Source organism: Rattus rattus, chromosome 2 (genome assembly GCF_011064425.1).
Source record: "Rattus rattus isolate New Zealand chromosome 2, Rrattus_CSIRO_v1, whole genome shotgun sequence".
Taxonomy (NCBI): Eukaryota; Metazoa; Chordata; class Mammalia; order Rodentia; family Muridae; genus Rattus; species Rattus rattus.
In genome coordinates this window covers 103643590-103715678 of record NC_046155.1, presented here as the reverse complement: position 1 = coordinate 103715678, position 72089 = coordinate 103643590, and the positions used below count along the sequence as shown (strand labels likewise).

The 72089-nt window shown below is 38.8% G+C and overlaps 5 protein-coding genes across 5 annotated transcripts in view; 2 read left to right on the top strand and 3 right to left on the bottom strand.

Annotated features, from left to right (window-relative positions):
• LOC116893184 (ubiquitin carboxyl-terminal hydrolase 17-like protein A) overlaps positions 1-31 on the top strand; it is a 3836-nt gene extending 3805 nt beyond the window's left edge. Inside the window, 1 exon segment of the mRNA XM_032895087.1 lies at positions 1-31. This exon segment is cut by the window's left edge and continues 988 nt beyond it. Coding sequence (XP_032750978.1) covers positions 1-31 — 31 coding nt within the window.
• Positions 32-21521: 21490 nt separating this feature from the next.
• LOC116894116 (olfactory receptor 52N2-like) lies at positions 21522-22472 on the top strand. The gene has a single exon (XM_032895834.1). It carries the CDS (start codon positions 21522-21524, stop codon positions 22470-22472), a length of 951 nt encoding a protein of 316 aa, XP_032751725.1.
• Positions 22473-29853: 7381 nt separating this feature from the next.
• On the bottom strand, positions 29854-33049 carry LOC116893182 (olfactory receptor 52N2-like). The gene is made up of 2 exons (XM_032895086.1): positions 32104-33049; positions 29854-30014 (listed from the first exon to the last, which is right to left on the bottom strand). Exons 1-2 carry the CDS (start codon positions 33047-33049, stop codon positions 29854-29856), a joined length of 1107 nt encoding a protein of 368 aa, XP_032750977.1.
• Positions 33050-46744: 13695 nt separating this feature from the next.
• On the bottom strand, positions 46745-47710 carry LOC116894115 (olfactory receptor 52N4-like). Its single transcript, XM_032895833.1, has one exon. It carries the CDS (start codon positions 47708-47710, stop codon positions 46745-46747), a length of 966 nt encoding a protein of 321 aa, XP_032751724.1.
• Positions 47711-54624: 6914 nt separating this feature from the next.
• Positions 54625-55584, bottom strand: LOC116894114 (putative olfactory receptor 56B2). Its single transcript, XM_032895832.1, has one exon. It carries the CDS (start codon positions 55582-55584, stop codon positions 54625-54627), a length of 960 nt encoding a protein of 319 aa, XP_032751723.1.
• Between the last annotated feature and the right edge of the window lie 16505 nt (positions 55585-72089).

Below are 72089 nucleotides of genomic sequence, written 5' to 3'. Positions count from 1 at the left end.
GCAAGGGCAGAGGCCTCTGCTTGTTTGCTAGTGCTCAGTTACTCAGTCAACCTGGGTCCTGTGGGCACACTGTCAACCTGAGGGAGACCTCTGGAACAAGAAATTTGAACCCATGTCCCAGACAGGAACATGCCTTACCCCTCAGGTGGAATCCACTATTCCTCTGCCCTTGCCTGCCTTCGCTGACTCTGAGAAGGATACTCTGGATGTGGAAAACAATGCCCAGGGTACAGGGACAGGTTGAATACAAGAAGCTGGAAACCTGGGGAAACACTGCCTACCTACCCTCTTCTGCAACTCATGGAATCTGAGGATGGAAGAGACTAAATCCCTACCCTGGCACTCTTGATGTTCGGATTTTCCCCTCTGCCAAGAAGTTGCTGGGCAGACTGACTTTTATAACCCCATTCTGGGAAATGTGAAGGACAAAGTGTAGAGATGTTCTTATTCCTTGTATGTGATTTGCAGTTCTTTGACCAAATAAATTCTGTTACTCCACACTCTGTTTTCTTATTTATTTATTTTTCGCCATGAATATAAATCAGTATGGTATTCACATGGAAGAGTATACTGACCCTCATAATAACATTCATCTCAGAAATGTAGAGAGTAATCATCACTCACTCAAGTTTTTAAAGGATTCCTTTCCCCCAGGGAGTTGCCACCTACCCTGTCTGTGATCTGAGGTCATTGGCTCCACTGCAATCCTGGTTCCTAGACCTGTTTGAAGGTTCTGGGTGTGAGACTGAAGGAGAAAGGTGGACAATCGGCACCTGTGGCATCAGTTGTTCATCAAAGACTAATGGTAAAGTCGGGGGTGGGAATTGCAGAGACTGTGACAGCAAAAGTGTCTATGCCAAAGACCTCACTAGCCTCGGTGTACCTTTTGATTACACGGGCCCCAAGTTCTTCTTAAGCCTAATAGGAAGCTGGAATATCACAAATTCTGCTATTGGGATTAAAATGTTGCTTCATCATATAGAAAGCACCACTCTGAACGATATACAGAGTTGATAATCAATGCCATGAAAATGGCTTAATACCACCACTTGATTACTGGTTACAGAACCTCTAGTGTGGTGTTCTCAACCTATAGCTGTCAACCTCTCTGGGGATGAATGACTATTTCACAAGGGCTGCATATCACGTATCCTGCCTATTATATATTCACCTTATAATTCAACAGCAGTAGCAAACCCCTTACAGTAACAGAGTAGCATGGGAAAAATTTTATACTTGGGGGAATGGCACAACATGAAGAAGTGTACTGAGAATCACTGCTCTAGGATCATATAGGAGATATTTAAATGGAGAAATCCATTTCAAACCCAACAACAATTACATAGCTGTCTTCAGAACATCCATAGGCAACTGATTAGATATGATATGGGGAAGAGGGCAAGTAGATAGAACCCACCTACTGTTACCTGGGGTGTGTGTGTGCAGATTTGTTGAGGAATAACCTAGAAACTGGTGTTACACCTGGGTCTTGTTGGGAGTTAACTTGGAAACTAGTGCTAGACCCAAGTCTTATTGGGTAGGTAACCTGAAAACTGGTGCTAGTTACTGGCCTGTTAGTTGAGTTCAACCTTAAGGCACATTCTTTAAGAAGGTTCTCTAAGAAGGCAAAATATCTGTTCTCTCAACCACAAGTGACCCTTTCCTCAAAAACAAATAGAAAAGTAGGATTTGCCTGGCATGGTCCACCTAAAATATAATCCTATTACTCCAGTGGGAATGTGTCAGCATGATGACAGGAGCTGGATGATTAAATCACCTGAAAAGTGGTAATGCAGTGAAGAGCTGATAAAGGCCCTATAAAAAGGTCATTATAACTAACTAGAGAATTCTTTGTGTGTTGATTCCTTACAGCCTAATGCTTGGGATGGGCAAGTACTGACATACACTAAAGAAACAGATTGTAAGTTCCGGGTAATTTTTTATCCCAGTGCCAAGTGCTGTCATCTACTCAGTAGATTAGATCAGGCTTCCATCACATGACCAGACTGAACCATAGGAAAGAGACTGTTCTGCAAAAGTATAGCAAGCTTAGAAAGGAAAAATATAAAACATATGGTTCAATTATTAAAAGTGTACCAAGAAGTGAAATGGAACGGAATCCTATGTTCTAGGAGAAAACAGACTAAGAAATTCGAGGGCAAGATCCTACCCCGCTAAGTGTACCTGCAGGCACACACCTTTAATCCCAGAAGACAGAGCCAAACAGATTTCTGAGTTCAAGGCCGGCCAGCCTGGGACAAAGCAGTTTCTAGGTAAAGAAGAAAGCTTAACTCCAGGCTTGGTGGTACACGCCTTTAATCCCAGTACTACAAAAGACATAGCCATGCAGATCTCTGAGTTCAAGTCAATCTACAAACAAGTTCCAGGAAAGCCATGCATAGGCAGAAAAGGAGTTGAAAAACAGAAAGCTGGTAATAGAATAAGGGGAACCATGTTCCAGATCCTGCAAGCAGCAGAACTTGGCAGCTTCAGTCATATGACTCTGGCTTTAGATTGAAAAATAGAAGGGACTACTGGGACAATTGATGCTGGTTAGCAGGAGCTAAGAAATTAGCGGTGATTAAGAAGAGACTAGCATAGCTCAGGTGATATTTTCTTGGAAGTGTTTTCTGAGAACACAAAGAAGCCAAATTCCAGAGATAGCCAACGTTGTACCTCCCACTGCAGCTGTACTTGGTAATTTGTAGGAGTCATGCAGGTGGTACTGGTTTTGCGGCATGAAAGGGTCAAGCTGAGGCTTGGCATTGTGAGAAGCCATGGATGTCTGGGAGGGACCTGTCCATGACCCTTTTCTGGGACCTCTGAGTGAGATTCATGGAGGCAACAATCAATTCAATTGCAAGAACTTTTATTCCAGTGCTTTAGGGTTGAGTCCCTTTCAGGGGGAGGCAACTCTGAACCAACTCTAACAGGGAATTATATACTTTCCAATTAATTGGGGCAAAATGTGAATAATTGGTAACTTAAACAACTGGTAGCTAGGCAGGGGAGAAGCAACCTTCAAACTGACTTGTAGACAGAGGACCATTCTGGACTCTCCAGAGTGGATGGTTAGGAGTCAAGGGGAGGTCGGTTGGGAGTCACAGGCAGCTTTGTTTGACAATTTGGTTTACACTTGCTCCAGGCACTAACTACTCTCTGGAAGGGAGGGGTCTTTGTGCTTGGAGGTTTGCAGTGGAACTTTCCCACTGGCCTTAGATTGACCCCCAACTCTGGCTCTTTCAAGGCCACTGGTAAAGGTGCAGTCTCAGTTGCAGTAGAAGGAACAGGACTAAAGGGGTCATGAAAAGGAGCTGAATCTTGGCACCATGAATGGAGCCTATGAGAGGCTATTGGTGAAGCCTACTTTCAGTGAAAAGTCCCAGTATATTGGAAATGCCAGTAGTATGAGAGGACCACAAAGAACAGCATCAACAATGGAGGGGAATCAATCACACCTTGGAATGCTACAGATGGCAGGGCTGGAGAAGTGACCCAAGCACTTTGGAGGAGCCCACATCCAGAGCAAGTCCAATACAGAGGTCAATGCTAGCAGCAAACCACCAAACTGAGAACAGGACCTCCTTGGGGGAAATTAGAGGAAATCTTGAAAGAGATGAAGGAGCTTACAACCCCATAAAAACAAAAATAAAACCAACCAGAGTTTCCAGGGACTAAACCGCTACCCAGATCTCCAACTGCATATGTAGCAAAGAATAACCTTGTTGGGGCAGCAGTGGAAAAGGAAGCCCTTGTTCCTTCCAAGATTGGACCCCAGTGCAGGGAAAGATGGGGATGGGCAGTAAGGGAGATGTATGGATGGAATTCCTGTCTGTGGGAGGAAGAGTGAAGGAGGTGAGGGCTTATGGATAAGAACTTGGGAAAGGGAATAACATTTGAAATGTAAGTAAAGAAATATATCTCATAAAAAACTAAAAAAATAGATCTTTACCAATCCTACATCTGAAAGATGGCTAATATCCAAAATATAAAAAGAACTCAAGAAATTAGACTCCAGAGAGTCAAATAACCCTATCAAAATATGGGGTACAGAGCTAAACAAAGATTTCTCAGCTGAGGATTATCGAATGGCTCAGAACTACCTAAAAAAATGCTTAACATCCTTAGTTATCAGGGAAATACAAATAAAAAAACCCCTGAGATTCCACCTCATACTGGTCAGAATGGCTAGGGTCAAAAAAACAGGTGACAGCAGATGCTGGCAAGGATGTGGAGAAAGAGGAATACTGCTCCTTTGTTGATGGGATTGCAAACTGTTACAACCACTCTGGAAACGGGTCTGGAGTTTACTCAGAAAATTGAACATTGAACTACCTGAGGACCCAGCTATACCTCTCCTGGGCATATATCCAAAGGATGGTCCAACATACAGCAAAGACACATGCTCTACTCTGTCCATTGCAGCCTTATTTAAAATAGCCAGAAGCTGGAAACAACCCAGATATAGAAAATGTGGTACATCTACACAATGGAGTACTACTCAGCTATCAAAAACAATTACTTCAAGAACTTCATTGGCAAATGGATTGAACTAGAAATTATCTTCCTGAGTGAGGTAACCCAATCACAGAAAAACACACATAGAAAAAGTATAGTGTATGTACTCACTGATAAGTGGATATTAGCCCAAAAGTTCAAGTTACTCAAGATGCTATCCACAGACCACATGAAGCTCAAGAAGAAGGATGAGGAAAATCTCACTCCTTCTTAAAAGGGGGAACAAAAGTATTCATAGGAGGGCATATGGAGGCAAAGTTTGGAGCAGAGACTGAAGGAACTGCCATTCAGAGCCTGCCCCATATGTGGCCCATATATATGCAGCCACCAAAACTAGATAAGATTGATAAAGCTAAGAAGTGCATGGTGGCAGGAACCAGATAGAGATTTTTCCTGAGAGACACAGCCAGATTATGTCAAATACAGAGGAGTATGCTAGCAGTAAACCACTGAACCCCCATGTAGGAATTAGAGAAAGAATTGAAAGAGCTGAATCGGGTTGCAACCCCATAAGAAAAACAATGCCAACCAACCAGGGACTAAACCACTACCCAAAGGCTTTACATGGACTGACCCATGGCTCCAACTGCATATGTAGCAGAGGATGGCCTTGGTGGGGACCAATGGAAGGAGAAGCCCTTGATCCTGTCAAGGTTGCACCTCCAGTGTTGTAAGGGAATGCTGCAGTGGGGGACAATAATAGAGAATGGACGAGGAGGGAAACACCCTTTTAGAAGAAGGGGAGTGGAGCTTATGGGGGCTTATGAACAGGAAACTCAGAAAGGAAATAACATTTGAAATGTATATAAAGAAATATCCAATAAAAATAACCGTACGAAAAGATTCTATTGAATATGTTTTACAAGATAAAATAAAACCCGTTAACTCTCTGCCTTTTGTGAATAAAAAGATATATGCAGTTTTCTGCAAAAAAAAAAACAAAAAAAGAAAAGAAAAGAAACAAAGAAAGAAATTACAGAGATCTCATACTAGCACCTTAACAACACACCTGAAAACTCCAGAAGAAAAGGCAACAAACATACCCAAGAGGAGTAGACTTTGGGAAATATTCGAACGAGGAGTTAAAATCAATCAGTTAGAAACATAGAGTTCAATCCAAAGAATCAACAAAACCCAGAGCATGTTCTTTGAGAAAATCAACCAAATAGAAAAGCTTGTAGGCCAAACTAACTAAAAGGTAGAAACACAGTATTCAAATTAACAAAATCAGAAAAATAAAAAGGGATTCAAAATGGAAAGTGAGAAAATTAAAAAAAAAAATCATGATTTCAAAAGTCTATTCTCTACAAAATTGGAAAATATAAATGAAATAAAAGATTTTTCTAAACAGGTAATATTTACCAAAATTAAATCAATATAAGATAAACTACCCAAATAGTCCTATAACCCTTAAGGAAATAGAAGCAGTCATTAAAATCTCCCAACTAAGAAAAAGTATAGTGACAGAAGGTTTTAGTGCACTATTCTTTCAGACTTTCAAAGATGACCTAATACCAATACTCCTCATACTAGTCTAGAAAGGAGAAACAGAAATAGTTATGCAAAACTCATTTTATGAGGCTATAGTCCTTCTGATATGTAAACCACACAAAGTTTCAAAAAGAAAAAAATTCAGACTAATTTCTCTTATGACTATTAACAAAATATTCACAAACCAAATCCAAGGAAACATAAAAGATCATTCACCATAATCAAGGAGACTTCATCCAGGGATGTGGGGATGGTTCGGTATTTAAAAATCAATCTACATAATCATATAAACAAATTGAAAGGAAAAAAATCACATGTTCATTGCATTAGATGCTGAAAAAGCCTTTGACAAAATCCAACCCCCTTCATGTTAAAAGTCTTGGAGATATCAGGGATACAAGGCACATTCCTAAGTATAATCAAAGCAATATACGGTAAGGCAATAGCCAACATCAAATTAAATGGAGAGAACCGAAAGCAGTTTTACTAAAATCAGGGATAAAATAAGTTTCTGCACTCTCTCCCTATGTCTTTAACATAAAACTTGAATTTCTAGTTACAACAATAAGACAATTAAGGGAGAACTAGGAGATACAAATTAGAAAAAAGAAGTCAAAGTATCTCTACTTGTGAATGATATGACACCATGCATAATCAACTCCCAAAATTCTTCCAGAGCACTCCTACAGCTGACAAACAACTTTATCAAAATTAACTCAAAGAAATCAATAGCCCTCCTATATACTAAGAATAACCTGGCCCAGAAAGGAGTTAGAGAAACAACCCCATTCATAATAGCCACAAATAATCTAAAATATCTTGATTAAGTCTAACCAAGGAAATAAGACCAGTATGACAAGTATTTCAAGTGTGTCTGAAGAAGGAAATTGAAGAAGCCATCAGAAGATGGAATGATTTCCTATACTCATAGATCTATAAGATTAACAGAGTAAAAATGACCATCTTACCAAAACCAATTTACAGACTCAAGGCAATTCCCATCAAAATTCCAAGACAACTCTTTATAGACCTTGACTGAATCTGTGTATATTTTCCATAGGAAAACTCACTGCTTGCTATACCACACTTTTATCCTTAAAACTTAGAGATCAAATCTTTTGAGTTCAGAATCCATCTTAGAGAACCTGACCTGATGTTGAACTCAAGTTAACAAACAGGACAGTACTTAGCACCAGTTTCCAGGCTATCCACCAACAAGACCTATGTCTAACATCATTCTCCAGGTAACCCCCGCCCAAAAAAAAAAAAAAAAAAAAAAAAAAAAAAAAAAAAAAAAAAAAAACCCTGAGGATAGCACCAGCCTCCAGATTATTCCCCAACAAATCTGCACCCCCGCACTTCAAGCCTGCTCATGGGACTTCACTTCCTCAGAATCACCAATCAGGAAGAAAGTAGCAGTTAAGTTTATGGTTTGGTTCCCAGCACCAGCCAAGTAGGTTAAAGGCTAAACTCTCCCTGAACCCCAGTCAAATGTATACCAAGCCAGACACCCCTTTCTTGTCTCAATACATGCTTGCCTAAACCTAGTCTCTGGATTCGACCTTCCTGCAGTGACAGGGTTGACTGGGAGCCCAAACTTGAACTTGAATTAAGAGACATTAATTCTATTGTATTAGAATAGGTTCTTTGGTGTTCTTTTGGGGTTCACAAACATTTCCTGGCAAAACAGGAAAAATTACCTTTGAAAAAGAAATAGAATCTGAAGTTGGATAGACTTTAAAATTGAAAATTTTGTTTTAAACACAACAAAATTTATATGTATATCAATGTCCAGAACAACTACGGGGAATTGATTACATAAGGAAAAGAGGGAAAGTAGGTAGATTGGCACCCACTGTAATTGCCCTTGGGTGGCTATGTTTAAACCAGATCCATCATCAGAGGCCATAACAGGAAGACTACAGGCTTGGTGTCATTCTCACAGTGTGTGTATTGCTAGAAGGTGGTATCTGCAGAACTAACCACACACAGCAGAACTCTCAAACTCATCTCGCACTTGCTTCACACTACACCCAGTTTTTCCAAATCTTCTGAAATGCAATGTGAGCAATGATCAATACCTTAGACTGATAATATTAATAAAATATAATGCCAATATAATAGACTGAAAACCATGATTTAGCACAGGGAACAATGTTAGTAACTTGAACATTTATCTAAAATTCAATGCCCAGATTATTAGGGGATTACTAAAGTAGACATAAAGCAATCTGCATTCTGTATATGTTTTGCCTTTAAGAACGCTCTGACAACTTTGACAATTCCTGACTAAAAGGAAGAATGGATGGGGAATGTGGGTGCATGGCAGTGGTAAAGAGTTTAGAAGGAATATGCAAGGCCTAATATCATTGACATGTAACTAAAAACCCAGAAAATCAATTTGAACTTACTGGAATAAGGCTAAAGCAGTAACTTGATCCAGAAAATAGTAAGGATATTACTTAAAATAATAAAACTTTGGTGTGAATGTTGCTCACTCTGTTTAGAAATAGCAAAAATACAATCTGATTTCACTGCTTCAGAAGGAGATAGAGCAAGAATTAAGAAAGTTTTTGGTTGATAACTATGGTTTGTGTGTGTGTGTGTGTGTGTGTGTGTGTGTGTGTGTGTGTGTGTGTGTGCGCGTGTGCGTGTGATTGAATCACCTCCACAGCATATCATTAGTGGTGATAGCACTATAAAAATGTTATTATAAGTAATTAGAGAGTTAGTTGTGGGTAAAATACCTACATCAATATGGTTTGTACATTTGGGTACTGATATATACTAAAGAGGCAGACTGTAGATTCAAGGTCATTGTCCTTCCCACCCCAACCCCCCTGAGGATCAGCAGTTTCCCTAGTGGACCTAGAAGATATCATTGACCATAATACCTTGACTGAAAAATGTATCTGCTACCAGAGAAATGATCACCTTGCAGGCCCAAGTTCAACCAAGAAAAAAAAACAAAACAAACAAAACCAACCAAGAAAAACAAACAAACAAAACTAAATAAACAAAACTAGGTCTAGGTTGTTTACACTGATTCTGTGTGTTTATCAAGGTGAAGGAAACTCTTGTATGGCAGGCCTAGTCATCATTTCCTCTATGACATGGCTTTGTAACTTTGTTCCAAGTAAAACCCAAGCTTAAGACACCTAAGAAAATGGAGCTGAATGCAGGAAAATGGACTCCAAAGAGATCAGATTTCAGAGCTTCTTTGCAGCAGAATCCACACCCAACTTGGGAGGGGCTTGTCTGGGATTGGCAGTTCTGGGAAGGTTTCTGGGCGTGGCCATAGGACTAAACTATAAAACGCTGAGAATTTGGGATTGGTCCTCACTTACACGGATTTTCTGGAGGGAAAGTCTTCATTCTGCTGACTTAGAAGACTCCAGCAGGTTATTCAAAGAGAATCATAGAAATACGGTGACTGCTCCCTCCTTCACAGAAGGTAAGTCTCACTGTAAGGTCTTTACATCTTGTGTGTCCACCACCAAAGCTGTTGGACCTAAAGTACCTTTATTTCTTGTCCTGTAGCCAGTCTAGCCTTGTATCTCCAGCAGCTCCAGACATGCATAAGGATGAAGGAAGGGCGCTGGGACAAAACTCGGGACACATGGGGGGGCTCCTCTGCACTTCTAAGAAGCTCAGTGTCATAAGGCATTTACACCTCGCATATTTAGTGCAAGAAACTTGCAGTCATCTCTGCAAACCATACAGGAACTGGTCAGATGCAGTCAGAGTGTGGCCTTTTATTCCAGCTTGCTAGGGAACCGCTGTGAGTAGGAAGGTTTTGGTGATGATGAGCCCAGAATATCTCTCAGGGCAAGGGTTTACAGTAGGCAGCAAGCAGAGGGGTGAGGGTGAGTATGTGAGCATCCAGTTGGAAAATTTTTATGACCTTTTAACATACTGGTGTGTGCTGAGAGTCATATCACATACTTAATGTCTGCTTCCCTCTGCAACAGTGGTCGTTGGGGAGGGACTGGGCTTTTAACCTGGGGGTGCAGATCTGTTGGGGTAATAACCTGGAGTCCCTGACTTGTTGAGATTGTAACCTGGAGACTGGATTTAGGATTAGAGTTTTGCTGTTTTTTTGTTTTGTTTTGTTTTGTTTTGTTTTGTTTTGTTTTTGAGGGGGTAACATGGAAAGTAATGCTAGGTACTGTCCTGTTATGTTTCCTGAGATCAAACTTAGGTCAGGCTTTCTAAAATGGAGTCTGAAGTTAAAAGATTTGACCACTGACATGTCCTCCACCAAAGCTGTTGGCCCTAAAGTCGTTTTGTGTTCTTGTCCTGTAGAAGATTCAGCCATGTCACCACCTGCTACCCCAGAGCTCCATCAGGATGAAGCCCAGGTGCTAGAGGAGCTGTCTGCCAAGGGGAAGCCCAGTCTGAGTTTGCAGAGGCTCCAAAGACCAGGGTCCGGGCTCCAGAACACAGGCAACAGCTGCTACCTGAATGCAGTCCTGCAGTGCTTGACACACATGCCACCTCTTGCCGTCAAGAGGTGATAAAGGCACTATAAAAAGGTCATTATAGCTAACTAGAGAATTCTTTGTGTGTTGATTCCTTACAGCCTAATGCTTGGGATGGGCAAGTACTGACATACACTAAAGAAACAGCTTGTAAGTTCAGGGTAATTTTTTATCCCAGTGCCAAGTGCATTTGTCAGTAGATTAGATCAGACTTCCATCACATGACCTTGACTGAACCATAGGAAAGAGACTGTTCTGCAAAAGTATAGCAAGCTTAGAAAGGAAAAATATAAAACATATGGTTCAATTATTAAAAGTGTACCAAGAAGTGAAATGGAACGGAATCCTATGTTCTAGGAGAAAACAGACTAAGAAATTTGGGGGCAAGATCCTACCCAGCTAAGTTTACCTGCAGGTACTGTGGCACACACCTTTAATCCCAGGAGACAGAGCCAAACAGATTTCTGAGTTCAAGGCCAGTCTGGGACAAAGCAGTTTCTAGGTAAAGAAGTAATCTTAACTCCAGGCTTGGTGGTACACGCCTTTAATCCCAGTACTACAAAAGACATAGCCATGCAGATCTCTGAGTTCAAGTCAATCTACAAACAAGTTCCAGGAAAGCCATGCATAGGCAGAGAAGGAGTTGAAAAACAGAAAGCTGGTAATAGAATAAGGGGAACCATGTTCCAGATCCTGCAAGCAGCAGAACCTGGCAGCTTCAGTCATATGACTCTGGCTTTAGATTGAAAAATAGAAGCGAATACTGGGACAATTGATGCTGGTTAGAAAGAGCTAAGAAATTAGCGGTGATTAAGCAGAGACTAGCATAGCTCAGGTGATATTTTCTTGGAAGTATTTTCTGAGAGCACAAAGAAGCCAAGTTCCAGAGATAGCCAATGTTGTACCTCCCGCTGCAGCTGTACTTGGTAATGTGTAAGAGTCACACAGGTGGTACTGGTTTTGGGGCATGAAAGGGTCAAGCTGAGGCTTGGCATTGTGAGAAACCATGGATGGCTGGGAGGGACCTGTCCATGACCCTTGTCTGGGACCTCTGAGTGAGACTCAGGGAGGCAACAATCAATTCAATCGTAAGAACTTTTATTCCAATGCTTTAGGGTTGAGTCCCTTTCACGGGGAGGCAACTCTGAACCAGCTCTAACAGGGAATTATATACCTTCCAATCAACTGGGGCAAAATGCGAATAATTGGTAACTTAAACAACTGGAGAAGCAACCTTCAAACTGACTTGTAGTCAGTGGATCATTCTGGCCTCTCCAGAGTGGATGGTTGGGAGTCAAGTGGAGGTCGGTTAGGAGTCACAGGTAGCTTTGTTTGACAAATTTGGTTTATACTTGCTCCAGGCACTAACTACTCTCTGGAAGGGAGGGGTCTTTGTGCTTGGAGGTTTGCAGTGGATTTCCCACTGGCCTTAGATTGACCCCCAACTCTGGCTCTTTCAAGGCCACTGGTAAAGGTGCAGTCATAAAAGATGCCTTAGGCAAAGATTAAAACAGAGATGAAGGGACACCCATTCAGAGCCTGCTGCACATGTGGCCCATATACATACAGCCACCCAATTAGACAAGATGGATGAAGCAAAAGAAGTGCAGACCGACAGGAGCCGGATGTAGATCGCTCCTGAGAGACACAGCCAGAATACAGCAAATACAGAGGCTAATGCCAGCAGCAAACCAACCAACTGAGAATAGGACCCCGTTGAAGGAATCAGAGAAAGAAGTGGAAGAGCTTGAAGGGGCTCGAGACCCCATATGTACAACAATGCCAAGCAACCAGAGCTTCCAGGGACTAAGCCACTACCTAAAGACTATACATGGACTGACCCTGGACTCTGACCTCATAGGTAGCAATGAATATCCTAGTAAGAGCACGAGTGGAAGGGGAAGCCCTGGGTCCGGCTAAGACTGACCCCCCAGTGAACTAGACGGTTGGGGGGGGGGCGGCAAGGGGGGGAGGGGGGGGGGGGAACACCCATAAGGAAGGGGAGGGGGAGGGGGATGTTTGCCCGAAACCGGAAAGGGAATAACACTGAAATGTATATAAGAAAATATTCAAGTTAATAAAAAAAAAAAAAAAAAAAAAGATGCCTTAGGATCTTTGAACTGAGATAGTTCTCCAACACAATGTCTGTCTGCCTGTGTTTGACCATGCTCCAAGGTATGCTGATAGAAGTCAAAACCTCTGAAACAGTAAGCAAGACCCAATGAAATATTTTCCCTTATATGCTATTCAACTGGTGTGTCTTCAGAAATGTTGAACTACAACTAATACAGTAAACAAATACTTAGAAATCACTTTACCATCGTATCATATTTCCCTTTAGGGTGTTTGAAAGAATTAATCACTCTCAAAGTAAGATATTCCCCGCATGATTCTGTTTGAAGCAACTATGACCCAGGGTTAAATATCCTAGGTGGAGATACAAACACAAGATCACAGTGGAATACGCAGCTGCAGAGCTCACAGTCTTGTTCAGGCCTGAAATTCAATTTAACTGGTTATTTTGTTTTCTTTTGGTTCAGGAAACCAACAGTTTGGAGTGGAGATCAAGTCAAGTAGTACACAAGATCAAGGTCACTATGGACTACAAGAGATCAAGTCTCAAAAGCAGGATTTATTTATATATTTATCTTATCTCCTTGGAGTTGAGGCAGGAAGATTGCCAAAAGAAAGTGAATTTTGAGCATTCATGTTGTCCAATTTGTGACCTGACACTTTTCTAGGTATCTCTTCCTTCTGAATCATGATTTCCATCCATCCCAATATCTACTGAATCTTTGCATATCCCCTTATGAAAACTCACTGTTTGCTATATCACACCTCTACCCTTAGAAACTATCGATTACTGATAAAGAAACAGACTGTCTCCCTCCTTCCCTCCCCAGTCTGTCTACCTCTATGTCATTTTCCCACTCTGCTCCTCCCTCCTCTACTTCCCCCTCCCTCTGCCACTCTCATTGCCCTTCCTTTGCAATCTTTACATGAATCCCTCTCCCCAGGCTGTTTGTCTACATATTTACCTCCCTCCGCAACGTCCTATTCCTCTCCACCTCCCTTTCTCTCTCCTCCTTACACATCTGTACATCCTACTCCACCACACCTCATCCTCACTCTCCTTCCTCCTGCCTGCCCCTCACAAATAGGGTCTCATGACATATTTCTGGCTAGCCTGGAACTGTCTACCTACCCCAGGCTGGCCTGGAACAGATGTAAATATTCCTCTGTAGGATGATGTCATTATGCAGCAAGGCAGGTTCAGGATAAGGCAAAGCCTATCATTGGATGAGAAGGAAGGGTAGGTGGGGAAAAGCATCTAGGAAGTAGAGAGGAAGAGGAGGAGCGGGAAAAAATCAAGATGGAGAAAACAGACCAGGATGATTCAGGTCCAGGTGGAGTAGGTCAATTTTATCTTGTCTAGGTAGGCGGTTTAAATCTTCATTAATTAGCAGTGAATTTATTGTGTGGATGTATTGTGCACTGAGTATTTAACATATAAATCTAATTGCTAAATTACAAGTTTCTGGAACTTTGATTTTACCTGCCAAGGGGACAGTGAGTAAAATTGGCTGGCAGAGAAACAGCTGGAGCATGCAGCTCCTGAGGATCCCATGTGGAGTGAGTATGCCACGGAACTGGTTCTGCTACTTTTTTAATCTTACCACAGCATTTCTCAATCTGTTTTTGATTGTGTATTGGAAAGAACAGTAGAGTTAAATTCTGGGAGAAATGGTCATTTACCCCCACATATTTGATCAGAATCCCAGTATTCCTTCTATATTTATTCTTTTAATTTATTTTTTATTTTTTTACATTCCAGATTTTATCACCTTCCTGGTCCACTCTGCAACTGTCCCACATTCCATACATCCTCCATACATCCTCCGCACACCCCTTGACCCAGGAGGATGTCCCTACCCCATCCACCCCACCAGACCTCTAAACTCCCTGAACTCACCAGTCTCTTGAGGGTTAAGTGCACCTACTCTGACTAAACCCAGATCCAACAGTTCTCTGCTTTATATGTGTTGGGGGCCTCACAACATTGGTTATTATATTTATTTACATTTCAAATATTGTCCCCCTTCCAGTCCTCCCCTCTGCAACCCCCATCAAGTTTTCCTTCCACTCTTGTACATCATGTATTATTTGAAAAATGCATACTTTTATCAACACACACACACACACACACACACACACACACACACACACACACACACACTCACACATATGAAGTGTTAGCAACAGTTTGGCCAAGTGGTAATGATGTATGGTGTAGAATGTAGAGATGATAAGATCCTATGTGATTAAACAGAGGGGATGAAACAAGTACATACTGGATAATCTGTCTAAGAAAGAAATTCCCTCCTGACAGGAAGTTTGCCTCTTTCTTTACCACCCTGAAATCTAGTTCAAAAACAGGGCTGTGTCCCACAGTCCCTCATCTGAAGCCCTGCCTAAGACAGAAATGAATCTCTTGTATAGTAGGTCTATACATCCTTTCTTTATTTGACATGCTTTGATATTACTGTTACAATGAAAACCCAAGCTTCAGATGCCTAGGGAAATGAATCTCCATCCAGATTAATCATCTCCATACAGATCCAACTTAAGAGTTACTTTGCGTATACCACATCTACTTTGTCTGAGGCAATTAGATGCTTGCAGGGGATAGGCTGTTATAGAACCAGGTTAGTAGGTAGGGCCACAGTATAAACTATAAAACTGTGAGTATCTGAGAACCAGAGATTTTTTTTTTGAGGTATAGTTCCTTCATTAATGTGTTTGATCATGTTGAACAAATGGTAGGCCTTCTTTTTATTGGTATAATATTATCAAAACATAAAAAAATTCTTTTTACAGGACATTGTAGGTTCAAGTTCTTTTTTCTTAAAAAGTAGATTCTTCTTTTATACAATATATTCTGACGACAATTTCCCCTCCCTTCATATTTCTAAACACCTGCTCCCACCTCCTCTCTCCTCCAGATCTACTTTTCCTTCATTACCTTTCAGAAAAGGACAGGTTACCATGAAATAATACTCAAACATGAAAAAAACAAGATAAGACAAAGCAAAAGCCCTCATTTGAAGGATGGACAAGGCAACCCAATAGATGGAAGGGAGTCCCAAGAGCAGGCAAAACAATTAGATACACACCCACTTCTACTTTTAGGAGTCCACAAAAACGTCAAGCTAGTAGCTATAACACCAGCCAACCACCACCAGACAGCAGAGCTCATCTAGTCTCTGCCAGAACCCGTATTGGATCTGACAACCCATGTTGTGGACTAACCCCAAGGACAATATTTACTAGGTAATTGCTGGAGCTCCAAGTTCATGCCAGTGTTCTTGGCATTTACCACTGAGAAGCAAACATCTCCTGAGAGTCCTGCCTCTAAAGAAAGGTGAGAAAATATACTTCCATGTCTCAGTGGGTGTCTCATAAAAAGGACACCCTCACTCTTCAGAGACAGTGACTGAGAGTGACTCAACATGATTAGAAAAAGCTACTTTCATTCACATACTTTCAGGACACTTTGGATTGACACATTATGAGTTAAAAGAATCACAGGTGACAAGTATATTCTTCTTCGAATTTTTTTAGTAGATGACTATAACATAGCATGTTCAGTTCTAAGTGACTATATCAATGTACACCCCTACCATGGATAAACTCACATCCCTGTAGCCTGACCTCAGCATGGACTCTGGACTCTGAAGCATGCCAATGAGATGCACTCTGAAGAAAGGTCATTCTGTCTTATCAATTGTCATTATCAGTGACAATACTAGTTATTTCAATATTCATAATTATCTACAAGTGGTTATAGTGTATAAAATTTTCACCTTTCAGAAATAAAGGTTTTCTAGGAATTATTTCTGTACACTGGTATAATCTTGGCAATGACCATTTTTTTTCACACAACCCATATTCTAGGGACAATCCAAAACCCAAGTGGCACTCATCCTACTGCATTAGGTGTTCCATGCTGATAATGTGCACCTTGTGATCTTATCACCATCTATAGAACAATCTATAGGCCTCTTTTTTGCAACACCTGATGTATTTGGCAAGCTCCTTGGCCTAACTGATATCCACATATCCAGGCAATACCTATTCAAACAAGGCCATCGTTCCAAATAGTGTGACTTGCTATGGTCAAGGATTCAATCACTTGAGTTTATGAAGGCTATAGCTACTAAAACCACCCCTGGGAAAATATGAGAGGTGAGAAGTGAAGTGGGGATGAATCCAGGAGAGGGAGAATCAATATCAAAACAAAACCCACTGTACAAAATTCTCAAAGAACTAATTAAAAAATATTAACGATCAAATAATCCTTCATTCCTTCCCCTCCAATGCATCTCCATACCACCCCTGCCACTACCACTTCCAATTTTATGTGCTCTTTTAATTTTTAAACTACTAAGTTCACTTACTGTTGCAAGTTTCTTCGAGTGTATAGAGCCATCTAATGAAGCATTATGTAGCCTCTCAGGGGTCCACCCATGATGAAAAGCAACTTTCCTTCCCCAAGAAGTCATCTATTGCAAGCAGTGTCTTGCCTGGGATTGGGACTTTGTGACCCAGTGCTTTTTGTTCATCATTGTGTGATGAACCACAATTTATTCAGTCACCACTATCAATAAATATTCATTTATATCCCGTTAGTACTGATATGCATTAGCCTACACTGAACATTTACTGTCAGGCCTTTGTGTAGACATCCACATTTGCTTTATTTCATTAAAAGGAAACAAAGTACAGATATCTTTAATCTTTTCAAAAACTTGCCACATGCTCTTCAAAGTGATTTTGCCAGAAGAGTTAAAGTTGGTACCTTACTTAGCATGAACAAGGGTCCTGTTTCAAATTTCAGCATAAAATACTATTGAAACATAATACATGGTTTTATGATCCAAGCTCCATTAATTGTGCCTGACTGTCCCAATTGCTCCACATCCTCACCAATACTTGATATCATTTACCTTTTCAAGTACATAAGTGTGTGTGTATATAAACATATTATAAGTCATGTATAAGCATATAATTTTTCACAGTGTCTTCAGTATTACATAGTAACTTTACAAAAATATTCATGGTGCTTATATCACTAGTAAGCAGATATACTTAACTTTCCACTGGAAAATAAAGGAAAACTAGATGAGGATTCTCTTCAATGAAACTGCAGGGATATAGTCTCTGGATTGAGATTTCTAGAAGTTTCTAGGAACTGGAGCATTGCTGTTTTCTATGTCAATATTGACATGTTAGTATCGCAAATGCTACTAACATTGTAGAAAGACATATTTTGAGAGGAGCATTTGCTCCCAGCTTATCACTCATACTGCCACTTCATGAAGCTATATTGCACTGTGGTGTGGGTTGAGACCCATGACTTATATCGATTGACATTTGTACTTCATGCTGTGTTTTGCTTTTGTTCCTTTTGAGACAGGTCTCATGTATCCAAGGGTGGCCTTGAACTCACTGAGCTGCTGGGGATGACCTTGAACTTCTGATTCCCCTGTCTTATGTTCTGAGCATGGAGATGATAGACATGTACTATTAATTCTGGTTTATGTGACACTGGGGATCAAATTCAGGGCTTTGTGCATGCAAAGCCAAAAGTACCAGCCGAATTGTTCCCCTAGCTCCTACGGTATCCTGCTCACTACTGGGATGTGTGTGTGTGTGTGTGTGTGTGTGTGTGTGTGTCTGTGTGTCTGTGTGTCTGTGTGTCTGTGTGTGTCTGTGTGTGTCTGTGTGTGTCTGTGTGTGTCTGTGTGTGTGTCTGTGTGTGTCTGTGTGTCTGTGTGTGTGGGGGGGTGTGGGGGTGTGGGTGTTTGTGTGAGAGAGAGAGACAGAGAGAGGCACACAGAGAGACACCTCAGTTCTTTGAGCCTCTAGCCATAGTAGTTTTTCTAAAAGAAACTTGCACTACAGCACCGGGTTGTTGCTCACTGTAGTCACCTCCTGTAACTGAAACTCTTCCACTCACCCGAAGGCTAATATCAAACCATATTTGTGCTGTTCTATGATTCCAGGTCAGAAAGTGTTCACTTCTGATAAAATTTAAGCTCAACTTTCAGTACCTTAAATGTGATCAAGGGCATTAGAATTCTAAAATGTGATACATTTGTACCAATGTAGAGAAATTCAAGGATGGAACGTCCATGCATTTTCACAGTTCATTGCTCTGTATGCATATATAAACTGAAGCAATTACAGAAATATATTTTGATGAGTTTTATTTTGTTATCTATTCTGACATCTATGGTCAGAAACTGTTTCCCCAATAATTGTATTAAATTTTGAGATACATATATGACAAGTGGTAGAGTTATAAAACAGAACTTGATCAGCCCTGGGGAGTAAATTCAGTTCTATATTGACAATTAACTAAGTCACAGAAAATATGTCTAACTTCCCCTGGTTCATCAGAGGAAATCTAAGAACAATTTTAAAACTGCACATACTGATTTCTAAAGGCTTTGAAAATGGAGAGGAGTGGTAACAACTAGGTACACTTTGGGTACTGGGAGATGGGGACTCCAATGTATTGATGTAATAAGTTTTAAAGTTATAGCACAGACAAGTAAATATATCTATATAATTAAAAAGAGAGGCCTCTCTTTCCACAGGTGGTTGAGTGCACGTTAGAAAGAAATAAGAATTTTTATCAGCCAAAATGCACTAATTCAGGGAGAGTAAGGGATTCCTGTAACCATGTAACCCAACTTAGCAACAAGACCATTCCTGACATTAGCTTCTTTCTCGTCAATGGAATACATTCGATTCCAGTGACTTTACAGTCTCCCTGTGATATTTTAACTGCCTGGATGAGCAATAGTATTTGAACCCAGATTTACATATATATGTACACACACACACACACACACACACACACACACACACACACACACACACAAGTCATTATATTGGTCTACTACATATATTTCCCAATTCTCAAGAGCTGTGATTTCATTTAGCAATGTCTTATAGGTGACTGCTGACTGTTGAATCAGGTTTGACATTTTTCAGATGAGTTATTATTTTTCAAAGCAAAAATGTTTTGGGATATTTATCTTAAAGTAGTAAAACCATTTAAAAGGCGATCTTCGAAACTATCACTATATTATTTCTGTCCTATACTTTCTCATGTGCTGCATACAGCAGCATACAAAACAGAGAGAAATTTTCTGTTCAGGGAGTAACAGCACAGAGCACTGAATGCTACAGGAAGAACTAGAATATGGAGTATGAAGCCAAGATTGCAGAAGTGATAGAACACCTCACAATGTTAAGTTGGAAGGTGGGAGGACTTTGTGTTAACTCTGAACAAACACCTGAAACTGTTGGAGACACATGTCATAATCCTTGGAGGAATAAGGTGAGCTGCTTAAACGACAAGGAGAGGTGTCCAGAAATGCATGCCTATTGAGTTTGAGAAGCCTGCGGTAGATACTGAGGGACTGATGCAGTCCTATTTGGGGCAATGTTGGGAGCATTTGGAGATTTCAAAGCATTCTAATAGCATAGCATTTTTCAAGAAAATATAATGATGCCATATTTGGTTAGGCATGATTTTATTTACATTTCTCCTATTGATAAAAACATACACAAAACTATTAATTGGGATAGTACTATATTGTTTGTTTTGGTATTTAGAGTTGTGTTTATTTTTCTGTAATTTATTTAATATTACAGGCATTTTATATTTGATGCAAATGCTTTTGAAGTGTTCTGAATTTCCCTATGAATGACATTTAAGCTTTGAAAAAGATAGAGAAATATCTAGTTACACCAGAATGGAAAAAATGAGAAAAGACATGAAAATTGGGGAAATGATGTTTGCTGATTCAAGCATTGTAGAAAATATAAAAAAATGTAATATGGATCTAAGGAAAATTGATGCTTCATCTTGATAAAGTAAAGTAAGCAAGAACTGAAAGAGTTACACTGCAAGTTTAAAACATGCACTTTACCCAAGGAAGATACTAGAGTCTAATGGTTTTCATTAAGAGAATTTTCTATAAATCCTAGTTCTTAAAGTAGAAAATAAAGATGGGAGGCAAGTATTCCTTACACGCTGGTGACAGCTTAATAAGGACTGCATCTTTCTGAGTATAAGGACTGCATCCTTCTGAATTTAGGAGCCTAAGGTTATTTGGGAGATGGTAGCAAGAAGACAGAAGGACAAACATAGTTTATAGTTTGACAGACAGCATGATGTATACCTAAACTTATTTATGTATGATGATTATAAATGTTGTAAATGTATATAATACAAATCTACTTAGATTTGAAGATATAGAACCAAAATAGAGTTAATTAAAGGTATAACACAAATCGTTGATTAAATATAGATATTATAAATTTCTTATCTTTACCAGCAAGAAAAGGGAAGAAATAATGGAAAACACAATATGAACATGCTGTTTAAATTGTAACATATTTGTTTTTGCCCTCTCACATACAAAACATACTTATATTCCTGCCTTTAATTTCTCAGATTTGAAAAATACAGACTTCTCAAATCTGCACAGGCATTTAATCATGTTGAACTCATAGCAGATGTGCATAGTGTATAATGCTCATATTATTTAGTAGCTGTACTCCATTATATACATTGATGTGAGGATTTCACAAATTCAATGTTATTTAAACAAAGTCCACAATTTGGAAATTGACTGAAGCAAGTGATAAATCAAATACTAGTGGCTGGCCTCGGAATATGAGCTAGCATCTGTCAATAGAGTTGAAAATATAAAGCCAAGCCAACCCAGAGTTTGGAAACAAGTTTGAAATCCTAACTTAGTAACAAACTGAGGAATACACAGGAGGAGAGAGCAATGTAGTCTGCATACAAAAATATACATTTCTTCATTATTATTCATATTGTGAAAAATACTTTTATGTCTTGTGTCTAGAAAAAAATTTTGTTGCTCTTGTCTTCAGCATAAGCCACTATTACCAGCACAGACTGTGACTTGTTTCCTATTGATCAATATGCCTGGGGTCAATACCTCTAGCCTGACACCAAGACACTTTATCCTCAATGGGATTCCTGGGTTGGAAGCTGCACACATCTGGATCTCTCTGCCGTTCTGCTTTATGTACCTCATTGCTGTCACAGGTAACTGTGGACTAACCTATCTCATCAGCCATGAGGAGGCCCTACATCGGCCCATGTACTACTTTCTAGCCATGTTGTCTGCTACAGATGTTTCTGGGTGTAATACAATAGTCACCAGTATGTTATGCATCTTTTGGTTCAGTCTTAAGGAGATTGATTTCAATGCCTGCCTTGTACAGATGTTTTTCATCCACATGTTGACAGGCATGGAGTCTGGTGTGCTCACACTTATGGCTCTTGACCGCTATGTGGCTATATGCTATCCATTACGCTATTCTAGTATCCTTACCAACACTATGATTACTAGGATTGGAATGGCAGCACTCATTCGAAGTGTGTTACTCATGATCCCCTTTGCTTTCCTGATCAAGCGTCTTCCATACTGTAGAGGAAACCTCATCCACCACACCTATTGTGATCACATGGCTGTGGCCAAGCTATCCTGTGGCAACATTAAGATTAATGCTGTCTATGGGCTTATAGCTGCTGTATTTATTGGGGGCTTTGATTTGTTCTGCATCTTCATGTCTTATGCCATGATTATTCATGCTGTGGTAAAGCTGTCTTCTGCAGATGCTCGCCATAAAGCCTTCAGTACCTGCACATCACACATATGTGCTATTGTTATTACCTATGTCCCAGCCTTCTTCAACTTTTTCACTCATCGCTTTGGGAGAACCACTATACCCCATCATATCCACATTATTATAGCCAACCTGTATCTGTTGCTACCTCCCACCTTGAATCCAATTGTATATGGAGTAAAGACCAAGCAGATTCGTGAAGGAGTGATCAAACTGTTTGTTAGACAAAAAGATGTTTGAATGAGAGATTAATCTATGCTAACAAAGTTTGTGTTTAACATATATATCCAGAAAATTGCCAAGGGAGAAAGGCATGAAAATTCAAACTGATAGTGGTAGACACTACAGGTGAATATTTTGTCACCAGATGTACAAAACAACAGAATCTTAAAAACAAAATCTTTAATTTCTTAGAAAGAAATAAGATAGGAAAACAAGTATGAGTCTAACATAGTGGCCTTGGAGCTCATGGAATGCATATAGAACAGGGGAGCTTAGATATTCGACTTCAACTGAACCCTGGCTGGTCCATGCACATATCATAGGCATGTGAGGAGTGTACAGGAAGAATTGAGGTCTCATAGAGACTCAAGATATCAGAGTAGTGGGAAGGCACATGAAAAAAGTGTCCCCACTTTGCAGGGAAGCAGGCACTTCTCCCCAGGAGGTTTCCCCTGAGTTCCAGTGTCCTTTCAAGATTCCTGCCTCATATTTGTTTAACAGTTATCACTCTGGGCTGATGTCTGTGGTTTCCTTAACCAGGAAATTCTGACGTTTGGGTGGTACCTGACTCCTGCATCAGTGCCAGAGTGAGGCTGGAGTGGTGTGGGTACTGAAGGTCACCACAGTCTGAGTTCTTCTCAGCCTTAATGTCAGGAGGCATTCTAAATGGTGAAATGTCACGACATGGCATCTGCTAGAGGAGAGTCTGTAAGTGTAGGTAAAGGTACCTGAAGAGTATCTACATGGTCTGCTGAGCTAGGAAGCCTGGTGGCTGCCATTATCTGGCTGGCATGTAGATGAAGAGACAGTGACCATAGAAATGACCTCATTGGATTTCTGGAAATAACTGAGAAAAAGTCAATGGGAGTAAAATGATGAAAAATAGTACAGGCTGCAAAGTGAGAAGAGTAGGGTGAGATGTCGAGATGATTGAACTTACTGGAATGTTCGGAGAAAAGAAAATAAATAGGTAGAAATAATAATTGGGTTGATAAAGTTATATTCTCTGTTAACACAAGAATATATTTTAATAACACATGGCATATGGGCAAACTTGGGAAATAAATTAACCGCTCCATGCATATTTTTCATTATAATTGTCCTATTTGGAAGCAGAACCTCAGGTTTTTAAGAAACTCTAGCAATTTTATGAATTTTTCTATAATATAAGCTATAAATTTTTCATCAGTAAAGATTGTGTGCTTTAAAATTACTCTGTTGGATTTCCACAACTTGTCTGTGTGCTGTCACATTAGCTATATATAACACAGTCAAACTAAATAAATACAAAATGACTTTCTCTAAACTGATATGTTTTATTGTTTTTGTTCACAGCACAAAAATTTTCCACTTTATTTTTGGATTGAGAATCATATATGTAAATATAATGTGTTTTGAACAAACTCAACCCTCTTCCCTCTTCTTCAACTCCTTCTATCCCTTCCTCTTTCCCTCCAAACTTCATGTATACTTACCCCTCTTTGCTGCCAGTATGTGCACAAGTGTAGGGCCATACACTGGAAAGCAGACAGACTATTAGGGCCACATCTGAAATAAATTCCTCTCTTTTCCCAGCAGCCTCTTGCTGATAGTACCTCAAATATGCACATGTGCAAAGGTACATAGCTCAGTTAGTAGCTTCATATCTGTCTGCCATCCAGAAAGCTCTACTAATTATTGTATTTTTACAGGACAACAAAATCACCTCAGTGTTTCCACAAGTTCTGTCTCTGTCGGTGAGTAACAAGTTTTTATTCCACCGAGTGAAAATAATCACTCCTAAAAGTCATCTTTAAAAGCACATTGGGCACATTTAATGTTTGCAGGAAAGTTGGTTATTCTCCAAGAATATACAAGGAAGCATAATTGTCTTATGTGATGCTAGGACCTGAAAGGTTTGAATGCCATAATTCTGCATTTGAGATGAGCCTAGACATTTTAAGTCAATAGAAAGAAGGCCTGTTACGCACCTGTCAGTTTTTTCAATTCTTTGTAGCAATTGATATCTACAGATACTAGTGCTGTGTGGTTGTCTAGACCTTGAAAGGCTGATACAGGGAGATTCTGATGTTTGAAGCAAATCTGAACACGGAGTGAGTTTCAACCTAGCTTGAGCTATAAAGTAAAAGTCTGTTTCAGAAATTTTTCTAGAGAAACTAGAATATTGGGCATAAACAGCTGTGTATGTGTCAACTTTATAATATGGCCAGCCTTTCCCTGTGTAATATAACTTAGTTTCCAAGAGCAAAGATTCTCATCATATCATCAACTGAATAGATTCCCTTTCCATCCTTAGCCTGTTTTTAGGTGGTGACAAGTTTCCATGCCATTTTAGATCTAGAAGTGAGTGTCGGGAAATGCTTCATACCTGCTTTCTGTTTTAGTTTTCTAAGATAAGGTCTCTTGCTGGCCCAGAACTTATCAAATTGTCTAGCCTGGATGTCCAGAAAGCCCCTGAAATTTTCCTGTTTCTGCCTCCCCAGTGCTAAGAGTACAAAAAGCAGTTGCCACCATGCGTAGTTGTTTTCTCAATGGTTCTGGTATCAAACTTAGGTTTTAATTCTTGGAAGAGCAGCATGTTAATAATCGAGGTATGTTCTTAGCCCTAAGCTTGTCTTTAAAGTAACAGATAATAAAAACATATATATTCTGTTTCAATACATGTAGAGTTTTTAAATCAATTTACATACATATCTCTTCAAATATAATTTGTGGTAAAAACTTTCAAAATCTGTTTTTTTTATAAATGCACAGTAGATTATTAATAGCCATAGTCACTCTATTATGCAGTGGTGCTACAGACCTTTCTATTTCTAGAAACTAAACTTAAAATTCATTAATTAATTATTCATCTATTCCTGACTTCTCTCAACTTGTAGTGGTCACCAATCCATTCTCAAATTCTTTGAGGTCAACTGCTCATATCTGATAACAGAGTAATCATGAGGGGATGCTTCATTTCACTTAACATGATAATTTCGAGTCCTATATAAATATTTATCAAATGACACATTCTATAATCTTTTAATGCACAAATACAGTTTCATTGTATAAATACATTACATTTTCTTTTTTTTAACTTGGAAAACCAATGTATTACTTGAAGATGTCTTCTAGAGCATGGACGATTCTTAGGCAGCATGTCACTGAAAAGCCAGTGTCAATGTGAGTGACAACTCTCAAAAGCAGGATCCCTTGCTCACTGCCCAGACTGTAGATAGTTCTCTCTTCCTGGGTATTGTGCTTGGCCTATATAGGCTCAGAGATGTGTCTCTTGAGTCTTTGAAGTTTCCTGGGCTTCCTGACCTCCTTGCTCCATGCAGGAAGGGATATTTCAACTTGAAGAAAATTGCTATAAAATAGACCACAGTTGAAGAAGGTTCTAAGAACCTAGGCAACTAATCCTATGAAAACTCTCCTCTCTATGAGTAGAGTGGCCTCACAGCACCAGGGCTTTCTAATAAGTTTAAGGTATTTCATAGTGAATGAGTGATGGGTGGAGTCTGGGCACTTTCCAAGAGACCCCTAGCAGGTTTTTCTAGTGCCAAGTTTTCATTCTTTTTCATGGTGCCAATCTTTTTAAACAGCTGATTTCTTTTTTTCTTTCTTTTTTCTCCATCGTGGGTATTTCTGAACTTGGGTATTTCTTATTTACATTTCAATTGTTACTCCCTTTCCCGGTTTCAGGGCCAACATCCCCCTAAGCCCTTCCAGTCCCCTTCTATATGGGTGTTCCCCTCCCCATCCTCACCCCATTACCGCGCTCCCCTCAGCAATCATTTTCACTTGGAGTTCAGTCTTGGCAGAATGAAGGGCTTCCCCTTCCACTGGTGCTCTTACTAGGCTATTCATTGCTACATATGAGGTTGGAGCCCAGGATCAGTCTATGTATAGTCTTTGGGTAGTGGCTTAGTCCCTGGAAGCTCTGGTTGGTTGGCATTGTTGTTGATATGGGGTCTCGAGCCCCTTCAAGCTCTTCTAGTCCTTTCTCTAATTCCTTCAATGGGGGTTCCATTCTCAGTTCAGTGGTTTGCTGCTGGCATTTGCCTATGTATTTGCTGTATTCTGGCTGTGTCTCTCAGGAGAGATCTACATCTGGTTCCTGTCGGCCTGAACTTCTTTGCTTCATCCATCTTATCTAGTTTGGTGGCTGTATATGTATGGGCCACATGTGGGGCAGGCTCTGAATGGGTGTTCCTTCTGCCTCTGTTCTAAACTTTGCCTCCCTATTCCCTGCCAAGGGTATTCTTGTTCCCCTTTTAAAAAAGAACTGAAGCATTCACATTTTGGTCATCCTTCTCGAGTTTCATGTGTTCTGTGTATCTAGGGTAATTCGAGCATTTGGGCTAATATTCACTTATCAATGAGTGAATACCATGTGTATTTTTCTGTGATTGGGTTACCTCACTAAGGATGATATTTTGCAGTTCCATCCATTTGCCTATGAATTTTGTAAAGTCATTGTTTTTGATAGCTGAGTAATATTCCATTGTGTAGATGTACCATATTTCCTGTATCCATTCCTCTGTTGAAGGGCATCTGGGTTCTTTACAGATTCTGGCTATTATAAATGAGGCTGCTATGAACATAGTGGAGCATGTGTCTTTGTTATATGTTGGGGCATCTTTTGGGTATATGCCCAAGAGAGGTATAGCTGGATCCTCAGGTAGTTCAATGTCCAATTGTCTGAGGAACCTCCAGACTGATTTCCAGAATGGTTGTAGCAGTCTGCAACCCCACCAACAATGGAGGAGTGTTCCTCTTTCTCCGCATCCTTGCCAGCATTTGCTGTCACCTGAGTTTTTGATTTAGCCATTCTCACTGGTGTGAGGTGAAATCTCAGGTTGTTTTGATTTACATTTCCCTTATGACTAAAGATGTTGAACATTTTCTTAGCCATTTGGCATTCCTCAGCTGTGAATTCTTTGTTTGAACCCCATTTTTAATAGGGTTATTTTTCTTCCTGAAGTCTACCTTCATGAGTTCTTTGTATATTTTGGATAAAATCTTTCTATCAGTTGTAGGATTGGTAAAGATCTTTTCCAAATCTGTTGGTTGCCGTTTTGTCCTAACCACTGTGTCCTTTGCCTTACAGAAGCTTTGCAGTTTTATGAGATCCCATTTGTTGGTTCTTCATCTTAGAGCATAAGCCATTGGTGTTTTGTTCAGGAAGTTTTCTCCAGTGCCCATGTGTTCGAGATGCTTCCCCACTTTTTCTTCTATTAGTTTGAGTGTATCTGGTTTGATGTGGAGGTCCTTGATCCACTTGGACTTAAGCTTTGTACAGGGTGATAGGCATGGATCGATCTGCATTCTTCTACATACTGACCTCCAGTTGAACCAGCACCATTTGCTGAAAATGCTATCTTTTTTCCATTGGATGGTTTTGGCTCCTTTGTCAAAACTCAAGTGACCATAGGTGTGTGGGTTCATTTCTGGGTCTTCAATTCTATTCCACTGGTCTATCTGTCTGTCTCTATACCAATACCATGCAGTTTTTATCACTATTGCTCTGTAATACTGCTTGAGTTCAGGGATAGTGATTCCCCCAGAAGTCCTTTTATTGTTGAGGATAGTTTTAGCTATCCTGGGTTTTTTGTTATTCCAGATGAATTTGCAAATTGTTGGGTTGGAATTTTGATGGGGATTGCATTGAATCTGTAGATCGCTTTTGGTAAAATGGCCATTTTTACTATATTAATCCTGCCAATCTTAAACATGGCTTTACAGTGGTTCTCTTCTGATCAAACTGAAATGTTTTTCAGCTCTGGTTCCCAATTCTATTTTTGCTCCCACTTGTATTTTGTCTATGTTATATTTTCTTAGCTATTCTTCAGCTGAAAAACCCTTGCATTGCTTACAATGCTACAGTTTTGTAAATAGTTCTCCAAGAAATATAACAAAAAGATAGCAGGGGTTACTAGATCATTTAATACTACTACTTTTACTTTTTGAGAAACTTAAATCTATAAGGCTCATTTATATATATCATATACAAATATGTGATATAAAATATATTATAGTATATAATATGAATATGTAAGATATATTATAAATATATAATAAATATATAATATATATTAGATTATGTACTAAATACGAACTACAACTAACTTTTCAAAAGAACATATATGTGGCTATATTTGGAGCTGATAGTCTATGTACAGTTTATTACAAATTGGAAAAAATTTGCTGTGTAGCCATGTGAGAGTACATGGATAATCAACATTGGGGGCTTTGAGATGTCTTTGTCAATATGTTAATCAGCATAGATATGTTTTTACTTGGTCACCTTTGAGCAAAAAGTATAAAAGGTTATATAGCCATCACCAATAGGAACAAATCCAGGGGGGAACTATTTTATGAACAACAGAATCATTAAACTTTGTATGACAGCTCTAGGGGAGTCACTTTTGAGGATAAGTTGAAAAACAAGCAGAAGTGGTTTGTCTTGTGATTGTGCACAGCATTAGACCTTCAAGAATCTATTGGCAGTGCCTTGTACTTTAAAGTATTTCATATATTCAATTATTTATTTTTCTTTTATTTATTATTACTGTCTGTGTGGTCCATACTAGTGTACACATGCCATGACACAACTGTTGAAGGTCAGAGGATGTTCGAGAGTCTGTTCTGGAGTCCATTGTATCTTTCTACTGTATGTTCCAGGGATTGAGTTCAGTTCATCAGGCTTACACAGCAAGCACTTTACCTGCTGAGCCCTCTTGTTAGACTCAAAACACTTACCAGTTCACCCAGGTCAGGGTTAGCACCAGGGACTTTTCACCATTACTTTCAGAACATTATGCTGGAACATTTTTTTTTAATTTTGGGCATGGGGTAAACAATCTAGCACACTGTAGTCATTAAAATGCAAGACGCTGGAAGCACACAGCCTCTGTAGAAAATCCAGGCTCTGCCAATTGCCCTGTTATTTTCATTAAGCCGTTCACTTCTCAGTATCTTTGTGCCTCATTTTACCTAACTGTAAAATGTACACAAATTGTTATTACTTTCAAGTGTGATTTGAAGATCAAATGAGCATATATTTTTAAAACACATTATCTGAAAACACATGTTTTGGTGTTATTTTGACTATTACAACCTTGAAAACATTTGTATGTCTCTAAAGAAAGTAATTCCAGAGGAAAACATGGAAAGGCTCCACTCTCCCAGGGATGCGCAGAGTCCAGACTGCGAGGATACTAGCCGAATGCTGAAGTAGTGGGAAGGGACTGGATAACTGTATTTTCTTTTTACAGAAAACAGAAAAAGCTGAGGATACACAGAAAGATGAAGCAAGGACTAAAGGGTTAGAGATTGTGGTGGGAATCTGAGCCACCAAAGATGCTGACTACTGGGCAGTTGATTAGAGTTAAATATTTTCTCATTCAAAGACTCAAAAGTGAATGACAGAGCTGGCTGTCACTTTTGTCCTATGGAAAGCATAACCCAAGCTCTCCCAGACAGGCCTTCTGCTGCCTTCCTCACCATTCTTTGTTCTTCCTACTTTCTGAAACATAACTGTAATTGTTTTCTTACCCTTAACATTTAATATGTCTCCCTTGGTTTTCTGTACTCCCTAAGTACTTACATACACTCAAGATTCATATCATAGCCCCGTAAAGTCTTCACCCACTGCCCCCAATAAGTAACAATGAACATTCATTCAGTTTTAACTTAATCATCCCAAAGACATTTCTGTCTCTACTAGAAGAATTCAGTCCAGCTTTTGTAATCCTTTACATGTTTCAGAAAGGAATCAAGCATATAGAAGACATTAAAACCATGGCTGTTCATCATAGAAGCTTCCTCTTGCAGTAGATAGGGATAAGACAGAGACCCATAATTGGTCAATGCACAGAAAGAGAATGACTTTGGAGTACCCAGTCCTAAATGGAATGTCGCTAATCAAACTTCTCCTATCAAGGTTCAGAAATCTATGCAGAAGCAGGGGTGGGGGAGATGTAAGAGCCAGAGGAGGTAGATGAATCCAAGGAAATAGTATATTCTAGCTACAACAGAACTGGTATACATAGGAACTCACAGAAATTGTGACAGCACATACAATACCTGCACATATTCAAACCAGACAAGATCCAAGTACTGAGGAGGGGAAGTAGACACAGTACTGCAACCCTAGCCAAAATCATAGCTACAATTGTTAGCTGCTGGGAAGTAGAAAATCTGTTCTCCAATAGAGCCTTACTGGGTAATTCAATCATATTTCAAGGCAATCCCAAAGCGAGAAAGAGTAGGCCAACTAAAAATGGACTTTGTGTATTTGTGCATCTTTTGTTTGGGTATATTTTGTCTAATTGGTTTTGCTAGTCTTATTGTTATTAAATTAATGATTTTTGTATTATTCTTTTCAAAGAGAAAAAACATTACATTAAATGGATAGGCAAGTGGGGAGGATCTGGGAGTAATTGTAAGAAGGGAAGTATATGACAAAAACATATTGTCTGGAAAAAATATCTAAATAAAAATAAAACTATGACCTACACTAGCATGCTTGTGAGAAGCCAATGAACACTCAGCCATAGAAAACTAATCCTCACTGAGAAAAGACTTTTCATCAGACACTGATGTTCAGAATTAATCTGAGTTGAAACTAACAACTCATAAACAATACAATAATTTATTAAACAATTAGAGTATACCAGAAACCATGTTATGCTCTTTTGTAAGAATTGGCATATTTATACATTTTATAGGTAAGTTGTTGTTATGTTTGAAAAAGGTATTAAAGTTGACATTTATACACATACAGAAATTTATTAACATGCTTAATCCTTAGAAATTAAACATTTTAATTTTCAAACTACATGAATCCAAGATCAATAAAGCATTTGATTAATTGTCTACTAAGGTGCATCTATTTTTAATAATCTCTTCTTGTTTTTCATACATGTTTCATTTCAGGTTTTCCTTACCAGTGTATCCATTCTCAGTGCCCAGCAATTTGGAATTATTGGACATTTAGCTCTGGGCCCTTGAATTAAACACAGTTTATCGCTAAAAGAATTAGTTGTATTTGATGTCTCAAAAATGAGTGAAGGAGTGAAATAATATCAAATGCCATAGAAACCTGATAATATAACCTACTTAACAACACAATTACTAGTAAAAAAAAAAACAGTTTTTATGGAGCTTAAAAACTGAATATTCAGGGAAGAGCAGACCTCTCGAACATTGAAAAATAAAGAGTTTATATAAAGCTAACAAATCATTACAATTGGTATATATATATTGTACAATCGCAATATAGTAACATACTTGATGTAAAAGTTTGCCCTTAACTGGGAGGACAAGGTTCTCCCAAACTACTGCAAGATTGTCTTTCAAACACAGAACAAAGATTGACATTTACTGTCCATGCATTTTTTATTACTTTTCTACATATTTAGAATTATGTTCATATAGAGTTATACAGAATGAGTGCACTGCGTTTAATTTCTAAGTCCTATATTTTGGCAAATTTTCCTTATAAAGAATAGTTCATAATTTCACTTGCAAAAACTTCAGAACTTCTACAAAGTAGATGACTTAATACTCTTTCATTCATCTTTTATTAATTTTTTCTCCACTATATTTCCCGTCAAAAGCTGTAGAGCTGGTATTAACATGCATTTGTTTTAGGGAATGCCCATTTTATCTCCAAGTAAAAATTTGATTACACTTTCTCGAATCTGCTTGGTCTTGACTCCATAAACAATAGGGTTCATGGTAGGAGGCAGGAGCAGGTAAAGGTTGGCCACTATGATGTGGATGTGGTGAGGAATAGTGTGTCCTCCAAAACGATGAGTGAAAAAGGTAAAAAATGCAGGCACATAAGTGATCACAATAGCACAAATGTGAGATGTGCAGGTGCTGAAGGCCTTGTGACGAGCATCAGCAGAGGACAGACTCACCACTGCCCTCAGTATCATAGTGTAAGACACAGAGATACAGCAAATGTCAAACACACCAATCAATAGAGCAGCCATGAGACCATAGATTGCGTTGACCTTGGCATTGCCACAGGATACCTTAGCCACAGACATGTGATCACAGTAAGTGTGAGGGATAAGGGTGCCTCTGCAATAGGGCAAGCGCTTGGTGAGGAGAGTGAATGGAAAGATGAGCATGACACTTCTCAAGAATGTAGCAAGCCCAGCCTTGGCAATCACAGGGTTGGTGAGGATGGTGGTATATCGAAGAGGATAGCAGATGGCCACATACCGGTCCAGGGCCATGAGCATGAGCACACCAGACTCCATTCCAGTCAACATGTGGACAAAGAACATCTGGGCAAGGCAGGAATTAAATCCAATCTTCTTGAAATTGAACCAGAATATGCACAGCATATTAGGCACTGTAGTTGTGCACAAGGTAACATCAGTGAAGGAGAGTAAGGCCAGGAAGAAGTACATGGGCCGGTGCAGAGCCTCCTCATGGCCAATGAGGTAGATAAGCCCACAGTTCCCCACCACAGCAATCATATACATGAAGCAGAATGGCAGAGAGATCCAGACATGTGCATCTTCCAGCCCAGGAACACCATTGAGGATAAAGAATTCTGGGGTCAGGCTGGAGCTGTTTGCTCTAGACATAATGACTGGCAGGATGAGAGCATTTTATACTCAGTAATAATGTCAGTGTACTAGAAAAGAATATAAATAAATGGTAAAAATATAATAATAATGTATAAAATAAATGATAACCTGAAAAAATGAGAAAACATTAAAATTAGAAATTTTTAAGAGTCTTGCAGTATTCTTCATTACTTCATACTCTCTTGCCATTTTTCACTTGACAGAGAATATGTTGTTCACCACTTGATTAGCCCACTTATGGTTCAGGTTTCTCTTTCTACACTCATATAAGTACATCAAGCTTAGAATATTGTTAACAATAATATTGCATATAATATATATATGTAAAACTGTATAAGAATTCATGAAAGGATGCTGTTACTAGAAGGTAACTAAGCGAGTTGCCACTGTAATTTCTGTAAGAGAATATGTCCCTGTCTTTGGAATGTGCATTCAATGTCTCAATCCTAACATAGCTAGAGAATCATAATGCTGACTCATCAAAGGACCCAGAATATTTGGATAGATCTGAGCTGTTAGGTCTGCTTTGTGCTTGCAACTTAAAACAAATGAACAAGTGCAGAAATCTGACAATCTGTTAATGCATGATAATAAAATCTACCCATAATGCCAATTGCATCACAGCCAGACAAGTCAAACTGAGCTCTTTCTTTGCCTCCCTTAGTACAGGGAATTTTGTCTTATATTTCCCACACTGGGATCCATTCATCTCCCACATAGTTATTTTTCGCACTATTCACGGCACTCAAAATATTCCAGAAAAGAAAAAAAATCTATGTTGCTAAAATTTAATTCTCTAAGAGTATAAGAGCTTCTTTCTATAACATATTTATAATAGATATGGAAGAATCCTGACAATGAGTTAAAGCTTCTTTGAAATACAAAATAGATGGATAGAGTTGAATTTGAAGGAACAAAAGATTTTTTTGTACAACTTTTAGAAGTCTTAAAGGATAGTAACCTCTAGCACTAAAAACCCTCTGATATGTTTACACAACAAAGTGAGAATATACCCAGCACCTATAATTAAATACCTGATGTATGAGTTTTTACACTAATAATATATGTAATAAGGTATATACTCTGCACTGACTTGATAATTAGGTTGCCTTTGACATTCCTGCCAGCATTCTATTTTGGGAAAATATATTAATTAAGCAATTAGGCAAAATCTAATACATTAGGTTACTAATATTTAGGAGAAGGCTGGTTCCCCTATTCAAACTTAAATCACACAGACACATATTATATCTTCATTGTGTAGAATGAACACCTGTAACACAGGTGCAGGGGCTAAAATTTTAACTTACATGCTAAAAATCACATGAAAGTTTGAAATTTCTACCAAACATTCAATGTTTGTGTCTATGACCCTGAGTGATAGATCATAATACTGATAGGAAGTTTCATAAGCTGAGTATTGAGTTTTGTGACGATGTAAGAACATGATTTTAAAAATGCAAGACAGAGAAACTTTACCCTGAATTGTTACTTAGGGCAGAGACAGGTCAGGTATGAGAAATGAGAGTTATTCACTCACTGAGAGAGCTCTCCACACAGCAATTGTCTGTGATATAGCTGCAGTCCCATCTGGGACTTTTTGGAAAGATTCTGTGTGGCCTGTGGCTGTGTGGCATTTTGCATAGGCAGATTTTTGCAGAGGGAGCCTCCTTCAGCAAGTCCTGCCAATATCCTTACTATTCCAGTCTTGTTTTGTATGACTTTTAAGCTCCCTTCCAAAGGACTGTTCTACTGGATGCAAATCTGAACATATCTATTAGTAAATGTAAAGAAAACACATTTTCCCTGTGGGAACCAGTAACTAACTGAATTTCATTATCTCCAATTAATTACAAAGTCATTTTGCTATTGCCTTACAACATTGGAAGCTTTTCTACCCATTTCACCCAGGCTAATGGAAATGTAATATGGAGGTCAGTAGAACTCCTGTGCTCTACAACTCATGAGTTTCTTTGTCTTCAGCTTTTTTCCATTTTCTGAAAGCAATGATCATTAGAAGTCTCTCAAACTCACCTCAGTTCTAAGAGAGACCAGAGCAGTATCCATGACCAAGAGCCTAAGCATGAGGGGTTCTACACCCACCCAGCATTCCTGCATCATTTTCAAGTTCTCCAGTTTGGAGAGTGTACACTTGATTGGGTCTTTGTAGTTCTGTGTCTCAGAAGACTGTGGTTGGAGAGAGAACATCCTTTGGGACATCTGAGATAATTTTGGCATTTAATCCTCAGGCACTGATGAAACTAGGAGGAAATTATACTCAAGTTACACATTCTATGTGAGGTGTAGATTCTGAAAGAATTTTGATAGACAGAAATAACTATCTTTCTTTTTATTTACCTTGTTAATAATCCAACTCATGACATTGTAATGCCCACTGCAAATATGTATATGTGTACTAATGTGTGAATCTTTTAATATATATATATATATATATATATATATATATATATATATACACACACACATATATATTCACATGTATTGGATAGTTTTGAAAAAGAGAGGCTCAATAATGACATAATCAGATATAATATATAAGTTGATGTAGAAAAATATTTCTAGTTTATGTTTTACATTTATTGATTAAATTAATTTATAAGACAGGCCTGGCCTGCCACCATGAGGTACAGGCTAGCTGTGGCTGCAACTCTAATGAAGAAGTATGTGGTGGAGAGGTAGAAGGGAAAGAAGATGTGCAGCTTGCAGGCTATTAAAAGAGGCAGAACTATAGACACATTGGTAGTCACGATAGCCTGATTTTCACATAGCCTGCAGTGCCAATTGAGGCCGTAGTGATGTTTGGACTCTTTTTGCAGCTGAGGGGACATATCTGAGTCTGTGGCACTTCAGCAGCAGCAGGTGTCTGTGTTAATGTCTGTGACCACTGTTACCACCAAATACCATGAGAAAGTCTATGGTCTGGGCTTTCAACTGAGGCCATTCTGAGGGTCAAGCTGAATATTCCAAGCCCTTCACCAGTCACTGAATTTGGTACCAGCAGTGATATGCACATGAGAGAGTTGGCCCATGCCCTCACTGCCTAATGCACTCTGGAGAGCCAACCCCCTCTGCAATTGGGTAGCATAAGAAAGCTGACCTTAGTAGCTTTAGTATGGAAGAGCTCATCTGGTGCCTAGGGAGCAGGCAAGCTGACAGACTAAGCCACTCAGCTACCACCCAGGCCCAGATCCAATGTCAGTGCTTTGAGATAGCCCACCACAATATCTTTATACACACATGCTGCTGGAACTTCTGAAGGGGCTGGTCATAAAAAATCAAAGCTACATGATCTCCATGATTCAGGGCAACAACAAGGTATCCAACGGAGTCTCATTGAGGATCCAATATTGATGGTGTAGCAGAAGGCAGAGGCTTCTGACCAGAACAGTCACCTGTGACAATGATCATTTGCTAGAGCAGCTGTTTGGAAGACAGGTATATAGTGTGAGACACTGAGACACACTGCAGTTTCCACAGTGAGATTTTGGTTTTTTTTTTTAATTTAATTTTCATTTTTGATTTATTTTGGTGAGAGATTACAAGGGTGCAGGTTCCACATGGAACGACTGGGTAATGAATGAAATTGGGGTGCATGATGTGAAATTCACAAAGAATCAATAAACACCATGAAAAATTAATGAGTCCACGTGCTTACATCTATATGAGTAAATACTCAAATGTATTTATTTTGTTTATATTTGTATTCCATATACCTATATGTTTCAGTGATTGGATTTCTTCCTACTATCTCATTTTATTATTGTTAAATGACTTATTTTTATTGGTAAAAAGAAAAGAATATCAAACACCACACAAAAACTTATGAAAAATGAACATCTTTTTCATAGTTCATTATTTATTGTGATGTGTCTGCATGCACATGTCTTTACATGCATGACCAGTGGAAGTCAGAAGGGGGTTTTGGATATTTCATTTTAAAGAAAAACAACTGAGTGAACTGATACCATCCCACAGTTCCCTGCACCCAAATCCCGTGGGGAAGAGAGCTGACCAGCCAGGAGTGCAGATATCCTGAGACCGCAGGTCAAACTGCCACCTCTGCACACTTCGGCCCACATCCCCAGTCCAAGAGGAAAGTGCACAGGCCTCTGGACACAGGGATATAGGAAGAGATAGTGGCCAGTTCTGGTCTGTGCCCCGGACTGAACTGAACCGGCCAAGCAACTTCCTGCACCCAAATCCCATGTGGAAGAGAGCTGGACCTTCAGAAGTGTGGATACTCCTGAGAAGTCAGAGGAGACTACCCACTGCCCACAGTCCAGACCCAAGATGGAAGGGCATAGTGCCAACTGTGCCCACTAGGTGCAAGGACCTATGAGCAATCAGGGGCAGGACCCTTTGATTCCTGCCTGAGCCTTGAGCTGGAAGACAGTCTCCAGGAGCACTGACTCACCTGAAATCAGAGCACCTGTTCTCAGGAAAGGCTGAAAGAAAACAGGAAAACAGTTGTACAGGACTGCTGACACAGAGGCCTACAGCAGGGCCAAGTCACTGCTAGAAACAGCAAGACAAGCAAAGACCAGAGACAACGCAATGGCTAGAGGCAAGCGCAGGAACCTAAGCAACAGAAACCAAGACTACTTGGCAAACTCAAAGCCCAGTTCTCCCACCAAAGAGAATACCGGATACCCAAATGCACCAGAAAAACAAGACTTTTATTTAAAATCACATTTTTGAATAATGATGGAGTACTTCAAGAAAGACTTAAAGAAATGTAGAAAAACACAAGTAAACAAGAAGACCTTAGAGAGGAAACACAAAAATCGCTAAAAGAATTACAGGAAAACAAAACAGGTGAATGAATTGAAAATGAAAATAGAGCCTGGCCCACAGCTCCCTGCTCCCAAACCCCATGGGAGAGAGAACTCACCGCACAGACAGGAGGGCACTCCTGAGACTGCAGAGCGGAAGAGACCTCCAACACTGCCCACCCTTGCCCACATCCCTGGCCCAAGAGGAAACTGTATAGGGCTTCTGGTAGTCCCCTGCAGTCCAGACACTGCCCTGATCTGAAGGGACCTGGTCAACAGCTCCCTGCACCCAAAACCCTTGGGAGGGAGAGTTTAACCTTTAGAGGGGCAGACACGCCTGGGAAGCCAGAAGAGACTACACTCTGCCCACATTTCTGACTCCAGAGGAAAACACCTAACACCATTTGGGACCCCTCTGCACAGGGGCCTGAGAAAAGGTGGGGCAGTCCCTGCTGGTGGCCTCCCCCACAGAGAGGTGAAACACAGCCCCCACAAGGAGCAACGTCAGGCCCGGAACCAGAGGTAAAACCAACTTTTCTGCTCCAAGTGACCTGCCTGGGGACTCAGGACACACGCCCACAGGAATAGCTGAAGACCAGTAGACAGAAAAGACTACACACCTGAAAGCTGAACACTCTATTCCCATGACTGGTTTAAAGGAAACAGGAAAACAGGCCTACAGCACTCCTGACACACAGGCTTATAGGATGGTCTAGCCGCTGTCAGAAATAGCAGAACAAGGTAACAATAGAGACAACCTGATGGCGAGAGGCAAGCACAGGACCCAAGCAACAGAAACCAAGACTACATGGCATCATGATTCTCCCACCAAATCAAATATTGAATATCCAAACACACCAGAAAAGCAAGATCTTGATTTTAAATCACATTTGATCATGATGATGGAGGACTTCAAGAAAGACATAAAGAACTCCCTTAGAGAAATGCAGGAAAATATAAATAAACAAGTAGAAGCCTATAGAGAGGAATCACAAAAATCCCTGAAAGAATTACAGGAAAACAAAATCAAACAGGTAAAGGAATTAAGAATGGAAATAGAAGCAATAAAGAAAGCACAAAGGGAGACAACCCTGGATATAGAAAACCAAAGGAAGAGATAGGGAGCCCTAGATACAAGCATCACCAACAGAATATAAGAGATAGAAGAGAGAATCTCAGGAGCAGAAGACTCCATAGAAATTATCAAAACAACTGTTGAAGATAATGTAAAACAGAAAAAAAATACTGGTCCAAAACATACAGGAAATCCAGGACTCAATGAGAAGATCAAACCTAAGGATAATAGGTATAGAAGAGAGTGAAGACTGCCAGCTCAAAGGACCAGTAAATATCTTCAGCAAATCATAGAAGATAAATTCCCTAACCTAAAGAAAGAGATGCCCATAAACATACAAGAAGCCTACAGAACTCCAAATAGATTGGGCCAGAAAAGAAACTCTGCCTGTCACATAATAGTGAAAACACCACATGCACAAAACAAAAAAGAATATTAAAGGCAGTAAGGGAAAAAAGTCAAGTAATATATAAAGGCAGACCTATCACAATCACACCAGACTTCTCACCAGGGACTATGAAATTCAGAAGATCCTGGACAGATGTCACAAAGACCCTAAGAGAACAAAAATGCCATCCCAGGTTACTGTATCCAGCAAAACTCTCAATTAACATAGATGGAGAAACCAAGATATTCCATGACAAGACCAAATTTACACAATATCTTTCAACAAATCCTGTCCTTCAAAGGATAATAAATGGTAAAGCACAACATAAGGAGGCAAGCTTCACCCTAGAAAAAGCAAGAAACTAATCGTCTTGGCAACAAAACAAAGAGAAGAAAAGCACACAAACATAATCTTACATCCAAATATGAATATAACAGGAAGCAACAATAACTATTCCTTAATATCTCTCAATATCAATGGCCTCAACTCCCCAATAAAAAGACATAGATTAACAAACTGGATACGCAATGAGGACCCTGCATTCTGCTGCCTACAGGAAACACACCTCAGAGACAAAGACAGATACTACCTCAGAGTGAAAGGCTGGAAAACAACTTTCCAAGCAAATGGTGTGAAGAAGGAAGCTGGAGTAGCCATTCTAATATCGAATAAAATTGATTTTCAACCAAAAGTCATCAAAAAAGATAAGGAAGGACACTTCATATTCATCAAAGGAAAAATCCACCAAGATGAACTCTCAATCCTAAATACCTATGCCCCAAATACAAGGGCATAAAAGAAACCTTTCTAATGCTCAAAGCACACATTGCACCTCACACAATAATAGTAGGAGATTTCAACACCCCACTCTCATCAATGGACAGATCATGGAAACAGAAATTAAACAGAGACATAGATAGACTAAGAGAAGTCATAAACCCAAATGGATTTAACAGATGTTTATGGAACATTTTATCCTAAAACAAAAGGATGTACCTTCTGGTCGCCACTTTATGGTACTTTCTCCAAACCTGACCATATAATCAGTCAAAAAACAGGCCACAAAGGATACAGAAAGATAGAAATAATCCCATGCGGCCTATCAGACCACCATGGGCTAAAGCTGGTCTTCAATAAAAATAAGGGAATATCGTACACATATACATGGAAGTTGAACAATTTTCTGCTCAATGATAACCTGGTCAAGGAAGAAATAAAGAAATTGAAGACTTCTTAGAATTTAATAAAAATGAACGTACAACATACCCAAACTTATGGGACATAATGAAAGCTGTGCTAAGAGGAAAATACATAGCTCTGAGTGCTGGCAGAAAGAAAAAGGAGAGAGCATATATCAGCAGCTTGACAGCACACCTAAAAGCTCTAGAACAAAAAGAAGCAAATACACCCTGGAGGAATAGAAGGCAGGAAAATCAGAGCTGAAATCAACCAAGAAGAAAAAAAAGGACTATAAAAAGAATCAACAGGACCAAAAGCTGATTCTTTGAGAAAATCAACAAAATAGATAAACCCTTAGCCAGACTAACCAGAGGACACAGAGAGTGTGTCCTAGTTAACAAAATCAGAACTGAAAAGGGAGACATAACTACAGAATCAGAGGAAATTCAAAAAATCATCAGATCCTACTACAAAAGCCTATATTCAGTAAAACTTGAAAAGCTGGAGGAAATGGACAATTTCCTAGAAAGATACCAGGTACCAAAGTTAAATCAGGAACAGAAAAACCATTTAAACAACCCCATAACTCCTAAAGAAATAGAAACAGTCATTAAAGGTCTCTCAAACAAAAAGAGCCCAGGTCCAGATGGGTTCAGTGCAGAATTCTATCAGGCCTTCAAAGAAGAGCTCATACCAATACTATCCATATTATTCCACAAAACTGAAACAGATGGAGGGCTACCAAATTATTTCTATGAAGCCACAATGACTCTTATACCTAAACCACACAAACACCCAACAAAGAAAGAGAACTTCAGACCAATTTCCCTTATGAATATCGACGCAAAGATACTCAATAAAATTCTGGCAAACCGAATCCAAGAGCACATCCAAACAATCATCCATCATGATCAAGTAGGCTTCATCCTAGCCATGCAGGGATAGTTTAATATATGAAAAACCATCAACATAATCCACTATATAAACCACCTGAAAAATAAAAACTACATGGTCATTTCATTAGATGCTGAGAAAGCATTTGATAAAATTCAACACCCCTTCATGATAAAAGTCCTGGAAAGAATAGGAATTCAAGGCCCATACCTAAACACAGTAAAAGCCATATACAGCAGACCAGTAGGTAATATTAAACTAAATGGAGAGAAATTTGAAGCAATCCCACTAAAATCAGGGACTAGACAAGGCTGCCTACTCTCTCCCTACTTATTCAATATAGTTCTTGAAGCTCTAGCTAGAGCAATCAGACAACAAAAGGAGATCAAAGTGATACACATTGGAAAATAAGAAGTCAAAATATCACTATTTGCAGATGATATGATAGTATATTTAAGTGATCCCAAAACTTCCACCAGAGAACTACTAAAGCTGATAAACAACTTCAGCAAAGTGGTTGGGTATAAAATTAACTCAAATAAATCAGTAGCCTTCCTCTACACAAAAGAGAAACAAGCCGAGAAAGAAATTAGGGAAATGACACCCTTCACAATAATCCCAAATAACATAAAATATCTTGGTGTGACTTTAACCAAGCAAGTGAAAGATCTGTATGACAAGAACTTCAAGTCTCTGTAGTAAGAAAGTGAGGAAGATCCCAGAAGATGGAAAGATCTTCTGTATTCATGGAGTATCCGGATTAATATAGTAAAAATGGCCATTTTGCCAAAAGCAATCTGCAGATTCAATGCATCAAAACTCTTACTCAATTCCTTATAGACATAGAAAGAGCAATTTACAAATTCATTTGGAATAACAAAAAACCAAAGATAGCAAAAACTATACTCAACAATAAAACAACCTCTGGGGTAATCACCATCCCTGACTTCAAATAGTATTACAGAGCAGTAGTCTTAAAAACTGTATGGTATTGGTATAAAGACAGGCAGGTAGATTGGTGAAATAGAATTGAAGACCCAGAAACGAACCCACCCACCTATAGTCACTTGATCTTTCAGAAAGGAGCTAAAGCCATTGAATGGAAGAAAGATAGCATTTCAACAAATGGAGCTGGTTCAACTAGAGGTCAGCATGTAGGAGAATGCAAATAGATCCATTCTTATCACCATGGACAAAGCTGAAGTCCAAATGGATCAAGGACCTTCACATCAAACCAGATACACTCAAAGTAATAGAAGAAAAAGTGGTGAAGAGTCTCTAACACATGGGCACAGGGAAATATTTCCTAAACAAAACACCAATGGCTTATGCTCTAAGATCAAGAATCGACAAATGGGATCTCATAAAACTGCAAAGCTTCTGTAAGGCAAAGGACACTGTGGTTAGGACAAAACGGCAACCAACAGATTGAGAAAAGATCTTTACCAATCCTACTCCTGATAGAGGGCTAATATTCAAAATATACAAAGAACTCAATAAGTTAGACTCCAGAGAGCCAAATAACCCTGTTAAAAAGTGGGGTACAGGGGTTGGGGATTTAGCTCAGTGGTAGAGCGCTTGCCTAGCAAGCACAAGGCCCTGGGTTCGATCCCCAGCTCCGGAAAAAAAAAGAAAAAAAAGTGGGGTACAGAGCTAAACCAAACATTCTCAGCTGAGGATTATCAAATGGCCAAAAAGCACCTAAAGAAATGTTCAACATTCTTAGTCATCAGGGAAATGCAAATCAAAACAACACTGAGATTCCACCCCACACTAGTCAGAATGGCTAAGATCAGAAACTCAGGTGACATCAGACACTATCAAGGATGTGGAGAATGATGAACACTTCTCCATTGTTGGTGGGATTACAGACTGGTGCAACCACTCCTGAAATCAGTCTGGAGGTTCCTCAGAATACTGGACATTGAACTAACTGAGGACCCAGCTATACTCTCTTGGGCATATACCCAAAAGACGCCCCCAACATATAACAAGGACACATGCTCCACTATGTTCATAGCAGCCTTATTTATAATAGCCAGAAGCGGGAAAGAACCCAGATGCCCTTGAACAGAGGAATGGATACAGAAAATGTGGTACATCTACACAATGGAATATTACTCAGCTATCAAAAACAACGAGTTTATGAAATTCGTAGGCAAATGGTTGGAACTGGAAAATATCATCCTGAGTGAGGTAACTCAATCACAGAAAAACACACTTGGTATGCACTCATTGATAAGTGGATATTAACCAAAAGGTTCAAATTACCACAGACCATACAAACCTCAACAAGAAGGATGACCAAAATGCGGATGCTCCCACTCCTTCTTAAAAGGGGGAAAAATATCCATAGGAGGGGATATGGAAGCAAAGTTTAGAGCAGCGAGACTCAAGGAATGGCCATCCACAGCCTGCCCCACATGTGGTATATATATATATATATATATATATATATATATATATATATATATATATATATATATACAGCCACCAAAACTAGATAAGATTGATGAAGCTGAAACATGCATGCTGAAAGGGACTGAATATAGATCTCTCCTGAGAGACACATCCAGAGCATGTCCTATACAGAGGTCAATGCTAGCAGCAAACAACCGAAATGAGAACAGGACCTCCTTGGGTAATTAGAGGAAGGATTGAAAGAGTTGAAGGAGCTTGCAACCCCATAAAAACAACAATGCCAACCAACCAGAGCTTCCAGGGACTAAACCACTACCCAAAGACTATACATGGCCTGACCCAGGGCTCCAACTGCATATGTAGCAGAGAATAACCTTGTTGGGGCACCAGTGGAAGGGGAAGTCCTTGGTCCTGCAAAGGTTGGACTCCCAGTGCAGGGGAATATGGGGAGGGGCAGTAAGGGGGATGGATGGGGGGAATACCCATGGGGGGAGGGGGAGGGGATGGGGGCTTATGGACAGGAAACTGGGAAAGGAAATAACATTTGAAATGTAAGTAAAGAAATATATCTTATAAAATTTTTGGGTTGGGGATTTAGCTCAGTGGTAGAGTGCTTGCCTAGGAAGCCCAAGGCCCTGGGTTCGGTCCCCAGCTCCGAAAAAAAAAAAAAAGAAGAACCAAAAAAAAAACAGCTTCATAAAAAAAAATTTAAAAAATGAATCTGACTCTTCTCACACAAGCCAACAACTTTCAATAGCTCCTCACCTTGTGATGTGATTCTGTACCCATCTCCCCCATCCATGCTTTTATTTTGACTGATTTAAGGCTGTCACAATTCCCATGAGTTCTTACATTTATCTGCCCTGCAGCAGGTTGAAAACAGTTTTCTTGAAGTTACCCATTTCTCACAATCTTTCTGTACAATCATCCATGAAAAGCCCTGAGCCTTGTGAGTGAAATATAAGCGTGTATAGGTACTTTCCTATTAATGGAAATTAGGCTAAGTATTTCACTGTTTTGTCTGTCCTATTTAGTGACCAGTAAATGACCTATTGCAGTTGTCATCCACTGCAAGAAACTTCTTTGATAAGGGTTGAGCGATGTGATGATCTATGGATGTAGCAATTAGACTAGGCTAGCTGAACAGTAAGTCACAGGGATCTTCTTGTTTCCAACTTCTGAAGTTTGGGATTAAAGTTTCATGACACCACCACTATTGGTTATTTTACATTAGTTTTAAGGATCACTAGATTCTCACGATTGCATGATAAGTACTTTCACAAATAAGTCATATCCCAACCACAGTTTTAAGTAACTTTTACTCTTTTAAAAATTTCATACATTACACTCTGTTTACATCATTTCCATTCCTCCCCAAACCCTCCCATGCCTCACCCAATCTCAAGTTCACAAACTCTTCTTAAATAATTGCTTCATATAAATACATATGTGTACATACATGCATACATACATACATTCATACATACATACAGACAGACAGACAGACATTTACCAAGTACTGACTATGACCACTTTGTAGTGGAAAACCTACTAGGGGAATATAAAACTTATTCTCCTCTCTCTGAGCACATCGGTTACTATTAGATCTTCATCTGGAATATAATCTTGGGTAATTTCTCCCATTCACACTGGAATGTCATTGTCATGTCATTGTACTTTCATTATGAAGATCTTGTCTTAGGCAACCATACTGTTAAGGTTTCATAGGTTCGGCTTCCTTGTTGTGTTTAGAAAATACTATTTAGGAGAAGGTACCCTGGTCATCTGGTTCTTATACTCTTCCCACCGAACTTTTTATTATTTTTCTGAGCCTTAGGGGCATAATTTTGAATTTAAATCAATCAGAGGGGTTAGACACCCTATAGTCACATATCCAGTGCCTTTTGACCAGTTTTGGATCCTGGTAATAGTCTGTAGCACCTATTTTAAAGACAATGTCATCTCATAAGTTATTAAATGTGATACAGTACAAAAGGTTTAAAAATGGATGAATGAAATTTGATGACTGTAGTTGATTCATCATTACGATCTCTCGAATTATGATTTGAAAGAAAGAATGTTTTGTCGCCTCCTGGACAAGGAAAAGTGAGAATAAAAAAATTGTTTACTCTGCCTTCTTTATAAATCAGCTCAGCTAACAAAACATTAAGTATATAAATATTGTTTCTTTGAACTTCTTTTATTGATTTAATAGACTTTAAATAAAAGAGAAATAATCAATTTTATTATACTTGCAATTAAACTTCAAAATAAGATTTAATAGTTTCTTATATGATTTTTCTATGGAAAATATATGAATTTCCTTAAACGTGTTTCAGAGAAATAACTCTATTTCTGGACTACTTGATCTTTAAAGCTGTCTTGAAGGAAATGGGACAGTCATTTGTTCTTCTGTGAAATAATTATTACAGTGCTTGGACAGAGAAAATTAGCTAGCCTAATAAGATTCTGTTGAGCTCTCTAGATAATAACATGACTTTATGAGAAACATCTCTTTCCTTTCAGGAAGAAAGAAGTATTTGAAAACAAGCACTTTGAAATATATATATCTCCATCCTATGTATAAGATCAATATACACATTTACAATTGTATACATATAATACTCTATCAAAAGCAATAACTGACATACATCCTAAAAATTACAGTTGATATATTGAAACAAGACTTAAAATCCTCCTGATTTACACATTTTTCATTGGCTTCTGTCAATGAAACCTGGTCCTTCCAGTAGATTACTTCTTCAAAAAAGAAGCGAGAATCATGGGAGCTTGGTGAGCTTTCCAGGACTTTTGAAGAATACATGTAACATGGTCTGGTTTTCAGTGCCATGGTAAGTTAGTACATCTACAAGGATTTTACCAGCTCCCACATAAGCAAGCAATTAAATATAATTATACTCTGTTACCCTGCCAAAGGTCATTTATATACTGTGAGCTTTGAAAACCTTCGACCCTGAAAGAATCCTTATGACACAGTCTCGTATTTGCTTTGTTTTCACTCCATAAACAACAGGGTTCATAGTAGGAGGCAAAAGCAGAAAAATATTAGCCACAATGATGTGGCAAGAAGGAGGGATGGTGTGCCCCCCAAAGCGGTGGGAAAAAAAGGAAAAGAAGGCTGGGCTATAGGAGAAAACAATGGCACAGATGTGGGCAGTGCAGGTGCTGAAGGCTTTCTGCCTAGCATCTGCTGAGGATAAGCTGACCACTGTCCTCAGGATCATGGTGTAGGAGACCGTGATGCACAGAATGTCAAAGCCTCCAATCAAGAGAGCGACCATCAGGCCATAAATGGCATTCACCTTGACATTGCCACAGGACAACTTGGCTACGGACATGTGGTCACAGTAGGTATGGTGTATTATATTGCCTCGGCAGTAGGGTAGGCGCTTGGTGAGAAATGTGAATGGAATAATTAGCAGCACCCCTCTTAGGAAGGTGGCAAACCCAATCTTGGCAATGATAACATTGGTGAGAATGGTGGAGTAACGTAGAGGGTAGCAGATGGCTACGTAGCGGTCCAGAGCCATGAGCATGAGCACCCCAGACTCCATCCCCATAAAGGTATGGGTAAAGAACATCTGTACAAGACAGTCATCAAATCCAATTTCTTTCAGATGGAACCAGAAGATGCAGAGGGCTTTAGGGATTGTACTGGAGCATATGACAAGGTCCGTTAGAGAAAGCATTGCTAAAAAGTAGTACATGGGTCTATGTAAGGAGTCCTCAAAGAAGATGAGATAGAGCAGTCCACAGTTCCCCATCATAGCCACTGCATACATGGAACAGAATGGGAAGGAAATCCAGATGTGCATGTCTTCCAAACCGGGGATCCCATTCAGAACAAAGGAAGCTGGAGTCAGATCTGTGTTATTCTGCGCTGACATGACCAGGCTAGTACCACCGTGAAACTACTTAAAATCATGTAGGTTTTTCTAAAGAAAACACAAGAGAAACTACAGGTTAAGATTGCTCTCTATAGCTCTCTTTTGCTTTTAAAAACCATACAGTACATTTTATATTCAATCAACCAAAGGAATAGTTATGTTTGTATTGTTCTCTATTGTTAATTCATTGATTCACTCAGACAATTGTTACTGATCAGATTCTGACTGACCAGATCCTGAATTTTTAAAAGATAGACTTTCATCTTTGTGGAATAATAATCCACTGTATTCAGTTATGATTTGTTAAAATGTGGCTTTACTCAACCAATTGATACACATTTTACTATAGATATGGTCTTAGAAAATAGTCTGGGCATGCTGGCTTCATGCCTATCATACCAGCTCTGGGGAGACTGAGTCAGGAGAGCTGGAGTGAGTCCTGTTTGTAATATATTGCAAGTCTCATAGATAGATGATAGACAGACACACACAGCGAGACAGGTAGACAGACAGACAAATGATTTTATCCTCTTAGTGATTATTAAACACTTAGGACTTAGACTTTTAAAATTCTTATTCAACAGTGGTTGAAGCTTATCTTTAATTACTGATGCTCTATTCAAAGGATTCTGAAAATAGTCTAATGATTTATTCCCCAGTAAATCTCAGGATATCACAAGTCAGTGAAATTGTTCCCTCATTCTTCATGATTTCTCATTATTGTATTTTGACATACTGATCTATGATCCTTTTTCCCCCAAAAGTGAATGTATGGTCATAGGTCAAGAGTAGCTAATGGTACCTAGAATGGTGAGTTCTTTGGTTTATTTTTTTCTACAAAATAAGCAATAACATCCTTTGGTTTATTCTTTCTACAAATCCCCCTGATTTACCTTCCTTGTCCTCTGGGAGTTTCCATTTCCTGTGTTAGATATATCACAAATGTTTTATATACATTTTCTACACTATACGTATACCATTCAATTACTATATCTTATTAAAGGCTATCGAGTCTTTGCCTCCATTTAACATGCATTTTCTCAGGGTTTGGGGATTTGGCTCAGTGGTAGAGTGCTTGCCTAGGAAGCGCAAGGTCCTGGGTTCGATCCCCAGCCCCGAAAAAAAGAAAAAAAAAACATGCATTTTCTCAATAACATTTTGACATCTATGATATTGTTTTCTCATTTATACTCTTTGATCTTTCGATTTCATGATTTTATAATCATAAAAATAGAACCCATTTTAATTAGTTTTTTGTGGATGAAGAGTCACATAAATAAAAGTTCTATTTCGGCAAAGCCTTCCACACTACCCACATGAATAATCAGGCAGTTCCTGCTGAACCCCACTTGCATTCCCTCCTCCATCCCTAACCAAGGAATTGACTGAATGCATACTGACTTTCTTCTCTATCTCCACCATCCAATAGCAGGAGCTCAGCCTCCAAGAGCACTGGCCACATTAAGCGCCAGGCTGGCTGCACCATGAAGACCCAAAATCATGTTAAATTCATCCCATCCATAGGGCTGCACGACCTGAGCACTTTTCACCATCCCAATTTTTCTATACTGCTCAGTGCTCTCCCCACCCCCCTCAAAAAAAAAATGCGGATCTACCTGAGATTACAGTTGCCAGAAGTAGACCACTGAAGCAATGGGTCTGGAGGTTGACAACTGTGAGTTTTAAGGATCCCTGTGGCCAATCCCCCAGGCCCAGATGAGATGGGTCTGAGTGCCTCACTTACTTAGGCCTCTCAGTGACACTGAATTCCTGTCCTCCAACCCTGCACCCAGGCGCCAGGGATCCCTCAACTCCCTAGGTCTTCTCACCTAACCCGAGAACACGTTGGAGCTGCTGGAGGTGCACAGGCAACTCAGGATCCACAGCAAGAGCACAAGCATAGGAGTGACCTGCTCCACCAAGGCCACAGAGATGGCTCAGATCGGTCCAGCGCCACCTGCACCACTGCGAGCGCTGTGGCTATCTGGCACTGCACATGTACCCAGACGCCCTTGCCACCCTCGTGTGGCTGGTCCCACGCATCGGACAGGTCTCATTTCCAAACTGTTAAGTGGTACTTATTGAACACTGAGGACTGGGCTGGGCAGTGTGGCCACTGAGGAGCTTCCTCCACATTCACAAGGCAATGACTCCACCTCTCCAGCCCCCATGAGTGAAGGTCCTAGGGGAAGAAGACAGGGGCCTCTTAGACAAGTTTTGTTTGTAAATTAGTACAGTAATTTTATCCTTACACCCTCGAGTCCACTAGAGACTTGAGTATGGCTGCCTTGGGAGAAGCTGCCTTCTAGTGTACTTTCTGTGGTGTTCTAAATAAAATTCTGTATAAGAAACCTTGAAAAATATCGCTTTGCCACAGATAAAGGACAAGTGGGTGTTTTCATTGCCTCTCCTGTCTTTGTAAAAATTGCTTGCCTGTTTGTTGTTGGTGGAGGTGGTGATGGTGGTAGTGGTGGTTTTTAAGTTTATACAAGGGGAGAGGGAAGGGTTAAGGGGATGTTTGCCTGGAACCTGGGAAAGGGAATAACAACTGAAATGTAAATAAGAAATACCCAATTTAATAAAGATGGAGAAAAAAACAAATGAATAGAACCCATGGGAAAAAATAAATTGAAAAATAAATATACCCTGCAGTAATATTACTAAAATTGTATTTAATTAAAATGAATGACCTTGTTTATTTTATTTTAATTATTTGCAGATTAGGTTTGCATGTCTGCTGTGTGTTTGGCTAGAATTCAGGAAGCTTTGAGAGGTAAGAAGACTGTCTAGTTAATTTATATGAAGTACAAGAAAGTGTAGCTCCCTTTCTGGAAAATAAATTACAGCCCAATCTATGTTAAAATTCAATTGTAATATTTTTATTCCAATACCTATATGAAATTCTTACAAACTATTTGAATAGTGATGGGAAGATTTATATTACTAAGAAAATAAATATTCTTTGTCATTATAGAAAAATTGTTGACCATTTAAAAACTGATACGATACATGAATATATATAAAACATGAAATAAATACATGAACTGTGACTTCAGAGCTTTTTATTACACTGCTACTGGAAACTTCACATTTTACTTAATGTGAAGATGATATTAAACTGACATTTATTTTGAAATGAAATATTCCCAAATAAACGTTGATATGCAAGAAAATTTAAAAATCACTTCACAAAATGTTGTTTATAATTCTATGCTTTTATATACATAAGACATTTCACATACTAAAGCATAACTTCTAAATATTTAATCACATTTAATAATTTGAATGCTATTTTTAACATTTCAGACCATCTTCCTTGTATGTTCATAGAATGGCACTCTCTAGATGATTACCCTTTCTTCTAAAGATGATTAAACTTAATTTTAAATATAAAAAATGTTTTGCCTCTTTGTAGGAAAAATGCTTGATATTTGACATTTCTAATCTTATCTCATATTTGTTACTCATACTAGAAGAAAATTATCGAATCCCAAATTCTCTTTGCTTCCAAACTCCATTTCTAACTTAAATAAATGTTTGGAGTACAGGAATGTGGGTCCCATGTTTTCATTGTTTTTGGTTTGTTGGTTTTTGGTTTTTTTTTTCTGCCATGGTGAATCCTCACAGGCCTACCCTGGAAGCTCAGAACTCCATGGAGAGGCTACAAATACCTGAGCAACTCTGACAGAACTACAGTCCCGTGCCCAGGATCCCAAAGGAACACTGGATACTCAATCTCATTGTCTCTCCATATCTCCACATGTGTCTGTATGATGTATGCATGCGCACACGTGTGTGTGTGTGTGTGTGTGTGTGTGTGTGTGTGTGTGTGTGTGTGTAGGAAGTATATATGTGGTGTGTGGTATGTACATGTAATGTGTGGTGTCTATGCATGTGGTGTGTGAACGTGTATATGTAAGGGAAAGAGTGTGTGTGTATATGGGGTGGTATGTGTATGTGTAAGGGAGTGTGTGTGTGTGGTATGTGTATAATGTGTGAGTGTATGTGTGTGTATAATGTATGTGGATGGTGTGTGGTGTGTGCATATAGTGTGTAAGTGTGTGTATGTGTCAGCATCAACATGAACAAATTTTTATACACTCTCACAGTAAAATTCTATATAATATTGATAATAAAAAACCTGGATTGTCATACAATCTAAATAAATTTTGTATACTGTGTTGACACAGAGCAGTAAATTTGCTTGGTGACCTCGTTATAAAATAGAAAACTGAGTCAGTTTCGTGTGCACTGTCAGAAATAAGAAGTATCTGGGAGGCTGAGACCGGGGAAAGTTCAAGTTTGAGACTAACCAGGGCTACATAGTGAGGTTGTCTCAAAAAATATTCAATATAAGTGAAAATTGGGTAGAAAGAGAGACTAATAGAAGTATAAAGTGGAGGACTCTTGCAAGCTACTGACTGTGTGCTGTACAGATTTGGACAGGCGATGGTAGTGGGGGTGGGAGAGTTACTTCTTTTTGTAAATGTGTAAAAGTTTCAAAAAGAAAACTAAGAATTTATATCTCTCCCCATACATATACATTTAAAGAGACATTGAATATATTATACTTGATTGTATGTGCAACTAAAACATACTTTTGAAGTTCACTTAAATCATTAAAATATTTACTATAATGTAATGTAATATGTAAAACTTACAATAATGGAATATACAAAGCATTCATATTAAAATTAGTTCATCATCAAAGGAAATACACTTGTGTAGCCAAGAAATAGAATCAACCTTTGTCATGTTACCTGCCCACCATTTTCTCCTTCCGTTATCCACAATGTAACAGAACAAGAACATTGGCAGCCATCATTGCTGGAGAGATGGCTCAGCTCCTATAGAGAACTCTGGGTTGGCTTACAGCCATCTATAATTCCAGTTCTAGGGAATGCAGTCACATATTAAGACACAGACACATATGCAGGCATAACATTCATACTCTAAAACTAAAATATGCATCTAAAAATTAATTGTCACAAGGAAATGAATTTTCACATTTTCCTCCTTCCCAAAATATAAACAAATAGATTTCTATGTTTTTATAAAACAGCAGCAAGTAGGAATGTTGCCAGTAATGTTTTACTCCTAAGTTAGGAAGGGGAATTTTATACCAGAGAGGCAATATGCTATATTCTGAAATAATCATTCTTTAAGATGTAAGATAAACATGCCATTTACTTCTATTATATTTTCCTTTTGGTTATAAACATAGTAAGTAGTATGGTGTTTGTTGTTATATAAGTAATTTCTGTCTCTTCAATATGATTTCAAATCTCTCAAATAAAACATAACAAATAGAGTGCTAACTACAAAAAAAATTACACATTTTCAACCAAAATATAAAAGGCTGTCAATAGTAAAAACCTTACTTTTCTGAAGAAAATGTCATTAGTCCATGACTAAGAAGGTCTATTGATAGTAGCTTTAAATATAAATATCATTGTTTATAAAAGACACAATGAGAAGCATTTACTGTTTAACATTATCCCAAGCTCTTTCGAGAGTCAGATTGTGTCTTTACTAGCCTGAAAATTGAAACACATCTTCTTTCAATATGATAGTGAGAGTTCATATATTCTACTAAGATATCTAAAGACATGATGTTGTTGCTTCTAATGTGATATCTACACCATTTGGACCAGAAGTCCTTCTCTTTCTGAAGGGTATTGAGGACAAGCCACAATGTTCAAAATGAGGAGCTCAACTCCGGGTACTTCTTGTCATTCTGTAATAATGTAAGCTTACTGCTGTCATTTCCAGTGATTCCATTAGGTCAGGGGAAACAACAATATTCAATCCATATAAAAGGCTTTACTGAATTTCCATCTTGGAAATTACTAAGTAAATATTTTACACAAAAAAACACACAAAATTTATGTCTTTATTCTGAATGATTGAAATAAAGATTATAGTTCTAAGAATGCTCTTATTCATTATCATACCCTCAAAGCCACTGTCCCTTTAACTAAACCTCTCCAATTAATCTCCTCCTAACAACAAAAGCCTGGTGGCACTATCTGCTCTCCCTCCTCACCCTATGAAATGGCTTCTTTCTAAATATCAAGACAGTGAGCTGGATGCAGTGATGTCCAAGAAGACAGTCTAGCTTAAAAACCATTGGATGCTGCTGTGTGCACATCCCTTAACATCTCAGCCCCTTGACAGCTACACATTGGAACTGATATTGCCCCGGAAAGGACAATTCTTGTATGATGATCAGCACACCTTGCTTAGGAGGAGAAACAGTAAGGATTTCATTCTTACTACCACTCTGATGCTCATAAACAACCAAATAATTTCACATTCATATATCAATCAGTACACATGCATGTGTGGGACTGTGTATACACATGGAACAGGCAAAGTATCTGAACTAAAAGTCAAAACTAACATCATTTCACAGCTGTTCTTTCTGCCAAGGGACACAAATTTATGGAATTTACATTAAAAATGTCTCAGACTCCTGGACAATTAATTTTGATTTATAAAACATTTCATGTATACATTTGAATGAATTGTATTATCCAATAAGTATTTAGTAACATTCAGGCCAGGCTAGTGACTTTGAAAAAAAACATTAGATTACATGATTTTCAGTTTTCCAAGATAGTGATTTTCATTGAATGTGATACCCATGCCTTCAATTCCTACACTCAGGAAACAGAGGCAAGTGGTTCTCTCAAATGTCAAGGCCAGTCTGGTCTACATAGCAAGTTCTAGACCAGCCATAACTACAAAAGTGATACCATGATTTAAAAACAATTATTTTAAGTTATATTAATAATAAATATATGACATTACACAGATTTATTAACGATGTTGTATTATATGCCTATAAGATTAATCAGTACAACCAGATATCCTAGTGTTGAAATAGAAAAAGTGGTTTTTTCCCCACCTTTTTAGCCTCCTTTGACATCCAGCCTAAGAACTTTGTATAAGCCTTGTTTGAGCTCTTTGTTCTTAAGAGCATACAACATGGGGTTCAGAGCAGGGGGAACAACATTGTGCAGCACGTTCAGCAGAACCGGGATGACAGGAACTGACATTTTTGCACTGTGTGTGATGGACATTACAATGATAACAGTGTAGAAGAAAAATATTAGGATGAGGTGAGAGGTACAGGTACTTAAGGCTTTAGATGCAGCTTCTGCAGAGTTCAACCTCAGCACAGACTGAAGAATCAAAGCATAGGAAACCATAATTAAACCAAGGTCACTTCCCATGAGTGTCCAAGCCAGGAGCAGCTGGTTGATGCTGTTAATTTTTCTGTCATCACAGGCAAGGCTAGTGACCCCCAGATTAGTACAAAAACAGTGGTTGATTTGATTCCGGGAACAGTAATTTCTCTGAGCAGCCAATATAGGTACTGACATGGGAGCCACACAATTTCTGATGGCCATAAACAAAGTTGCTTTGACCACAAAAGATTCAGTAACTATTGAGGAATATCTCAGTGGTCTGCAAATTGCCACATATCTATCAAAAGCCATGCAGACAAAGATACCTGACTCCATGGTAACAAAAACATGTATGACATACATCTGAACAAAGCAGTCATTGAAACCGATAGCCTTAGCATTGAACCAAAAGATGGCTAAAATCTTGGGCATGATAGTAGTTGCCAGACCTATGTCCACAATAGCAAGGATGCCCAGGAAATGGTACATAGGCTGGTGTAGTGATGCCTCTTGGTAAATGACGCTCACAATAAGTATGTTGGCAATGAGAGCCAGGACATAGAGCAGAGCCAGGGGCAGGGAGAGCCAGTGCTGCCAGCTGTGGATACCTGGAAATCCCATCAGAATGAACTCAGACACCTGGAACCTAGAGCTGTTAGAATCCCTGAGGATCTGGAACATCTCTTGCTAATAATAAAATAATGCCTGCTTACTAGTCCTGAGCTTCTGTGTGATCGTGTTGGATACAGACTTGCCCAGGGTATGATACTGAGGGATGAGTTTGCATCTTCATCTTTCCATACTGCTACTGACACTTGTTATCCTTATGAGCAGGAACCATCATAGGTAGCATGTTATATTTTAATTCATCAAATCACACACAGAATTCCTTGGTGCAGACCATGTTTTCTGCTATCACCTAATTCAGAAATAGAACATTAGAGCAAATCAGATTATGTAAATGATCTTCCATGTAGTAGGTCATTGACTCTGTGCATGATGTAAATAACATGATATTTCTGTATAATGAGTATATTTGATTTGGCGAAGGGTTGCTTTGGAGAAATATAATATAAACCCCAGTGGAGATGGCTATGTACAATTTTTTCCTTTGGTACAATATTAAATTGTCATGTATTTTAGAAAGAAATCTTTCTACTTCAATGTATGAGAAACTTTTATTAATAGTATGTATATGTGAGCATATATTTAATCAAATGCATATTTATCTTATAATGGGAAAGAATCTAGTGTCTGGAATGTGAATGTAATAGTTAAATTTTGTTTGTTCTTATTTTGGGTTTGCTGTGAGTTAAATTCTGCTCCTCCAAGATGCTTGGGATACTATTACTGATTTATATCAAAAAGTTAATCATTAAAATATTTGTTGTTATGTGACATATTTTAACAAACTTCTATGTGAAAGTTTATGTGAAACTAGATGCATTTTAAGAAGATGAATGAGTTGAGCAAGAGTTTCACCAGCTTCCGCCTCCCTCATTGATGTTCAATTTTCTCTTTCTTCCTAGGTAAGGGTAGCCAAGGTCTTAAATGCAAATACTGTCATTGACCTTGCCTTTTTATACAAAAACCATTAAAAAGTCCACAAATAAATTAAACTGAGTTATATACTTATTTTGTCACAGATTTTTTCAAGGTTATAACTTATTATTCCCTCAATAACCATCAATTTTTTGAGATAGGATTTCACTATTTAACCCCACTATTGTGGATCTAACGAGGTAGGCTAAGGCGGCCATGAACTCACAGCTCTGTCCACCTGAGTGCTAGATTTAAGGGCATGTGCCACCACACCCAGTAACACTGAACTCTCAGTGCATGTGTAAGCAAGTAGGAAGATCAGGGAATCCATTAACGTGTTTTTGAGTTAAGAATATGAAATATATCTCCAAGAGGACTTCTTGTATCCTTACGATTATTTTCCACATATGAGATAAACTTTCTGTTTATATTACCCATATTTCCTTTACTGGTATTATTATAATCATTACTGTTGGTTTAATTGTTGCACTTTCAATGTATTTTTAAACTTCTTTGTCAAAGATTTAATATAATTTCCAAGAAAATACTTAGTATAAATTATATTTTCCAATAAAAGTTAAAATGCTTTAAATATTGCAGAGCCTTATTTTTGCAGACTTCTATTAGGCTAAAGATCTGTAGAAATAACAACTTAAAACATGAGTATCTCAATATATCAAGAACAATATTGAGAGCATCCAATTCCATCTTCCTTTCCAACCCTGAAGATAATGTTTCCAACCCTCATTTTATCATCCGCTATCTTTACAGTGCATGTTTTCCCCTTAACATGGCAGTAGACTCACCAGTTCAGCTTTGCTCTCTAAGATAGGTTCTTTCCATCTTAGTCTAAGTATGTCTTGAAAGAAGAAAGTAAAAGATGTTGCTTCTGAAGAACAAGGGAGAACGGGTGACAAACAAGTGTGCGGACTGTGATCAGTATCTCTTCTGCAGCTTCTTATTTGGTTATGATTCTCACCTGAATCTCATCATTTCCACTGATGCCTGTTTATTTAGGGGAAAGAGAAGATTGTGGGGAATATCTTCTCCAATGAACAAGCAATAATTTTCATGACAGACTGTGATCTAAGTGAATGGAATCAAAGCGGCCTTTCTAAAGAATTAATCAATTGGACAATCAGCTGGAACACATGAAAAGTGCCTGCACTCTCTGACAAAGTTTCTGGATAGTGGATCCACTACCATTCGCAAAGACACCCTGTGTCTGGGCAGCCTATCACATGTCCTCTCATACCAGTCTCTATTCAGCAAAAACATAAAATAAAATAGAAAATAAATAAATAAATAGATGAAAATAACCTGGTCCAGATATTCAGTGTGGTGATTCAAAAACACCAGAATCCTCTTATAGTTGCTGTACTTATATCCATGTGCATGGCCCTTCATGTCTAAATCCCTTGAGATATGAAATCCTGACCTGAGACTCTGATGAAATAATTATTATATTTAGAGAACTCTACAGCAAGCAAGACTGAAAACTTGAAAGTGATCCCTAGGTATCATTGGTTCTGATTTTCATGAACATTACTTATTTGCAGGTTGGATTGAAAATAAACATTATCACATTGAGAAGTTCAGCCAAAGGTTGGTATCTTAGATTTGATTGGACATGCAATGTTTGAGGTATGATAATCACAGGAAAAAAACAATAAATTAGCTTAATTTTCTATGTGTTTAAATTGGTAACAAATTAATGCCTATAGTATATATGTTCACTATCTATAAACTTTAAAATAAATAAAAAATATATTTGAGAAAAAGCATAATATAAGAGTACTTAGTAAAATCTTTTAAACTATAATGATTAATTTTGAGAAAGACATATAGAAAGATTATAAAAAGAATTTAGGTTGGGGATTTAGCTCAGTGGTAGAGCGCTTGCCTAGCAAGCGTGAGGCCCTGGGTTCAGTCCCCAGCTCCGAAAAAAAAAAAAGAAAAAGAAAAAAAAGAAGAATTTAACAAATTGTTAAACCAAATTTTTGACATTTGTAATTGCATTATGTATTAATCATGCTTTTAAAATAGAGTTATTGCTCTACAGAAGAAGTAGCTAGGAGTAGCAGCATGAAATCTGGTACCACCTATGTGAGATTTGCAGTGTGAGGGGCTGGTCACATGATACCCACAATCAGGAAGTAAAGAGAGATGAATACTCATCCCCAGTGTACTTTCTCCTTTAAAGTCAGTATACTAACCCAGGGTGTGTTACCATGGACATTATGATGTATCTTTCTACTCAGTTAACTTTGTCTAAACAGTTCCACACAGATGGCTTCAGAGACTTGCTGCTTCAGTGATTTTTGTCTAGGGCTGATGAATATTAAGCATCACACTCTACTTATTCTTCAATATCTGCTATTCTGACTTTTGTCAACATATACTATTTGTAAGAGTTTCCATCAAACATTTTACTGGCTTATATTTCAAGCATTTCTGTTTATTGAATACAACTTCTACATGCTGAAATGACTTCCTTATTTCATCCAACTGTTTGTGTCTGCTCACTTGGAATTCAACCAAGGGTCCATTCATCTTTTGTATACTTTGTTTTCCTATCTACCTATCTACCTATCTACCTATCTACCTATCTACCTATATACCTATATACATATATATACATATATATACATATATATATACACATCATGATTGATGCACCGCTTCTCCCATTCCCCCATCACAAAGTTCCTTCTTCCATTCTCCCATCCCTTTCTGCTCTCAGGTATTGCCCCATCCCATCTTGGCCCATCAAGTCTCTACAATACCATACACATCCTTCCTCACTGAGTCCAAACAAGGCAGATTAATTAGATGAACAGGATCTATAGTTAGGCAGCTGATTTAGTGACAGCCCCTGCTTCAGTGTTTGAGTGACTTACATGAAGACTGAGCTTCACATCCACTACATATGTGTGGCATGCCTAGGTACAGGCCATATACTCTCTTTGGTTGGTAGTTCAGTTTTGAGAGCCTCCAAGGTTACAGGTTGGTTGACTCTGTTGGTTTTTCTATGGAGTTCCTATCCCTTCTGGGTCCATCAATCCTTCCCCAACTCTTCCATAAGACACCCCAAGCTCCATTCAATGTTGGTCCGTAGGTCTATTTATCCATTTCAGTCAGCTGCTGGGTGGTTGTATGTTTTCTTTAAGCATACTCCATTGTTTTGATGATTTTTCTCTAATTCATTCTTGTTGGAGAATATCTCTGTGAGACTAGTAGTTTATAGACTGTCTCGATTTTGCAAGTTTCTTATGTCATTGCACTGGGTCAGGTGCAAGATATTGGTTGCTTTTGTAAAAACATATTATTTCAGTAGAAGATCTTGCAATGTCAAGGTCGAGTAAGTTGTACTGGATTTGAAGTGTCAATTTCACTGATAGGCTGGGATTCATGGCACCCAATTTAGTTTCATCAAAGTAGGATACTATCTGTAATAATGATCACTCAAAAAGCATGTCCACTGGGAAAGTTAGTGAATATCAAGGAACAAGTAATCACTCTGTAAAACCCAATCTTTTCAGGCCATAAAGGAACACTGATAGTATAGCTTATATTTAGGTATTGGTTACTGTGGATATGAGTGGAAAATGAGAGAGGAGGAGGAGGAGGAGGAGGAGGAGGAGGAGGAAGAGGAGGAGGAGAAGGAGGAGGAGGAGGAGGAGGAAGAGGAGGAGGAGAAGGAGGAGGAGGAGGAGGAGGAGGAGGAGGAGGAGGAGGAGGAGGAGGAGGAGGAGGAGGAGGAGGAGGAGGAGGAGGAGGAGAAGAAGAAGAAGAAGAAGAAGAAGAAGAAGAAGAAGAAGAAGAAGAAGAAGAAGAAGAAGAAGAAGAAGAAAAGAAGAAGAAGAAGAAATAAGATAGAGTAAGACTAGTGATAAATACTGTGTGGACAGAGGAAAAAATAGAGGAGGGAAAGAGAATAAGAAGGCAGAACCATAGACATGACAGGGGACAGGGAGAGGAGGCATTAAATAGTTTGGGTTAAAGGTAGAATGCAAAGAACAAGCAAGGAAATACAAGCAAATAACCTAAGCTCCATTTCAGATGGCAGAGACAAAGGGAACCCACAAGCCAGCCTTGTCTACGTGCATTTGAAGTCTATGAAAATAAAAAGTGGAAAGGAGGAAACGGAAGGAAAAGAGAGGACAAGAACATAGCAGGAGAGATCTGGCCTTCTGAACTAGTGGGTAGTTACACTTGTAACTACTGGGTGTTACAGTCAAAACAAATCCATAGGGGCAGGAGCTGGGTGGTGTACAGTCTGGAGGCAGTCTTATCTGATTATTGGGCGAAGCCTCTTTTGTTTCTTTTTAAGCCATATGCTTCTACACCTGATTGGTCCTTCACAAGACTGAAGTTAAGCCACAATGCTGGTCCCACCAGTGGGAGGTTCTTTTTGGGGTGAAGTCAAGGCTCTATGAACACCTGCAGAGACCTGGTTGCAATGTTGACCCTACCTCTCATCTGTTCTTCCTAATGCTGAAAATGGTTTTGGAGACTTAGACTATTTTCCTCTGAAGAAGTTGCCTCCAACAAGATGTCTGTGTTTCTTAATACTTCCAGGTTCTGATGCAAAGCTTCTTCATTGCATCCTACAAGTAACCTGCTGGGCACATTTCATCACATAACCCTGGGGCACCAGACATGACACCCTTACAGTCCAGTTCACCAATGGTCTGGGACAGAGAGGTGCTGAATTCAACCAGGGTGCATTTCAAATGATATCTCACTGTTCCATTAGAAAAGAAAATGGAGTTTTCTCAATGTCTTTCCTCTCTGCTACTGTACACAACATTCTATCTGTATCTTCCATCTTTTTAAAACTTTATTTATTTATTTACATCCCAAATGTTCCCCCCTCCCAGATCCACTCCACAGAGCCCCTCCCTCCCCCAGTTTCTCTTTCCTACACCTCTGAGAGGGTGGGGCCACTTTGGGTATGCTATCACCCTGGCACATCAAGTCTCTGCAGGGTCTCCTAGATCTCATGAATCATTGGTTGATAAGGTACAAGAATGCAGTGGGAGCAGAGAAGATGAGCAGGATGTTGGGAAGCCCTGTGAGTACATATGGAGTTAACTACAATGGGATGAGCTAACAAGGGTTAGATCAACTTTACTTACAGTGACTCAGGTCTTATAAAGTTTGGGGAACTGAGGGTAAGAACATCCAAGATGGGCAAATGTCACTGGCTAAGGGTTTAGGGTACCTGAAATGCCTCATTGGCATGGAGAAGCACTTCTGTAATCTCACATGCTTGATGAACGGGTTCTTATCAGTGGAAAAGAAATTGATCTTATAAACTAATTGAGGCTACAAGGTATTTCTCAGGTAGAAGCGTATGTGGGGACTTAGAATTCTTTAGACAGGGTCAGAGAAGTCCTAATAATGAAGGGAATTCCCAATTATGTGCTGAGTCCCAGAAGGTGATTGAGTTAATGGTAGAACATCTGTGCCAGACAATGAGTAAAGCTAAATTCCTTAAGGTAGAACCAAAAGATACAGAGAATTTTGGGTATTGAAGCATTGGTATGACTAGGTCATTAGGGACAACAAAGATAAGAATTAACATTGACCTATGAAGGATGTCCTCAAAGAAGATGAGGTAGAGGAGTCCACAATTGCCCACCACAGCCATTACATACACAGAACAGAATGGGAAGGAAGTCCAGATGTGTATGTCATCCAGGCCTGGGATTCCAGTCAGAATAAATGAGGCTGGGGTTACCTCTGTTTGACTCAACAGTAGCATGACAAGGTTGGTATCATCTTAAGTGGCTTATGACAATCTAACCTTACAAAATTAGGGTAAATGAAAAAGAAAAATCCTCAACTCTCTTCAACATTTTTAAAATCATTTCTTTTATTTTTTTGGGATTATGATATAATTCCATCATCTCCCCCTTCCTACTCCTTCTTCCAAACCCTTCCATCTACCTTTCCTTGCTCTCTTTCAACTTTATGTACTCTTTTGTATTAATTGTTGTTTTGCACACACACACACACACACACACACACACATTATTATTGCTCCTAAATGCATAAATATAACCCAGTATGGATAGTATTTATTTTTATTTGCATTTTCAAGGCTGACCAGTTGGTATTTGCTAACCAAGTGACTTAACTTTCCCTAAAACAATAATATCTCTCCCACTCTTGGGATTTCTTAGTTGCATGTCTTTTTTTTATTGCATTTTTATTTACATTTTAAATGTCATCCCAATTCCAGGTTTCCCATCCAGAAACCCATTATCCAACTCACCACTCTACTTCTATAAGGGTGACCCCTCACCCATCCACCTCTCTGCCCTGACATTCCCCTACACTGGGGCATCAAGCTTTGACAAGACCAAGGATCTCTCCTCCCCTTAATGCCCAACAAGGCCATCTTCTGCTATGTATTCAAATGGAGCCATAGGTCCATCCCTGTGTCCCTTGGGATGGTGGTTTAGTTCCGGTGAGTTCTGGACAGTCTGGTTGGCTGATAATGTGTTCTTAATGGGGTTGCAAACCACTTCAGCTACTTCAGTTCTTACTCTAACTTCTACACTGGGGACCCTGTTCTGAGTTCAATTGTTGATGGTGAGCATCAACCTCTGTATTTGTAGGGCTCTGGCAGAGCCTCTCAGCAAACTGCTATATCAGGCTCCTGTCAGCATGCACAGGTCTTGACATCTGCAATATTGTCTGGGTTTGGTGGCTGTATATGGAATGCATCCACATATGGGGCAGGTTCTGGGTGGCCTTTCAGTCTCTACTCCACATGTTGTCCCATATTTCCTCCTGTGAGTAATTTTTCCCACTTCTAATAAGGTCTAAAGCATCCACATTTTGGTTTCCTTCTCCTTGAGCTTCATGTGTTTTGGGAATTAAATCTTGGTTATTCTGAGTTTTTAGACTAATATTCACTTATCATTGAGTGCATACCATGTGTGTTTGTGATTGGGTTACCTCACTCAGGATGTTGTTTTCACATTCCAATCTGCCTGAGAAATTCATGAAGTCATTGTTTTTAATAACTGAGTAGTACTCCATTGTGTAAATATACCACATTTTCTGTATCCATTCCTCTGTTGAAGGACATCTGTGTTCTTTCCAGCTTCTAGCTATTATAAATAAGGCTTCTATGAACATAGTGGAGCATGTGTTCTTGTTATATTTTGGAGCATCTTTTGGGTATATGCCCAGGAGTGGTATAGCTGAATCCTCAGACAGTACTACATAACAATTTTCTGAGGAACTTGCCATACTGATTTCCAGAGTAGTTGTACCAGCTTACAATTCCACCAAAAATGTAGGAGGGTTCCTCTTTCTCCACATCCTCACCAGCATCTGTTGTCACTTGAGCTTTTATCTTAGCCATTCTGACCAGTGTGAGGTGGACTCTCAGAGTTGTTTTGATTTACATTTCCCTGATGACTAAGGATGTTGAACATTTCTTAAGGTACTTCTTGACCATTCTATATTCCTTAGTTGAGAATTCTTTGTTTAGCTCCAAACCCCATTTTTTAAATATAATTATGTGATCCTCTGGAGTCTAACTTCTTGAGTTCTTTGTTTATATTGGATATTAGCCCTCTATTGGATGTAGGCTTGGTAAAGACCTTTTCCCAATCTGTTGGTTGCTATTTTGTCCTATTGACAGTGTCCTTTGCCTTACAGAAGCTTGGCAATTTTATGAGGTGCCATTTGTTGATTCTTTATTTTAGCAAATAAGCCATTGCTGTTCTATTCAGTAAATTTTCCCCTATGCCTGTGTTCGAGGCTCTTCCTCACTTTTTCTTCTATAAGTTTCAGTGTATTTGGTTTTATGTGGAGGTCCAAGATCCACTTGAACTTGATGTTTGTACAAGGCAATAAGAATGGATTGATTTGCATTCTTCTACATGTTGACCTCCAGTTGAACCAACACCATTTGTGGAAAATGCTCTTTTTTTCCACTGGATGGTTTTAGTTCCTTCATCAAAGATCAAGTGACCATCGGTGCATGGGTGCATTTCTGGGTCTTCAAGTCTATTCCATTGGTCTACCTGCCTGTCTCTGTACCAATACCATGCAGTTTTTATCACAAGTGCTCTGTAATATAGCTGGAGGTTAGGGAATGTGATTTCCCCAAGAAGTCCTTTTATTGTTGAGAATAGTTTTTACTGTCCTGGGTTTTCTGTTATTCCAAATGAATTTGCAAAGTGTTCTTTCTAACTGAAGAATTGAGTTGGAATTTTGAATGAGATACCATTGAATCTGTTGGTTGCTTTTAGCAAGAGGGCCATTTTTATTATATAATTCCTGCCAATCCATGAGCATGGGAGGTCTTTCCGTCTTCTGAGATCTTCAATTTCTTTCTTCAGAGACTTGAAGTTCTAGTCATCGGATCTTTCCTTATTTAGTTAAAAGTCATGCGAGGTATTTTATATTATTTTGACTATTATGAGGGTGTCATTTTCCTCAGTTTTATTTCTCAGTCTATTTATCCTTGAGTTGAGGAAGGCTATTGATTTGTTTGAGTTAATTTTATATCCAGCCTCTTTGTTAAAGTTGTTTATCATCTATAGGAGTTCTCTGGTGGAATTTTTGGGGTCACTGAAGTATACTATTATATCATCTGCAAATAGTGGTATTTTGACTTTTTTTTTCCAATTTGTATCCATTTGACCTCTTCTTGTTGTCCAATTGCTCTAGCTAGGACTACAAGTACTATACTGCGTAGGTAGGGAGACAGTTGGCAGTCTTGTCTAGTCCCTGATTTTTGTGGGATTGCTTCTAGTTTCTCTCCATTTAGCTTGATGTTGGTTACTGGTATGCTGTATATTTCTTTTACTATGTTTAGGAATGGGCCTTGAATTCCTGATCTTTCCAAGACTTTTATCGTGAAAGGGTGTTGAAGCTTGTCAAATGCTTTCTCAACCTCTGATGAAATCATCATGTGTTTTTTTTTCCTTTGAGTTTGTTTATATAGTGGAATACATGATGGATTTCTGTATATTGAACCATCCCTAAATCCCTGGGATGAAGCCTACTTGATTATGATGGATGATCATTTAGATGTGTCCTTGGACTCTGTTTGTGAGAATCTTTTTTTTTATTAACTTGAATATTTCTTATACATTTCGAGGTATTATTCCTTTCCCGGTTTCGAACAAACATCCTTCCCCCCTTCCTTATGGGTGTTCCTCCCACCTCCCCCATTGCGCCTTCCATGGAAACAGTCTAGTTCACTGGGGATTCAGTCTTAGCAGGACCCAGGGCTTCCCCTTCCACTGGTGCTCTTACTAGGATATTCATTGTTACCTATGAGGTCAGAGTCCAGTGTCAGTCCATGTATAGTCTTTAGGTAGTGGCTTAGTCCCTGGAAGCTCTGGTTGCTTGGCATTGTTGTTCATATGGGGTCTCGAGCCTCTTCAAGCTCTTCCAGTTCTTTCTCTGATTCCTTCAACGGGGGTCCTATTCTCAGTTCAGTGGTTGGCTGCTGGCATTCGCCTCTGTATTTGCTGTATTCTGGCTGTGTCTCTCAGGAGAGATCTACATCCGGCTCCTGTCGGTCTGCACTTCTTTGCTTCATCCATCTTGTCTAATTGGGTGGCTCTATATGTATGGGCCACATGTGGGGCAGGCTCTGAATGGGTGTTCCTTCAGTCTCTGTTTTAATCTTTGCCTCTCTTCCCTGCCAAGGGTATTTCTTATTCCCCTTTTAAAGAAGGAGTGAAGTACATTCATTTTGATCATCCATCTTGAGTTTTCATTTGTTCTAGGCATCTAGGGTAATTCAAGCATTTGGGCTAATAGCCACTTATCAATGAGTGCATACCATGTATGTCTTTCTGTGATTAGGTTACCTCCTCAGGATGATATTTTCCAGTTCTAACCATTTGCCCTTGAATTTCCTTAAGTCGTTGTTTTTGATAGCTGAGTAATATTCATTGTGTGATGTACCACATTTTCTGTATCCATTCCTCTGTTGAAGGGCATCTGGGTTCTTTCAGCTTCCAGCTGTATAAATAAGGCTACTGATGAACATAGTGGAGCACGTGTCTTTTTTATATGTTAGCATCTTTTGGGTATATGCCCAAGAGAGGTATAGCTAGATCCTCAGGCAGTTCAATGTCCAATTTTCTGAGGAACCTCCAGACTGATTTCCAGAATGGTTGTACCAGTCTGCAACCCCACCAACAATGGAGGAGTGTTCCTCTTTCTCCGCATCCTCGCCAGCGTTTGCTGTCACCTGAGTTTTTGATCTTAGCCATTCTCACTGGTGTGAGGTGAAATCTCAGGGTTGTTTTGATTTGCATTTCCCTGATGACTAAAGATGTTGAACATTTCTTTAGGTGTTTCTCAGCCATTCGGCATTCCTCAGCTGTGAATTCTTTGTTTAGCTCTGAACCCCATTTTTTAATAGGGTTATTTGTCTCCCTGCGGTCTAACTTTTTGAGTTCTTTGTATATTTTGGATATAAGGCCTCTATCTGTTGTAGGATTGGTAAAGATCTTTTCCCAATCTGTTGGTTGCCGTTTTGTCCTAATCACAGTGTCCTTTGCCTTACAGAAGCTTTGTAGTTTTATGAGATCCCATTTGTCGATACTTGATCTTAGAGCATAAGCCATTGGCGTTTTGTTCAGGAAATTTTTTCCAATGCCCATGTGTTCCAGATGCTTCCCTAGTTTTTCTTCTATTAGTTTGAGTGTGTCTGGTTTGATGTGGAGGTCCTTGATCCACTTGGACTTAAGCTTTGTACAGGGTGATAAGCATGGATCGATCTGCATTCTTCTACATGTTGACCTCCAGTTGAACCAGCACCATTTGCTGAAAATGCTATCTTTTTTCCATTGGATGGTTTTGGCTCCTTTGTCAAAAATCAAGTGATCATAGGTGTGTGGGTTCATTTCTGGGTCTTCAATTCTGTTCCATTGGTCTATCTGTCTGTCTCTGTACCAATACCATGCAGTTTTTATCACTATTGCTCTGTAATAGTGCTTGAGTTCAGGGATAGTGATTCCCCCCTGAAGTCCTTTTATTGTTGAGGATAGTTTTAGCTATCCTGGGTTTTTTGTTATTCCAGATGAATTTGCAAATTGTTCTGTCTAACTCTGAAGAATTGGATTGGTATTTTGATGGGGATTGCATTGAATCTGTAGATCACTTTTGGTAAAATGGCCATTTTTACTATATTAAATCTGCCAATCCATGAGCATGGGAGATCTTTCCATCTTCTGAGGTCTTCTTCAATTTCTTTCTTCAGAGTCTTGAAGTTCTTGTTGTACAAATCTTTTACTTGCTTGGTTAAAGTCACACCGAGGTACTTTATATTATTTGGGTCTATTATGAAGGGTGTCGTATCCCTAATTTCTTTCTCAGCTTGTTTCTCTTTTGTGTAGAGGAAGGCTACTGATTTATTTGAGTTAATTTTATACCCAGCCACTTTGCTGAAGTTGTTTATCACCTTTAGTAGTTCTCTGGTGGAACTTTTGGGATCATTTAAATATACTATCATATCATCTGCAAATAGTGATAATTTGACTTCTTCTTTTCCGATCTGTATCCCTTGACCTCCTTTTTGTTGTCTGATTGCTCTGGCTAGAAACTTCAAACTATATTGAATAAGTGGGGGTAGGGCAGCCTTGTCTAGTCCCTGATTTTAGTGGGGATTGCTTCAAGTTTCTCTCCATTTAGTTTAATGTTAGCCACTGGTTTGCTGTATATATTTTTACTGTGTTTAGTATGGTTTTGTGAGAATATTATTGAGTACTTTTGAGTACTTTAGTATCAATATTCATGAGGAAAATTGATCTGAAGTTCTCTTTCTTTGCAGGGTCTTTGTGCAGTTTAGGTATAAGTGTAATTGTTGCTTCAAAGAATGAATTGGGTAATGTTCCTTATGTTTATATTTTGTGGACTAGTTTGAAGAGTGTTGGTATTAGGTCTTCTTTGAAGGTCTGATTGATTCTGCACTAAACCCATCAAATCCTGAGGGGTTTTTTTTGGGGGGGGGAGACTTTTTCTTTTTAATCATTTCTTTATTATATTTTATTTTTAAAATTATTTTTTAGTTTTTAAGATTACAATTATATCATCTTTCTCTTCCCTGTCCTTCTTTCAAACCTTTCTATATACCCCTTCTCGCTCTTTGTCAAATCTGTGGCTTCATTTTTCATTAGTTTTTGTTGCATAGGTGCACACATTCCTCAGTATTTAAATACATCCTGATCAGTCTGATTAGTTCATTTTTATGTGTGATTTTATTCATAATGATTTGGTTTTGGATAACTCATTGGTGTACTCTTCCCTAGGGAAGACTGTTAACTCCCTTGGCATTCTTTAGTTGCAAGTACTTTTATGCTTCCAGAAGGTACATGGAAGCTTCCAAAGGAAGGAAGCAACTAATTGTCCCTCCCAGGTGTGATGACTATAAATCACCACCACCACTTACATGACACAATGAGGATGCAACAGTGGTAGACACATCTTATTGGTAGACAACAGCTCTCTAATTGTAACTATTTAACATGAGAAAAATCATACCTGATATCGGAATCTTAACCATGTACCGAGGGCTAGTGAAGTTATGGATCTTAGAAAAGAAACTGCAAGTATCACTTTATTAGAAATATTTTTTAAGAATTATTTATTATTTTTATTATTTATTTATTATTTTATGTATATGCGTACACTGTAGCTATCTTCAGACACACCAAAGTATCACTTTATTAAAGCCGTATAATCCCTAATAGCATTCTAAATATCTGTCCTTTTTTTCTTTTTCTTTCTTTGTTGGATATTTTTTTCATTTTATTTTTTCTCCATCTTTATTAAATTGGGTATTTCTTATTTACATTTTAAATGTTATTCCCTTTCCCGGTTTCCAGGCTAACATCCCCCTAACCCTTACCCCTCCCCTTCTATATGGGTGTTCCCCTTCCCATCCTCCCCCCATTACCGCCCTCCCCACAACAATCCGGTTCACTGGGGGTTCAGTCTTGGGAGGGAATAGGGAGGCAAAGTTTAGAACAGAGACTGAAGGAGCACCCATTCAGAGTCTGTCCCACATGTGGTCCATACATATACATCCACCAAACTAGATAAGATGGATGAAGCACAGAAGTGCAGGCCGACAGGAACGGGATGTAGATCTCTCCTGAGAGACACATCCAGAATACAGCAAATACATAGGTGAATGCCAGCAGCAAACCACTGAACTGAGAACAGGACCCCCTTTGAAGGAATCAGAGAAAGGACTGAAAGAGCCTGAAGGGGCTTGAGACCCCATATGAACAACAATGCCAAGCAACCAGAGCTTCCAGGGACTAAGCCACTACCCAAGGACTATACATGGACTGATCCTCGGCTCCAACTGCATAGGTAGCAATGAATAGCCTAGTAAGGGCACCAGTGGAAGAGGAATCCCTTGGTCCTGCCAAGACTGAAGCCCCAGTGAATGGGATTGTTGGGGGGAGGGCGGTAATGGGAGGAGGATGGGGAGGGGAACACCCATAGGGTAGGGGAGGGGGAGGGGAAAGGGAGGGAGGATGTTTGCCTGGAAACTGGGAAAGGGAATAACATTTGAAATGTAAATAAGAAATACCCAATTTAATAAAAATGGAGAAAAAAATAGTGAGTTCATTATCAGAGTAAATACGCTTGTCTAGCCAAGAAATACAATAAACTTTTGTCATGTTACCTGCCTACCATTTTCTCCTTTTCCCTCCCATTAGTGTAACAGAACAAGAATATTAGCAGCTAACACTATAAGTCCATTTTATTTTTTAAACCTAATTTTCAGTTACAGAAATGCAAGGATATACAAAATAAGACAGTGTAATAAGTCTTATGTTTGCCTATAAAATTGTCAGAAACGCTGGATTGGTTTCTGTCATTTTCATGGTGGTTCACAACCATCTATAACTCCAGTTTTAGGGAATCCAGTCACTCATGTATATTCAGATGATATGCAGGCATAACACTCATATGCATAAAATGAAATATACATCTAAAACTTAATTGTCACAAAGAAGGGAATATTTACTTTTGACTCCTTTCCAGAATATAAACAGATAGAGTTTCCTAAGCAGATAGGTTTTCATAAAAAAGTAGCAGTTAGGAAAAGTGGAAGGAGCTATTAAGCTAGAAAGTGGAATTCTATATCAGCAAGGCAATATATTCAGTATATTCTGAAATGATCGTTTTTTAAAATGTAAGATCGATGTCCTATTTATTTCTATAATGTTTTCCTTATAGTCATAAATGTAGGAGGTAGTATAGAGTTTGATGTTATACAAGTAATTTTGCTTCTTCAATATAACTTCAAATTTCTCAAAATAAAGGCAAGATAATAAATAGGAGTGTGCTAAGTACAAAATAATTTACACATTTTCAACAAAAATAAAACATATTTTCAATATTAAATAAGTTTACTATTTCAAAAGAAAAAGTCATCCATTATTCCATTACCCAGAAGGTCTATTGATAAGATAAATTTAAATATAAATATCATTATTTATAGAAGAAAACTTTGCAAGCATTTACTTTTTACCTTATGCCAAGCCATGTAGAAAGTCAGTTTGTGTCCTTACTTCTCCTGAAACTTGAAAGTCTTTTTTCTCAACAAGATAGTGAGAGTTCATCCATCTCCTTAGACATCTAAACGTTTGTTGTTTTTAACATGGTCTACACATCTTTAGACTGGAGGCAAGTTAACTGTATTCTCATTCTAAAAGGCAGGGAGAGCAACCAGCAGTGTTTAAAATAATGATCTCACCTATAACTATTTCTTCTCAGTCTGTGGCATTGTAACCCGGCTGGTGTCATTTCCGTGATTCCTTTTGGTCAAGGGAAACATCAACATTCTTATTCCCTATGGAAGGATATTCTGAATTGCTATCTTAGAAATTAATACATAAAAATTTTTCAAAAGGTTGTCTTTTTACGTGATTCATTGCTATACCCTCAAAGTCACTGTACCCCTCCCCCTCCAAAAAAAAAACTCTCCAATGCATCTCCTAACAACAAAAATATGGTGATACTCCCTGGTCTCCCTCCTTAGTCTGTGATATTGTGAAATGGCTACAGTCTGGATATCAAACAGTGAGTTAGGTACAGTCAAGTCTAAGAAGACTGTCTAGGTTAAAAACTATTGGTTGTTTTGATGGGGATTGCATTGAATCCATAGATTGCTTTTAATAAGATGGTCATTTTTACTATGTTAATTCTAGCAGTCCATGAGCATCTTCTAAGGTTTTCTTTGATTTCTTTTTTCAGGGACTTAAAGTTCTTGTCATACAGATCTTTTACTTTCTTGGTTAGAATTACACCAAGATATTTTATATTATTTGTGACTATTGTGAATGGTGTTATTTGCCTAATTTCTTTCTCAGTCCATTTGTCCTTTGTATAGAGGAAGGCTCCTGACTTGATTGAGTTAATTTTATATCGAGCCCCTTTGATGCTGAAGTTGTTTATCAGCTGTAGGTGTTCTCTGGTAGAATTTTGGGGGTCACTTATGTATACTATCATATTATCCACAAATACTGATACCTTGACTTCTTTCCAATTTGTATCCCTTTGACCTTTTGTTGTCTAATTATTCTAGCTAGAACTTCAAGTACTATATTGAATAAATAAGAAGAGTGATCAGC

Excerpts from the sequence above, each read along its gene's own strand:
- LOC116894116 (XM_032895834.1), top strand. The coding sequence starts at position 21,522 with ATGCCTGGGGTCAATACCTCTAGCCTGACACCAAGACACTTTATCCTC.
- LOC116894115 (XM_032895833.1), bottom strand. The coding sequence starts at position 47,710 with ATGTCAGCGCAGAATAACACAGATCTGACTCCAGCTTCCTTTGTTCTG.
- LOC116894114 (XM_032895832.1), bottom strand. The coding sequence starts at position 55,584 with ATGTTCCAGATCCTCAGGGATTCTAACAGCTCTAGGTTCCAGGTGTCT.
- LOC116893182 (XM_032895086.1), bottom strand. The coding sequence starts at position 33,049 with ATGTCTAGAGCAAACAGCTCCAGCCTGACCCCAGAATTCTTTATCCTC. Across the intron at positions 30,015-32,103 it reads TTTACTTGGAGATAAAATGG|ACATATTAAATGTTAAGGGT; the intron begins GCATTCCCTAAA and ends AAACCAAGGGAG.